This window comes from Thermobia domestica, chromosome 5, assembly GCF_964235325.1.
Source record: "Thermobia domestica chromosome 5, izTheDome1.hap1.1, whole genome shotgun sequence".
Taxonomy (NCBI): domain Eukaryota; kingdom Metazoa; phylum Arthropoda; class Insecta; order Zygentoma; family Lepismatidae; genus Thermobia; species Thermobia domestica.
Genome location: NC_137458.1, coordinates 23,638,883 through 23,695,680, shown reverse-complemented (window position 1 = coordinate 23,695,680; position 56,798 = coordinate 23,638,883). Strand labels below are relative to the sequence as shown.

The window sequence follows — 56,798 nt, the reverse complement described above, 5'->3', positions numbered from 1 at the left end:
GCACTATTACAATCAGGATTCTGAACGGCTACAACCAGGACTAAAATGAACTCGTCCAAAATTTCAAATTTGTCAAACTTCTCCTCTCTGATAGAAGTTCGTTGACCAAGCGATGCTTCCTGTAACTAGGACGCGAAAAAGGGGTGTGTCATGAAAATATCACACTCCATTGTACCAGCAAATTCGTCACAGATACGCTAAAATTTTGCTTGCTACGAAACTATTGTGCAGGCGGACTTGGTGTCTCCATAGTGTCAGTGTATGTCCCTAACTATAACTACACTAGAAAATGAGACTAGCTCTGCAGATATGCGAAGAGTGGAGCTCATAGTTATTCTACCCAAATAAAGATAGCTACATTGGCCCACTGTTTCTTTCCCACGCTGTGGAAGAACAAGGCTCCTTTAGAAAGGCGAGCTTTCTTAAAGTTTTTTTTTTTTTTTCTGAGGACTTCTCTGCCTCTACTGCAAGCAAAATAGCATATGTGAACTTCCGAATGTTCTATCTTCTCCAATGTAATATTTAAATAATATTAAAATATCGCTGCACCAATATGACGTCCAGTCCTGTTGTTAATCTCTGCTCCCGCTGCTACGTATGCAAAACCAACAAAACATAAATGTAAATTCCCTAATTAAACGATTAAATATTCATAAAATGAAGCAAAAATTTGATATGCAAATATTATATAAACACAGTTCATGTGCTGTTCACAGTGCCTGTACGAAAATTACCATATTTGTCGACTATATTACTTACATTTAACTCCATAAAATAGTTTTCCAAAAGTGCAGATGAGAAAAAAAGGAGTAATATTTGTTTTCAAGAAATGCTTAATATGAGATTATATGTTGACGAGTGTATTGATAACAGGCTCGTAGCCATATTTAAGAATTTTCTTTAGAAGGGCTGTATTTATGAGATATCTCTAATAAAAATTAAAGATTCTACTTAAATTAAATCTTATAAATATCTTCCGTCACAAAAAATTTAATAAATATTTCCCGTCATAGAAAGTTTAAAATGTTAGGGTCAATCCTAAAATTTCACTATATCTCATTGATTACTAACAGGGCCAATTCTAAAGTGTCGTCTTATCTCTCATATTACAAAGGGCTAGTCCTATAATGTCCTGATAAGCTCGTCACCTTGTAATCAAGGGGTCCCAGGTTTGATTCCCGGTGGGGACACAGGTGTGGTTTGGATTTCACGTTAAGCAGTAGGACACCACATTATCATCAGCATCATCACTCTAAGGGCCTGTCCTACAATATCTTGGTATCTCTCTGATTACTAAGTCAGTTAAAACAATACGATAATACAACCTAGTCACAGTAATGGGGCGTTTACACTTGGTCGATTTAGTCGCACGGCTAAATCGACTCGCTGCATTTGCGACTAAATCGAAGCAACTAGACCGAATGAGATCTATGGATGTGTTCAATTGTTTCAACCGAAATTGAATGCTGCTTGTCGACTCGCTCTCCTCTGGTCGATTCGAAATCAACTGGCAACTTTAAAGATGTCCAAGCAAAAAGTAATTGGTACAATTTGCGGTGTTATAGCAGAAGAAAATAGAATCGACCACAGAAAATAGAACGTCTTTCAATTCAGTTGCTAGTCGATTAGTTGCTTTCGATTAAGTTGAAGTCTCGTTTACACGGTCGATTAAATTGAAAGTGACGTCAATTCAACTGAATCGAACGCAAATCGACTAAGTGTAAACGTCTCAAAATGGGGCGTTTACACTTAGTCGATTTGCGTTCGATTCAGTTGAATTGACGTCACTTTCAATTTAATCGACCGTGTAAACGAGACTTCAACTTAATCATTTGTTGATCGAAGGTGACTAATCGACTGGCAACTGAATTAAAAGACGTTCTATTTTCTGTGGTTGAAATAATTGAACACATCCATCAATCTGATTCGGCCTAGTTGCTTCGATTTAGTGGCAAATGCAGCGAGTCGATTTAGTCGTGCGACTAAATCGACTAAGTGTAAACGCCCCATAACACTAGGTTCTAACACTTGTAACAACCTATTACACTTTTAAAAACAAGATCGGGATATTATACGCGAAACGAACGCACGGAAGAAAAGTAAATATTGCAAAGTGATTATTGATGTAAAATCTGTTTATTGAGTGTGTTCTGATGCTGGATATCACAAATATTTTTAGATGGAAAGGGGAACATGTTACTCATTAATCATTATTTTTCATACGAAAAAACTGTTGACAATGCAACTGATGCAACACAATGGTAATATGTGAATAAAGAACATTATAAGTAAAGAATGATAAGGATAGACCATGACTTTTACTTTAATAATATTAAATCAAATAAGACTGAATTTTTTTTAATTTATATACTAAATCAGGCATTTCCATTTAGAATTTAGGTCTATCATTACTGTGTGAAATACATAGGCGGAAATAGAAATTGTCTACTGGGGGGGAGGCAGTAGGGGCAGATCTTTTGGTTGGTCTAGGAGGTATGGTAGGTGGCCATGTTATAGGTGGCGGGAAATAGAGGAATTTCAGTATTTGTAGCGGAACATGGCGGAATTTTGATGGGACAGTATCGACTTTTCGGCTTGGGGATTTGGCAACACTGGTGTACAGCCCAAACGGCTTGTACGATTTCACCTTAGATTGAAAACATCATATTTGGAGACGATTTTCCCTTTTATACTTTATTGAAACTCTGACAATAACAAAGTTATATGTATATATATAACTATTATGTCGATCATCGTAAACTAAATAGGAGATTTTGCACTCCCTTTGACGCAAACCGTTACATAATATGTGTAGACCCTTTAACGAAGAGAAATTCGAAAAACGGGAATTTCCAATCTCCAAAAGACAACTTGTGACGGTAGTTTTGGCAGCACTGGCTGTAGCAGAAAGTACACAAGGCAAAACTATCAGGTTCTGAAATTTGTGGTTTTTATATTTAAATAATTCAAAACCATTGCAGTAGAAAGGTGCATATTTGAGCTCAAATCATAGATAAATAAGAATTGTGTACAGATTAACAATACGGGGTCACATTGATAAAACATTGCAACATAACGTCTTCGTGGGTAATGCCTTTTGGGCTTTGTGCCGCAGAGTAAGTGTAGAGGCTTAGGTTAGGTTAAGTCCCATGTTCTTGGACCTATTGTCCGGCACTAAACCATGCCTTGTACTATTTTTCTTAACTTCTCCAAACAAACTGCTTAAAAATGTGTATATGCAAACACACCGCAAAACATATTTATTATTGATAGCGACAGTGAATCTGGGCTTAAGGCAGGTGCAACAAACAAGCACCAACCTTCACTAGGTAGTTACTACGAACTAGCTTCGAATCTATGCCAGTTGAAGGCAGAGCAAACGGCAAAGTTAAGAGGGTTCGTGGTGGGATGCATCGTAGAAGTAGGCGCGTTAACGATTATCGGTATGAGTGTAAACAAACTCTAAAGGCATGTTTAGCAGAAGGGGTCCAGAAGCACGTGAAAAATACAAAATTTGCAGGAGAAATAGATGATGCAAGTACTTGGACCTAACATAATGTAACCAAATCTAGCCTAAATTAGCGTAATATTAATAGAAATAAGCGAAATTCTATCATTTTGTAAAGTTATACTGGATCCCTACACTAACATAACCTAATATAAACTAGACTAACCTAACCTAATGTGAAGAGAAGTTACCGAAATAGAGACATTTAAAAAAATTTCTGGACCCGTTCTGCTAAACATACGCCCAAACTCTTTTCTACGTTCCCTCAGACTTGCGTATTTGGCTCTTACATAAATAAGTTTCTTAAACAGTACTTACTCTTCCGTCGAGAATTTCCTAATAGATATTACCTTAAGCCCCTCCCCCTAATAAAACTATTGATGGCATTTAGTAGGGAAGGTTCTAAAACACAGGTCTCCCCATATAGCTTAATATTTAAGTCACATAGTATTGCCGAGCGAGTGAAGGCGGGTTAAAGCCCCACAGTGCATGTTGTTTTCTGTCTTTATTACACCTCAATGGAAAGGGGGAGGGGTTTCTTATGAGTCCCCTCCCCAGGTCCATCGACGACTCCGGAGCCGGTAGTGACTTTGAGTAGGCTGTTGTAAAAGACCTCGTTTATGCGTATACCCACCATGCTGACGCGCCTGCTCCCTACAGACCCATCTCGTTTCCACTTATGCTTCTCCTGCGCTACTGCCCTGATAAGGTTGTATAACATTCGTACTTCATAGTGGCTACCTAGCACTAATGGGTTCGTGTTTTATGCCATATGCCCACACTTTATTTATAATCATCACAATTACAAGTAACAAGCCGTAATCAGTAGTAACTGAGCCAGAGTCACTACCAAGTGATTTCGATGATAAACTAAATAATACCCTGAAATTATTATTAATCTGCACCAAGAACTGTAAACTAATAAGTAATCGGTCTGAACTATTGTTCAGGATATACTTAAGTGGAAATTGTTCTTCACTGCGAACAGTCCTCTCCGGTAATCTAGTGGGTAGCGTGTGTGCCTTTGGCCCCACCTTCGATTCCCGGTGGGAAAGCACAAGGCTAAAGTTCCGCTAATAGTTTCCCCCACCCCCTCCGTAATCAGAGAAAGATAAAGCTGTTTTAAACGTTATTTCCCTAAATACTTATGGCTATGTTAATGTACTCACCCATTCCTTTTTCATATTCCTACTTCATTAAAATTATATTTCGCAAATATTTGTAGGTTTCCTGCCTTCTTTATTCTTCACTAACTTCAGTGTGCATCTATATTGTATAACTGCGCAAAAGTAGTACCTTTCATGTCTTCAGTATTGCACTCTGTCATATTCAGAAATAACGCTAACAATGTTTCAGTGGAATTATAAACTTGTTTCCTTACCTATCACTGTTAGGGAGGACAGAGCATAAAACATGGACCAACTTACAAACCAAAATTGGCAAAAGCCATGGTTTTTATTGAAAAAAACCAAAGCAACCGGGTTTGTTTGGTTTAAATAATTTGCAATATGTATTTATATTACATATGGACAGAAATAAGTTTGTTAGCCTTGGTGTTATTATGCAACAACCGGGTTATGCTGGAAGGGGTCACATAAGCTTAAATCGGAATCTAAACCGCTTCTCGGCTTACATCCGAGAGAAATTGTCCTCCATTTGAACTCAAAACTGGGACTAATTGGCTACAAAAGCGATACGTCTGCCGACTCACTCACGAAGGATTCCTAATAAAAATACGTTGTACTAATCTTTACATAATTGTTAATATAATTGTCAAGAGTCATTTCAGAAGGACAAAAAGTTAAACAGTTGCACAAATGAAACCATTATACAGAATTACATATGGACAATTTCAAAATACTGCAGAGTACAGAAGAACTAATTTAGTCCAAGTTAGTTCACTACAACTTTTATTAGTCCAAGTTAAAGAAATACAACGACTTAATTTGTATATCAGTAAGATACGAATTATTTGAGTCCACTTTGGCTCTGACTCATTTATACATAAATAGCTACAAAAGATTCTTCGGATTTCAATAAATGCCTGTCGTGGGGATTATATGACCCCCTCCCCCAAAAAGTATGACATTTCGATATATTTTATCAACAGAACAGTAAACATTAAACGAAACAATATTTAAAATTTTCCTTTGATTGCAATTGCATAACAATATTAACTAACCATAAAAAAATCACAAAAGAAGCATTCATAAACTTATAAAGAAAAACAAAACAAAAAAAAAAATATATTATTCGTATTATATTCAAGTTGCTTTTGGGGCCGCAGTGGCTTAGTGGTAGATCGTTCACCTCTGGTGCTTGGGGTCCCGTGTTAGGTCCCAGTCCCCGCCAAGAGGACTTTGTGGTGGACAAACACCGTGTGCGTGGGTTTCCTCGGGGTTCTCCCGTCTCCTTCAGCCTAACCGGCATAACCATGGGACGTAAAACTCAAAGATTTCATTTCATTTTCAAGTTGCTTTTGTAGTATAATCTCTTTGAGTAATGAATTGGGACTTCAGGTCTGAATATAATACGAATAATATACGGGAGTGAAACTAAAAACCCACAAATGTGTATTTAACAAGATTTTACGAACATTTACACTTTTACCAACATTTTTCGTTTTTTGGCTTAAACCAGTTTTTTTTTTTTTTTTTTTTTTTTTTTTTTTTTTTTTTTTAACCAGTTGGTTTTTGGTTTAAACCAGTTGGTCTTTGGAATCCCCCTGTTACAAACACAAACCAACTTGAACTGGGTGATCACTATGAAGCACGAATGCTATCTAACCGAGTCAGCGAATGAGTGGGTCCCGTGCAGGGATGGGTCCGTAAGGAGCAGACGCGTCAACGACAGTAGATGTATACAGATGAACTAGGATAGTGAAAATACACTTCATACGGCATTTGAACACATGGCTAGCGTGAGGCATAGCTTTGCGGCACTCTGTGGTTACTTTGTGCACTACCTTCGCATAGGACTGCCCTTCCCCATGTCTTCCTTACGGAGCACTACGTGGTAAGCAGTACACTTTGCATTTCGTACATCTATCCAGTGGCGACACTAGAGGGGAGCAAGGGAACGGGCATGCCGGTGGCATCATCCTCCCTGACTTCCCCAGATATGTTGTATTGTAATATAGTCAAGTAATATAGAATTATTATTATCAGTATACGGAAGAGTAGCTCCCCCCCCCCCCAAAAAAAATGTCTTTTCTCCTCCACTTATTCCGAGACATTAAGCCTGCTGTCGTCGCAGCTTCTACCTTATTATCCCTATGAGAGATACGATTCTTATACGTATATTTTAATTACTTATACAATCCGGTAACAGTTTAGAGATGGGGGGGCAAAAATTGGCCAAAAGCAAGATGATTTACAAGGAAAGTCGAACCTTACCTAAGCTGGCCCCCCATCGCTAAACAAAGGCGTAGGATATTTCTTTCCTAGATTTTACAAATTTATGCCTCACTTTCTAAAATTGGGTAGCACCGAGACCCAAATGGGCGACACGTTGTGGGGCACTATCGAGTGTTGCTAGAATTAATCAGCATCTCGTTCTCTCTTATTGCATCACACACTTCCTACAGGGTGGCCAGAAAGTCCGTTGTCATGTGGATCTGCATTGTGATTCTTGCAATTCGAAGTTCTGTAGGACGCTTTCTGGTTGACTTGCAGGGTGAATGCCTCAATGATGCACTAACTTTTCCATACATTTCCTTTCGGGTTGATGGACGACCAGACTCGAGGGGTAACCAAAATACTTCCCAGGCGAAAAGCTTTCTTCTCCCACGCGATCAAAGTCTGACGGCTTCGTGGCTCCTTGCCAAACCTATCTAACACATGTGGCATATTTTCGTTGTTGTGCTTCCGTTAAGAGACCCACATACTTGCCTCCTCAAAAGTGAAGTCATTGGTATCTGCCATTGTTGCTCACCAAACACAAAAAGGCGAGACAATGAACTGGTTCAACGCACAGACTTCGTTCTCGTCCCTCTGCAGCAGTCAAGTGGTAGTTACGCGGAAATCACGTGCAGTGCCAGTGACATCAGATGAATTGACGGTATGGAACAAATATGACCACTTAGAGCAGTAATTTTGACAAACTCTGAAGAGCTTCTCTACTCCTAACATTTTTGTGCCATTTTTGGCGTGAAAAATCTATAGAAAAAGTGAGAGAGAGAGGAGTAATAGTAAAATATTTTACTCCCCACTATCATCAGCCTAACAGAAATAAATATTTTGAAGAGTTCATTTTCAAAAAGTCTCTTGTCCATTTTTAATTCAAAATTCAAATAATGGTAAATCTAGAAATCCTTTTTTTAAATTTTAACTGTAATTATTTTGATTTAATTTCAAAATCCTTCAAAGAAAAAACATTTTCAGATTTCCTATGGATTTTGAAACCAAATAACAGCAAAAATTAGTAAATAAATCTTAGTTTAATCACTACTTGAATTTTGAATCAAAAACGAAGAAGAGATATTTTTGAAAATGAACTCTTCCTAGTATTTAATGAATATTGTTTGCCATTGTACTGTACTATCGTATTCCATTCAATAAAATGGAAACTTTTAATATTGTTAATCATCACAATATTCGGTAAATAACTACCAGCACATAATACAAATCCATTCAACAGAAAAATGTTTTATGCAGCCGGTTTACGATTAAAAGAACGAATTTTCTGTCAGCTCAAAGTGTAAAATTCTTATACTTTCTACGTAAGTGTGGACTTCTAAAAATATACAAAACATATTTTACATAGGCCTACTTTAGAACACGATTAGAATATTAAATTATTTTTACCAACTTGGCTTCTATTACATACAATGTTCTGGTATCCTGAACCTTAAGTCACAGTTTCTTATAAGGTCCATCTTCCTTCTTTTCTGATTGTTAACATCTGTATACTGCACTGCGCCTCCTTTTTCGTAAGCAAGACAGATTAAAAATACGGCTCAGGATTAAAAATATGTACAGGGGGCTCGATTAATAACAAACATTATATCCGAAACTGTATTAATTTGTAGCGAATTTCTAGGATCAGACATTATGATGTTCATTTTACTGAAACCATGTTCACAATCTGCACTGCTAATTGCTATGGTGTTAAGAGCGGTGAAAGACGTTTTTACAGTTTGAGTAACAAATCTCTTTCCTGTTGCCTTATATTGCATAAAGTCACGAAGAACATCATGTGAATTTAATCCAAACCTACAAGCAAGTTCCTTGATTTCTTTTTCATCTTGTCGAATGTCACCGGAGTCTCTGATAACAGATTCTATTTGATTTATTAGCTTGTGATTCATATCGTTTTCATTAATGGTTCACATTTTGAGATTATCCACTATGCACTGTATGAACTGACACCTGTCGACAGACGAAAAATTAATGTATTTGTTACGTTCCACGCCTTTGAAAACCCTGGTTTCAACACTTTTGAATACCTCAGCTTCACTGTCACCTGGCGTACATATTAAATTCTCTACTCTATTTATATATAGCTTTATCATATCATAAGCCCTTTTTATGGTGTAGTCACGCATTTGCAATAAATTTGACACATCGTGAAGAATATCAAAGAAAAGTCCTAAAAGTTTAATAAAATTATAGGAGCTTAGTTTATCTGTTGGTTCTTGGAACTGACTTGGCTCTTTACTGTTGCGACAGCTGTTCTTAGTTTCTGTAGAGCAATGTGTATATACTTAACTGCAGTGAATAAACTCCATACACATTCTACGCAGCGAAAATAAGACGCCACCCACCTTACATCTATAAAGTGACCTTTCTTTCTAAGTTGATTTGCTACATCATGTTCACACTTTTCAAGTTCGTCTTTTTTTTTTTTTTTTTTTCAGAGAGAGAGAGAGAGAGAGAGACTGTACAGATTGTACAGAGCGCTACACAAAATACTAAAATGATTCACACCACCACCAGTAGTCTCTGGTGCATCATTTACACCAAGTTCCAATCTATGACTAAGGCAATGCCACAACACGGTTTTGGGAAATTGTTGTAATCGTAATCCGACTCCAGATTTTATCCCGCTCATAACACTAGCACCATCACTTGTGAAATCAATCATGTAGTCCCCGAGATAATTATCAAAACCATTCCTTCGGAGAATTCCTTAAAAATATTGTATATTGTATCTGATTTTCGATCCAGAAGTTTCAATAGTTCCGAAAAGAACGTATAAATATCTCACTACAGTTGTTGTCTTTACTTTCAATTTCTGCGCTATTCGGATTACGCGCACGTATATAAATATTTAACAGGCTTTTGTTACTTACTGTGGTTGATTCATGAGCAATAATGCCTATCATGAGCTTAGCACATTTAATTTTCTCAATAAGTCTACTTTTCATTGCAGCACTAATGTGGCTTACAATGTTCGCACATACAACATTACTGTGTAAAATTCGCCCCATATAAAATCCATGGGCAGCTTGAAGATCTCTTAAATGGGAATGATCCAGAAACGGCCTGTCTTGTTTTGCAACATAGTGTGCTGTCTGAAAAACTCGACTCGTTGTTTCAAAACTACATTTGCTTCCATTGTTGAAAAGTTTTTCTAAGCTCTGGTTTTCAGCCTCCAACAGTATTTTTTTTTCCTCGGTGCAGTGGGCAATACTTTTCTTATGTTCGAAAATTTTCTTCCGTAATGAATGTTGTTGCGTTTCAGTTGTAGACCCAAAAGGTTTAACGCTACCCGCAATCCACTGTTGTGAGCTCCTCCGTGGTTAAGCGGTTAGCGTACGCGCCTTTGGCGTGGGAGACCCGGGTTCGATTCCCGGCGGGAGCTCATGTGGTTCGGATTCCACGTTAATCAGTAGGTCCACGTCTCATATAGCCTCGCTGCTGAACGGGACGTTAAACTCCAAATCAACTCAACTCAATCCACTGTTGGGGCGACGATACACCAATACTTGAATACAATTTCAAGTCCTGAACTTTGTAACAACTTACATAGCCAAGAGTATTCGAGACAATTAACCACGAATACTTTTCTTTAAACATGTTAACTTGGTCTTGATTCTAATGCAAAGATGCATTATTGGATTTCAACAATTGACCACTAATGTCACTTGAACTTGCGCCGGCAGATTACTCCTATGGACTTCCGGAGTCGTCCTGTGAAAGACCTACACCGGAGTTACTTTTCTTCGCATTACCACTGGAAGCACTGAAATAAGATTCTATTGACCGCTTGGGTACGCTTCATTTTCCTTAATTAGCACAGACAATTAGAACATTAAAGCAGCAAAGCAACGCACTTAGAAACGGACTGAATCTTGCTCGTATCTACAGCCAACTGAACAAGGCATGAGTAGTTCACATCGGCCAGAGATGTCGGAAACAACTTGTGCGCAGGAGCTGCAATAAGCTGGGAACTACGCGAACTAAATGAACTGTTCTTTTGGACTGGTCTATATTCCGAACTAGTTCCTTGGAAACTAGGCCCGGCAAGGAATTGAATTTCCCTTCTCTAAGCTGAATAAACTTAAAAGGAAAGTTTTTGAATATCCAAACATAAGACACTAAAAGGTAAGCGGTTGGCAAGGCTTAGCCTTTCTATTGTTGAATCAACTTTTAAAATTCTGCTACCAAACTGATCGTTAAGCAATAGTGTCTGCGAAGTGGAAAAAAAAGGGGGGGCGGAGGCGGTATAGTTTCCTAAGATTTTGCTTGAGCATATCGGCGGTCTAAATGTAGAAGAACAGGGATGGTACGTTTACTTAAAAAAAAAAAAAAAAAAAAATCGCATTTACAATAATATAGTGATCCAACGCGGCATTTAAATGGATTAAAACAAGAAAACACATATATGCCGATATGCTTTTTCGCCTCGTTTTCAAGGCGGCTTTGTAGGCATTCTCGTTTCGGCTCTAATGTCTAATATTTAATGATTCTTTCCAATTCCATTTTTATTTTCAAAAGCTTCTTCTGCTTTCGTCTCGTCGCGTGGTCAACACTGATTTTCTTATAATTGTTGACACAAAAGTCCAGACAATGGGAAAATAATAAATTTCAATGTAAAGAAAGAGTCCTGTCAATGTCAGGGGCGGATCTAGGTTAGGCGAGCTGTACGGTAGTTAGAATATTTTTGAGGGAAGATGGAATTGCTCGCACAAATGTTGAAAAACATGAAGAGCACAAATTCTGCTATTGAATAGGGTGATAGGAAACGGTTGTTTACTTTCGAAGCAGCAGCAACGAAATCTTTGATAGTACAAACATAGTTGTTGAGCCAATGCAAACGTCGCGTCGTACTTATTTCAATAATTAAAATCTTTTTTTTTTTTCTACAAAGAATTTGCAACACCTAAATAATAATAATAAACACGACTAAAATAATAAACATACAGGGTATATCAAGAAGGACTATACAACTTTGAAAACTTATATTGATTTATTCATTTATCTTACAGACATGGTTTTGGTGTCATTTTGAAGCAAAATATAACAAATTTTGACTCACGTAGTACGCTAGTTCAGAAACAAGCCACCGCAAGCATCAGCGCAGCGTTGCTAACATGTACGATAATTATCGAATCATACGATAACTTTTTGACACCTGTACGTTGTACGATAGCTGCTGTGCGAAATAGCTACGAAAGCATGCGATAATTTAACGATTTCTGGTAAGAAGCAGAGATAATTCTGAAGATATTTGAAATTCGAAAGAAATTTCATTCATCACTTGAAAAAGAGTATGAATTTTGCAACATATGTGACAAAATTACACAAAACATTGCAGAAACTGCCAACGTCTAGAGAAGGCAATAATGCAGGGAAATTAAAGTTAGTAAGGTAGTAATTTAAATATTTTTATGTTACACTGTTAAGTAGATTTTATCGTAGTCTGAAATCATAAAACAAACTCAGGAGGTTACACGTGTTTATTATCACGAGATAATTGGTTAACCCTTAAAGGATCCTGGCTTTTGGGGCTATTTTTTAGACTTTCAGTCAAGCAGCTACTGTATCGTCACTATTTATCCTAGGATCATGGTTCATACCTCATTCTCTTCAGAATAGAGCTGGCTTTCAAATGGTACCACTTGCATGCTCATACCATATACCAGAAGCGGGAAAAAAAATGTCAAAGTGAAAATTTCGGAGGGAAAATTTTTTTCTCGAACTTTGCCCCCCCTGGACCCCCCCTGTGTGATCGTAGTCATCTAAAAAAAATCTGATAAATAGTACTTGGTATACTGAATGTGTGTGCCAAATTTCAAGTTTCTATCTTGAATAGTAAGGGCGGGAGAATTTTTATCAAAAATTCCCACAATGCCCCAAATTACCGTAAAACACTATGATCTCAGGGAAAAAATTCCTGAGACATCCCTAATTACTCTAGGACTATAATCCGCCAATCATTCTCTTCAGAATAGAACTGTCTTTCAGGCGGTACCATTCACATGTCTCCATCATGTATCTAAGGCGGGAAATTCCTGAAAAAAAGGGATTTTTTGGGGCAAAATTTCCCTTTTTTCAACTTTTGCCCCTCTGGACTCCCCCTGTTTTTATGCAAAAATCGGAAAAAAACTTCTGGTAAATACTACTCGGTGGACTGAATGTTTGTGCAAAATTTCAATCTCCTACGTGAAAAAATAGGCCCGCCAGAAAAAATTTACCTACCATGCCCCACTTTTACCCTATACAGAAGTATATTTGGATAAAAATTCACTGAGATAGCCCTAATTACCCTAGAATAATAATTCGACCGTCGTTCTCTTCAGAATGGAACTGCCTTTCAGACGGTATGACTCACGTGGTCCTATCATGTATGTGAGGCGGGAAAATGACGAAAAACGGGATTTTGGGGGTAAAAAATCCCTTTTTTACCCCTTTGCCCCTCTGGTTCCCCCCTGTTTTAGCACTGACATCGGAACAAAAAATCTGGTAAATACCACTCGGTGGACTGAATGTTTGTGCAAAATTTCAATCTTCTACGTAGAAAAATAAGCCCGCCAAAAAATATTGAACATAGGCTTAGAAAATGAGAAAAGAAATTTTTGACTTATGACGTCATCACCTCCTATGTCTGGACGCAAGACGGTCTGAAACCATACGTAATGTCTTCTACAAGGCCTCTGGACTTGGAAAACAAAAAACAAAACAAAAAGAAAACGGACGAAAAAGCTCAAATAGAAGAGAAATAACGCAATGTACCATGAAAAACGCGTATGGTACAAATTGTACCATAGGATCCCCAAAGGGTTAATCAGATCATTGTAGTGTAACATACATTTTGAACACCGATACTGTATGAGATGAAATATCAGATCAGGGACCACGACCACGCATACAGGAAACCGATCAAGAAGGGGTAATTACTGGCTACTCAATATAGATAGGTTTCCACAAGTAAACATGTGAACTGTTGAAGGAAATTTACATTTTGTTTTTCGATAGACCGATAAAGAATTAAGCTTCAATTTTGTTACCTGTGCAAATTATTGAATATAGTTTTACCTGTAAACGTTCCTGTTGGTTTCCTCGTAATAATGATAATAATAAAGCTTGATGTTGAGAATAGAAACAGAAGATACGATAATTTTACGTGCTACGTACGATAATACCTTTTGATCAGGTTGGCAACGCCACGCTAGCGGCAGTTGGAGCAAAGATGGCTGACTTTACTGGTCCGAGAGCGCTAGCTATATGTTTTGGTTTGAAAAATCCAAGTATGCGACAACTGTGCAACGTAATTTTCGTACAAAGTATGGTAAAGATCCTCTCAGTACGCCTACTATTTATCAGTGGCATAAGCGTATTATGGAAACTGGACCTCGCAATTGAACAAGCCACACCAGACATGAAAAAATCAAAAGAAATCTTTGAGTTTTACGTCCCACGACTCTGCCGGTTAGGCTAAAGGAGACGGTGGTTATGAGAAATGAGTGAAATGGTAGAATGAACAAAGTGGGAGGAAACGAGAGAACCTGGAGAAAACCCACGAGCACGGTGTTTGTCCACAAAGTCCACACGGTGCGAGCTGGGATCGAACCAGGGACCCCAAGCACCGGAGGTGAACGCTCTACCACTGAACCACCGCGCCCCCCACACCTGACATGGTGCAGCGGGTTTGGCAAGAAATCGACTTCAGATAGGATGGGTGCTGTATCAGCAATGAAAGCCACACTGAACCTTTTTAGGTACAAGGTAAAAAAATGTATGTATTTTGCTATAAAATGACACCAAAACCATATCTGTAAGCTAAATAAATAAATCAATATCAGTTTTCAAAGTTGTAAAGTTCTTTTTGATACACCCTGTATTTTCATGTACTGTTTCATAATACCCTTTTTTTCTGTTTCATTTACCTTTATAATTTTAGTGTTAATAAAGAAACAAAGGTAACCTTGAAAAAAAAACTAGTTGTATTTAGTATAATCAAAAAACAGAAACCTGTACTATAGTAGAAGCACAAATTTAACAATCAAAACAATTACTCTTATTTGTTTTAGTGATATTTTTAGTGTGTTTAAATTCACGCTGTTACAGGCGAGTGCATATTGTAAAAATTAAAATAATCAGTGTTTTTGTAACTTAATTTAAGAAAGGAACGTAAGTTTCTAACGATTAAAATCTTTCTTTATAACTGTTTCAAAACTAAAATTCATTAAAATTTATACGAAAACTTTGAAACAAAAAAGTAGGTTAGCATAAGTATCCATAAAATAAGTTTATTTTGCATTTGTTTGTGTGTGTGTTAAAATTCTGTATGTCGGGATGAGGGGCCTTAAAACATTAAATCCGGCCCTGACTGGTGCACACGAATTATTATTATTATTATTATTATTATTATTATTATTATTATTATTATTATTATTATTATTATTATTATTATTATTATTGATATAGAAAGTATGTCCTTCCTAGATTACTTTTTCTTACGATCATTGATTGGGCCACGGTAGTTTAGTGATGAAGCGCCCACCTCTGCTACATGAGGTGTCTGGTTCAATCCAGGACATATGAAATTTGTGGTGGACAACATCGTGTCCGTGGGTCTTTTGGAGTTCTCCAATTTCCTCCCACATTCTGATTCCACTATTTTTTTCATAATCATTCACTGATAGGGGCCGCGGAGGCTCAATGGTAGAACGTTCACCTCTGGTGCTTGGGGTCCCTGGTTCGATCCCAGCTCGCGCCAAGTGGGCTTTGTGGTGGACAAACACTGTATGCATGGGTTTCCTGAGGGTTCTCCCGTTTCCTCCCACTTTCTTCATTCCACCATTTCATTTATTTCTCATCATCACCGTCTCCTTTAGTCCAGCAAGCATAATCGTGGGACGTAAAACTTAAAAGATTTCATTTCATTTTCACTTACCATCAGTCTCCTTTTGTCCAAAGGGTATAAATGTGGTACGTAAAACTAGATATTTCATTCAAACATCATTGATAACAGCACATACATAATAATAAGGAAGTGTTATCCGCTTAAACTATTAAAGAGCTCCTTCGTGGCTAAGCGGTTAGCGTACGCGCCTTTGGCGTGGGAGACCCAGGTTCGATTCCCGGTGGGAGCTCATGTGGTTCGGATTCCACGTTAATCAGTAGGTCCACGTCTCATATAGCCTCGCTGCTGAACGGGATGTTAAACTCAAAATCAACTCAACTCAATTAAACTATTAAAATAAGCTTACTTTAGTTTTGCTGAAGAAAATCTTTGCTTAGATTCACTGGTTCGAATCTCGGACGAACCGTACAAAATTTCATGTTGAATGTGTGCTTAAATTTTTTGCGTACAGATTTCTCTGTTCTATCATTTCGGTAATTTCACCGTCTCTTTCAGTTCAGGATTTAATTTTGTAGGAAAGATTTGTTGTTGTTGTTGTTGGTAAGTTCTAGTTTAGAAAAATTCCATCATAATTTTAAAGACTCACTAAGAGCATGTAAAGTCCTTGAAATATGCTATATACCATGTGTGTGACATTCTATCCACTTGACTAGATCAGTCAATAAACTTTCATGAATGCTTGAGTTATCTCCTTTTGATTACGTAACGTTGTGATATAATATCTTCTATCAGCTTTATATTACGCGACCGAATTACAGAGTACGTATGATTCACAGTTAAGTTCAACAGGTCTAAAATAGCGAGAATATTATAACGAGGCAACGTATTTATTTTGTTTCACAGATGTCTGAGGAAACAACGCAAGGAAAGACAGGATTTAATCCAACAGGTACGTTACAACTGCTAAAATGTGGTGTTCTGTGTTGAAATCAATGCTTATCCAACATCCTTGTCTTTTACAGCAGGGATTCAATAGATATAAACCAGTTCTGACTTGCAGTTAACGACAACTGGCCGTCAGTTTGGACAAGGCACGTCAACCTACGCTTTCTATTGACTACTTATTTTTCAATGAAATCTTTTCCTGTGCTTTTCCTTTGTATGTGCGCCTGCGCAGGCCAGTAGCCAACCCAAAATTGTATGGGGAGGGGGAGGGGCGATCCAACCATATTGTAGTTCATTTGCAAGTCTATCGTGAAAATTTTAGGGGAGCTGGCCCCCTAGACCCCTTGGATACGGGCCTGCGCCTGCGCCGACGGGAGTAATGGCGGCGGCAGCAAAAAGATTTTTTTTCTTAACACCAGCGCTAAATTTACTGTGAAGTATCACACATACAAAATTAATCTGCAATTAATTTAATTATTATTTAGGACAGCTAACACAAGGGTTTTCCAAGCACAGCAGTAGTCTGTGTGGTACAACCCATGTGGTCTGAGTGGAGAATACAGAATTCGAGAGAGAGAGAGAGAGAGAGGGAGAGGGAGGGAAAGTGACTGTTCTGGGAAGCGGAGTGGGTAGCATAGTGGTTAAGGCATCGGCACGGTATGCCGGAGGTCCCGGGTTCGAGTTCCAGTCCAGTCAGTCATGTTTTCGCTTTTTGTGTGTTATAGTACAAGTTATTTTTGTATTATATATTCATATGGTATAACCTAATTATACTTGATATTGAGCCGTATGAATAGATGATAGATCTATCGCAGTATAATTTTGCTCCTATATGACGCTTCCCTAAACGACAAGGAACAATACTGTAGTCTACATCTGGGTGAAATTTTAATATTTGTGAGTCATAAATAAATGTTAATTAGACTGCACAGATGAGTGTCTTATTTAACTACTGTGTTAAGGCCATAGCACTAGATTTCTAAGCAAAATGTAATGACTGGAAAGAAATTAAAATTAGCTTTTCTACCAAGAAATCATTATTTATCATTAATTGCTAATGCAGTTGTCAGTATTTATTTGCGTAGTTTTCCATTAGACCAAAAATTCGATATAATGTTTATTTCACTTTCTTGTTCAACTCCAAAGGCAGATACAAAACATCATGTAGAATCATCTTGCACATAACTGGACCTTTCCTACCTCACTATCTCGGCTTTAGGAAAATTGGACCACAGGGCCACGCTAAAGATTCCAGCTGCAAAAATTCCACTTTATCGTAAGAGTTGAGAAAAATTAGAAGCGTGATTAGCTGAGTGAATAACTTTTTAAGAAATGTATATCTTGAGTCATAACATACAATCTTATTATAAATTTATTTTACAGTTAAACGGAAAATATGTACAAATGATGGTTAGTATCCCCGCCTGTCACGCGGGAGACCGGGGTTCGATTCTCCGCCGGGGAGCCATGTGGTGTACTTTTCTTTTGGGGTGTAATATTTAACTCGGTTAGCCATAACGTCATTAGCAAATGTAAACAAATTATCTTGGCAAGAGCATTGGCTAACCAAAATGCCTGTAACTGCTAAATAAAATACATTTTAGTTAAATTATGGAAACATAAATTTAAATGATGTAAAAAGGGTTGCTAGTATATTTACAATGATTTATTGAAATATGATATGATAAATTAAATGAAGCTATAAAATTAATAACTAATTAATGGTGGTAATAAAAGTGAAAGTTAGTTAATTGAATATTTACGAAAGTGAAAATTAGATGGGAGACATTTTTTATTACATGGTAAAAAAATTTAACATTTTTTATTGAAAATTACAATTTAACATTTATCCATATTTATAGGATAAGTAGAAGGATAGTCACTTACAATACTATTCGGCAGAAGAGACGAGAAGATCCAACCTTTGATGGGCAGGAGAGATTCATCTCTATGTTCCGAACAATGGAAACTTTTTTAAAACAACTACCTTGCCTCTCCACTGTACCAACTGGACCCCAAAGCAAATTTACGGCAGTCTTTTATATTAATCGTGTAACTGTGGTTAAATTTTTCTTAACCTATTTCTGTTGTGACTCACTCACCTACAGAAATCACGTAGCATAAAACAATATTTAGAATTTTACTGTTAGGTAAAAACTTCTAGTCTCTTCTAACTCAATGAACATAGAGAAATAAATCAATCTTTGGTTTTTCAACCTGTATGAAAAATATTTAAAATATATAACTTTTTTTCGACTGTGATTTTTACCACAATATATTAATAGCCATATTACTGTTCACTGAAACATTTAGTGAATACATATTTATTTACTATTGAGTCAAGTATTGAGCCTTATTTCGTATTTGAGAACGTGATCAAAATAGAATGTTAAGGTTTTCATACTTGTATGGTACGCACTTTTATGCATAAATATATATTTGAAAAATTATAGACTTACCTTATGCGGGTTGGGCTTTCGTTAAATGCCAATTATTTCGATGTCGTACATTACACCTGACATCATCTTCCAGGGCCTACGCATGAGGCAATGTACTATATTTTTTCATAGTTGTGTAGTTAAAATAGGTTTAAAATGTTTAATAAAAATATAGTATTACTTGCCTAATTAATATTTGTAGCCATTCAAATGTTGGTTTCTCTTTTCAGATCATCAACACATTCGCTACAATCCATTAAAAGGAGAATGGGTTTTAGTATCGCCCCATCGTATGAAGCGACCTTGGAGTGGACAAGTAGAGCGTGTACCGGATGAACAACTACCAGAATTTGACCCAAACAATCCTCTTTGCCCAGGGGTCACAAGAGCGAATGGCGAGGTGCGTTTGCAGTGAAAACAGTATGTATGGGCTTGTGATAGAAAATAATAATATTTATTTATTTATTTATTTATGATGATAAAGACCACAGCCGAGGCCAAAATTGTCATATGTACAATAATATACGATAAAAGATTACGAGAGAAATACAAACAAAACAAAACAAATTAAAAATATATCAAATCATCTCGACAAAATATCAAAAAAGAAAATAAATAAAAATTTTACACATAAGTTTGATACAGACTAAATTATAAAATAAAGTTACAACATAACCTCGATTCAATAACTATTAAATCAAGCAAAACATATTATTAAGAAATTAAATATATTGAACATAATAAAAAATAAATTACAAAGAGATTATAAAATAATACACAGATATAAACAGTGTAGGTAAAGCAAAGACAATGAAAATTCAATAGACAATATACCAAACCATAGTGAATTTTGTATATTTATTAAATAAAACATTCCAAATATTGTTTTTTTGAATATTGTAAAATTCGAATCAAAAAAATCAATTTTAAGATTTTTTTATTTATTTATATTGTCAACAATAGTAAATAGTGGAGAACCAACCAATTGATTGTTACATAGTATAGAACGGTAAACCCTAGAATTATACAGGGGAACTTTGATATATAAATATTCAATTAAATTCACTCTAGCGTGTATTATATCATGAATAAATTTAATTTGCCTTAAATTTCGCCGAACTTCAAGAGCTATTAAATCCAGTTTAGCAAGAATCTCCCTATTAGTCATATCGTGTAATTTAAATTTATATTTTAACCAAGCCAAGAAAGAAATCTGGACTGACTCCAAAACTTGAGTGATACTAGTAAGATTACGATTCCAAATTAAACTAGCAAATTCCAAATGGGAACGAACAAATGCACAGTATAAGATTTTACATAATAATAATAATAATAATAATAATAATAATAATAATAATAATAATGGTAAAGTTATTAAATAATTCAGTTGATGTGCATAAACACTTGTTGGCTGCATGATTGTTTTCTTCAAAGGTAAAGAGGTATACAGTTTTTTTATTATTATTACTATTATTATTTTATTTTGGTAATTATCTTAAGCATTGCGCTCATGTTAAATACAGCATTACGTCATAGTTGCAGGGTAGTTATAATTAAACTTTTTTTTACTTAACCCACTCTAGACATAACCATATATAGTACAAGATGCACCTTAATTTTTAAGCATTTTAAATAATACCGTAACATTTTTACCGTTTTTATTGTTAGATGGAGGGGCGGGAGGGAGACAGTGTTAGCAAGTTGTGAATCCCCGCAACTGATGTTCGTCGCATCGGCACTGCTGCTGCCCGTTGAATCCAGTGTTGCCAGATAGAGACAGGTCTCCCGTGACATCGAATATTTGGCCATTCAAATCAAACACTATACATTTTTATATTAATTTCGAGTATAAGACACCTGAATTTTGAAGGCAATTTTTCGAAGAAAAAAGTGCGTCTTATAGTCCATAAAATAACGGTAGATGCACAAAATTCGGTAGGAAGAACGTTCACTGAGCTGTCTGAATGTTGCATGATAGCTTCTGCGAGGAATAGAGTTTATTGGGGAAGTATTCATTCACGTACGGACCTGAAGAGCAGCATATCCGAATTGGTACCGAGCCTGTTATAGCATGATTGTATACCGAAATAACTTCATGGACGGGAAGACTCATACCCTTTAAGAGAGGCGCGGTAGCTCTGTGGTAGAGCGTTCACCTCCGGTGCTTGGGGTCCTTGGTTCGATCGCATCTCGCGCCATGTGGACTTTGTGGTGGACAAACACCGTGTGTGGGGGTTTTCTCGGGGTTCTCCCGTTTCCTCCCACTTTCTTCATTCCACCATTTCATTCATTTCACATCATCACCGCCTCCTTTAACGTAACCTGCATAACCGTGGGAAATAAAACTCAAAGATTTCATTTTTTTCATACCCTTTTAATTTTGCTAACGATACCGCGTGTTAAGAGACAGTGAGGAAAAATTAAAACCAGGTCCAAATAGAATGTAGAGGTTGCTTAGTAACATATTCAACATGAAGACCAACAAAAGTATGAGATTACGTAAGAATCAAATACATAAAAAATTCAAAAGGAGAAAACATAATTTCAGTTATATTGAATATGGAAAACTTTTAGCATAATGTCAAATCAATATTATGAAATAGAAACATTAAGGTTAATAACTTGCCTATATATATATATATATATATATATATATATATATATATATATATATATATATATATATAGGGTGCGTCAAAAAATGTATATACACTTTGAACCGTCATAGAAAATTTATGTTCCGTTCTACAAGGTTCAATTGCTGGAAATGGAAAGCTTAAAGTCCAATCTGAAGCTTAAATGCACTTTCTCACGCAAATGTGATTACTGTTCAAAATGGCGGCCTCCAGCATCAATGCCTTTCTGAGCACGAGTCACCACTGATTCCGTACATCGTACCAACGTGTCCACTGGTATTTCTGCGCACACCATTTGAATCTCAATCCAAAGTGTGTCTAAGTTACGTGGCTTACGTTTGTACACCTCATCTTTGAACCTCAGCAACATTCTCAAACTTCCAGTACCACTTAATTACCTGCTTCCGCGCTTTAAAGTTCAAACGTACGTCCACCATCTTGCACTTACTTCCTTGCAAGTAACTGGGTTGAGTAGCTAGAGCGAAAATTCTGCTGCCACGTATTGATGAAAGATAACATTACTTTCTCCCAGAAATTCAACCTTGTAGCACGGAAAATACGGTTTTTATGACGGTTCAAAGTGTGAATATATTTTTCTGACGCACCCTGTATATAGTATAACAATGAAAAACAAAGTACAAATGTCAAGTTCTACTTTCTACTTTTCCATGTGGAAATGTTCGAAACATTTGATCAGATCGTCAACAATTAGAGTTTGTACGTAAATGGCTACAACTAGAGAACTAAATCTGCACCGATGCGACCTTCCAGTTCCTGCAGGTCCTACACTGAGTTTTATATTCCACATCCTTCACAAAGCCGCAAAGAAAAAAATCTAGTGGAGTGATGTCCAGAGACCTTGGCGGAAAGGCAATGAGTCGTCCTTAACCAATCCAGATACCTGGAAATATGTCGTCCAAAGCCCTCCTAACGATAGCGGCCCAGTGAGGAACACCGTCCTGCTGCAACAAGGTATCAGGTTGCAGGTGTACGATCTATGGAAATGCAAACTGTTCCAACATGTCCAGGTGATTGACGCCTCTGCAAAGAAATATCTTCCCACACGCTTTCATGAAGCAGACCACACCACACGTTTACTTTTGGACAATTTCACGGCTTACGTGGAGTTTCTCTGGGCCTCATATTGTGTCATTTTACTACCCCAAACACATGAAAACACGCTTTGTCCGAGAACATCATGTTTGCCAGTCTAGGTTCTCGTCGATGCAATTCTGAATCGCAATTGCAAATGCTTTGCGGTTTGCGGTCAGGTTGAAGTGCATGGACCAGCTGCAACTTGTTAGACTGCAGAGAAATGCCTGTTGCGCCCGTTCAACACTTCCGGTCTTCTTGAGCCTCGTGTACCACTGCCGGATGGTCGGACGTGGCGGGGTGTGCGTCTGTAACGCGTCCGGAAGTTCTGCTGGACCTAAGTGCCAGACCTGGTTTCTATCCATCGTTCCACACACTGTGCCATCTCCTGCCGGGTGGCTATTTTTGTCAATGCCTCACCTGCAAAAATGAAAACCAAAGAAATTAGATAAGAAAGATTTGTTGGAAATGTTGGTACAGAACAAAACTTTGAGCATGTGTGAACGTTATGCCCCAAATTGCACCTTTCTAACTATCCCCATTTTTTACTTATACGGTATCAAAATTGGAAGGATCATTTTGAAATACCCTATACTATTTAATAAATATTATTTATTCCCGTATTTTATTACTTATAATACTGAATATATTTACTGTTAACAGAAGCTATACAACACATGAAATTTGGCTCCAAACTTTCAATAATGAGTGAATATCTCAAAGGAATTTTCACCTAGCCATTTGTGCCCATTGCCAACAAATGAGGGCAATGGAAAGTAAGCGAGTGCTACAAAATTACTATTAATATGAAATATTTTCTGTTTATGTAAAAGTGAAGAGTCATTCTGTTGCAATTTAAAAATCGTGTGAAAGAAGTTCAATAGAAATTTAAGGTGACAATAATTAACTTATCTTCTGCAACTATTCATTGTTCCTTGCTCTTTGACTTCGACATGTACAATAAGCAAACAAGTGAAACTCACGCCACGAAAGCAACATATTATGATAAATGTGACCAGGTCCTTGCTGTGTAGCGTAAAAATATTTCTTTCAATAACTTCGTATTTAATTTAGGACATGAATAACAACCGCCAACAAATGAACGCAATGAGCTCTAATGGGTTAAGCCCAAATTACCGTAATACCCGTTCAATGCTGTCCTGCGAGGAGTCGAACCAGGGGCCACGTGCCAAAAGACATGCTCCATCTACTAGAACAGCGGAAAAGATTCATAAAAGGATATGTAGAATAGGATGTTGTGTAGATGTGAAGCGTAGAATTTAAAAGAAGTAGAGAAGAGAATGAAAGATTTCGAAATGTGATGCAATTGAACAATGTTGACAAATTATGTGGGGTGGATAAGTTACCAAATGAAAGTGTGATGAATATGATGGGATAAAATAAATAAAGATATATATATATATATATATATATATATATATATATATTGTGTAAGATCATCTCGAAAGAAAGGCTGGGATGATTGAATACATTATAGGATATGGAGGACTCGCACCATTCACTATGGAAAGAATGGTAAAAAAAAAAAAAAAAAAAAAAAAAAAAGCGCAAAGAAGGGCGGCGATTGAAATATAACAACTACAGAATATGAAGTAAAGGGAAGAAAAACGAGGACTCTAGCTAAGGATAGAAAGCTGCATCAAAGGAGTCAAAGAATTCCATACCCAAGGAAATAGTATACTGTAGTACATTCCATAACACAGAATAAGGGTGAAAATAAGAAATCACAAAATGGCGTAGAAAGCAAATTTGTTACTAGTAATGTGTGTAAACAGTGCTTTTAACCCTTTCGCTTACTGTTATCAGGTAGAGAGAGAGAGAGAGAAAGAAGAAGCAAAAAGTATTCAAGCTTAACTTGGACATCTACTGAACGTTATATACGATGTCATATTAACTTCTTGAGTCCAATACTCCATGAGCTTTCAATCTAGGAGCCAGTATAATACCTAGTCTTGCCATAAATACTATTCCAAAGTTTTAAGTACATTAACACAAAATGGTTAGAGATATTTTATTATCCTAATAACATGGATACATTAAAAGACAAAAATCACAAATAATTACTCAGAATGGCCACTATTAGTATGCATACAGTCCTTAAGTCTTTGTGGCCACACATCAATTGCATTACGCAACACATCAACTGGAAAATCTGCAACTAGTTTCCGAAGAGACCGCTTTAAACTTTCAAAATTGGGATGTTTCTTCTTGCAAGCCATCTCCTTAAGCTTGGACCACAACTTGAGGTTCAAAAGGTTTAGGTCCGGACTCGCAGAAGGCCATTCTGAAGTGGAAATAAAGTCCGGAACATTTGCCTCCAGCCACTGCTGGGTTGTCCGTGGGGTATTGCTGGGGCTGAGTTCTGCTGGAGATTCCAGTACTGTCCAGGGAAGAGGGTGTTGGTGAGATTCTTGACTAGTCTCTCAAGCACTGTCTCCTGGTACACTTCGGCTGACGTTTTAATCCCCTTTTCACAGACATGGAGCTCCGTTGTGCCCTCGTAGCTCACACTACACCACACCACGAGTGAGGCAGGATGCTGGTCCCTCTGAATCCTTGGATCCTTTTTTCCAGCTTCTCTAGAGGATGTGGCATATATTCTGTCATTTTGGGCATTGGAAGTCTCCTCAACATTGAAAATCTTGTCATGAGTGAAAAGAATTCGACGGTGCCCATTTGCTGCGTAACGCTTAAGCAAGCGCTTTCCGTTGTTTGTAAGCATAGAGTCCCAGGTCATTGCTTAACATGCGAGACATAGACATTTTCAATATCTTTAGCTCACGAGTCATAACTGACTGTTTCCTAACTGGAGTTTGTCGGACATGCGCGGGCACTGCTTTCACAAATTCCGATGTTCGTACTGTGCGAGGTCTTCCTGGCCGCGGGCGATCTTTCACAAGTTCCAGTCTCAACAAAGTGCTGATTAGCGCGGTAAACTTTTTTTTTTTTTTTTTTTGTACTAATTTGCAGTTTTTGGAGGGTTTTGAAATCTCCCGTGGTGATTTGCCTACCTTGTGCAACGCTATCACGGCCACACGATTTTCATACTCGCCTCATTCCATCTTGAACACTTACAACTGACACCTTTACGCTTCTTCAGCTCATCCAGCAATACCTTCACACTTCACAAACTGCTCTTGACGTCGCTCGTTTGTACAGGCAGAAGTACAGCCACCCTCAAAAGTTACGACAGTATTTATGGTAAGACTGGGTACTAATAACACTACTTACCGCTCGTTTCTTTAATATTTCAGGGTGTCTATCGGTCACGAAATCAGAAAACGGTCTATCGGTCACGAAATTTAGCTTTTGGGTCACGATTTTTTTTAACTGTGCAAATGTAAGTACAGATTGGAAAATTTTGTTCTGTAAACCGCCAAAATTCACCACCAAAATGTTTATGATCGGCTTTAGACGCTACTAAATCGCAAGCAAAGTACTTTTCTATCGCATGGATGAAAATTCGGCCTAATTCGCACTCAAATTCGCTGTTGAAAATGTTAGGAAATTTTATGATTGGGTAAAGCGAAGGTCACGAAAAAGTCACGAAATTTCATTGTGGAATTTTTGTAGACACCCTGTATTTTGATCTTTTTTCTGTCTGATAAAGTGTCAGCAAGAGAACTAACAACATAGCTATCTTTTTAAGGAGTTAGGTTTATCAAATATTCTTTATTGTATATACTTCCTGTCTGTCCGTGAGTCCGTCCGTCCAATAGACGAAACTCTTAAGAACTAGTTGATGAGTCAGCATCAATTTTGGCCAAGATAAAGGATCAAAAGTTAAGAACCGAGTACGTTAATGGAGGTGATTTTCAAACCGGAAGTAGTAGTAGTAGTAGTAGTAGTAGTAGTAGTAGTAGTAGTAGTAGTAGTAGTAGTAGTTATAGAATTTGATGGTTATAGAATAAAAACGGTAATAGTGAAAAACGGTTTCAGGCAATTGATTAAGCGTCCCAGCAATAATTTCATCTTCACCCTTAAGTCCGTACTAAAAACCGGAAGTAATATAAATCCTCTACAACTTCCGGTTTCAGTATTGATCTACATAGAGGAGAAACGATAAGAAATTACGAGAAAAGTTTTTTATGCAATCGCTTTTGTGTTTTAAGACTAGGTACAATCTTCTCGATTAGCCGTCTTCAAATTGAAAGCGGCAGCGACCGGAAGTCAACCACCCGGTTTTAATCTTGAAATGAAATGAAAACTTTAAGTTTTACGTCCCACAGTTATCCCGTGTAGGCTAAGGAGACTGTGATGATGAGAAGTAAAGAAAGTGGAAGGAAACGGGAGAACTTCAAGAAAACCCACGGACACGGTGTTGGTCTACCACAAAGTTCACTCGGCTTGAGCGGAGATCGAACCGGGGATCTCACGCACCAGAGGTGAACGCTCTACCACTGAGCCACCGCGATCCCCACCGGTTTTAATGTTGATCGCTATAGAGCAAAAATGATGATTAGCCGGAAGCTGTTTTCTGCAATCAATTAAACATCCCAAGAATATATTCCATCTCCACTTTAATCTTTCTGCCAAAACTGGAAAGGTAGAAATCTGCTACCATTTCCGGTTTCAACATTAATTGTGTAAATATTATACCATACAAACCAAACTCCTTCAGGTGGTGTACACGTGACGCTGCTACTTTAACATATGTTAAATATTTCGTATTTTACGTAATAATGTTAAAAATTAAATAAAAAGTATTTTACTTGTAGCGTTTTATTATCCCCCTATATTTCACTCGTACATTTGCTGCTGTGAGCTTCATCGGAGAAACAAAACTTCCTGACATAAAGTATTGAATCTCCTTGTACGTTACGTCCTTGTTTTATTCTTCTGTATGCTAGTAAGTACGAATAGTTTTTTTTTAGTCCTAAATTTTGTGTAGAATAAGTATTTGTTGAACACCGAACACTGAAAAAATAAGAAATACACGATGTGGTCATTTATTACGGTTTACGCGTGCTATTTTGTTATAGTGTTTCTCTTAACAAAATCTTATATTACATAAATTTATGAAATTAAAAACGAAATACTTCGGTTTTATGTCCCACAATGTCCTTTAGGCTAAGGGAAACGATGATTAAGGCAAGTGAATAATAATGGAAGAATTGGTGGAATGATAATGTGGAAGATAACGGTAGTACCCCGAGAAAACTCACGGACACGATGTTGTCCTCCACAAACTTACTTGGCCGGGGATCGAATCACACACCAGAGATAAGTGTTGTACCTCTGAGCCACCCTCTTTACATAAATTTAGAATAGAAAGAAGTATTCGTACTTACCAGTATACACAAGAATAAAACAACTGTGTAATATAGGAAGAGGCTCATGATGTGATGTCAGAAATTTCTGTTCCGCTTATGAAGCTTACAGCAGCAAATGTATGTGAAATATAGAGTGCAGATAACACAACCACGCAATAAACAGGTAAAATATTTATATTTATTCACAAGTTTTATTTTTATTATTTATTTATTTATTTATTTATTTATTTTTATGTATTTTGTGATAGTCTTTTAAGTAGTTACTGGTAAGAAGCGTATTAATTACTTTGAAATTTCTTGTAGGTAAATCCACAGTATGATTCAACTTTTGTCTTCAGAAATGACTTCCCGGCGCTACTAGAAGATGTACCGAACCCGCCACAGGGAGATGACCCACTCTTCCAGATCGGAGGTGCTCAGGGAACATGCAGGGTCATGTGTTTCCATCCAAAATCCAACATCACGCTTCCATTAATGTCTCTGCAAGAGATACGAGCTGTGATAGACCGGTAAGGTATACTCACTCAATTGAATAGCTCATTTTTAGAATATATTGGGCTTTTTTTTGGTATTCTTAGTGGCTTGCCGGAAACTTAAAAATATATATTTTTAATATTAACATTGCGGAGAACTTACTTTTAATTATTGTTCAAACATTGATATAGAAAATACATATCGCTGAATTTCTTTCGGGGTCTCTTCTTACATTTAATTTTTGTTGCCCTGGGTAAGTTTTCGTCCTACTTCTACAAGTGTAATTATTTACAGATCAATTTCACATTTTCCTTTTAGAAAAGTAATTAAATATAAAAAAATGAAGTCGTGATGAAAAGCTTAATACAAGTTCGAAAATTACTGTAGCAGTCGGAATTTCAAAAAATTATACCGGTGTTAGATTCTAATTAAATTTTCATAAGACACCCCAAGTTTATTTCTTATGTATATTCATCTTTTCCGAGCCCTGTGTGTCATACATGACACCTAGGGTACATTTAAAGTATTTTGAAAACTGTACATTTCTTTGTGCCATTTATAAATATAAATGTTCCTGTCTTCAGCAGTAGATATTATTAATAGCAGCCCAAGTACAACGTATAAAGGAGATTCAAAGGGCATGCTTTAGCTGTAAAAACGCAAATGATTCTTAGCTCTTTCCACTGGTCTAGTAGCTAGGGTGCGCGTCTTTTGTACACAAGGTCTCACGTTCGATTCCCGATGGGAGAACATTGAAATTTGAACTCATTACAGTGGTTCGAATTTCACCCAAACTGTAGGTTCACGTTTCCTATAGCTTTGCTGCTGAAAAGTGACGCTAAAGCTAGAGAAATGATAACAGGTGCAAGTGATTTTAGGTGTACGACTATGTTTTATATATATATAACATAGTCGTAAGGTAAAAACAATAATCTTTCCTCATTAATATATCTTGTTTAGAACCTAAAATTTCCTGTACCTCCTTTCTTATAATTCTAATGAAATGACAGATCAAGGTAACTAAAATATAAGTTACCTAACATTAACGTTGTAGCATGGGGCTGTTTTAAAGGAAATTTTAGACTTTCAGACACTATTAATATGAGCAACACAGTTCGTACGTCATTCCTTTCAGAATGAAACAAATTTTCAAATGGTACCAGGCACATGTGTTCTTGATGCACGTAGAAAGAAAAATTGGGAATAGTTCAAGAAATTTCCCCTCCAAGAAAAATCCTTTTTAAGAAATTTTGCGTCTTGTGAAGCGACTTCAGCTAAAACTGCACAAACAAAATGTAACTTGAAAATACTATGGGGTGTAGTAACGTGTGCGTCAAATTTCATTGGGATATCTTCATTAGGTATGAGAGAAAAAGTATTTCCTTATCCTGTTTGACAATACAAAATTTCATAGGAAATACGACAAAAGCTACATCAAACATAGACTTTCAGTTACGTAGCTGCTGCATCACATACTTTCTGTCACCGAAAAGCAACTTCCGCGTAAAGCAGTTAAAAGGGATAGTTAAGTTTATAGTGTTTAAATATGTGTTCTTTGCGTACCTTGACGTATTTTCGTTAGGACATTGCTTGAAAACAAATGACATTCTAGAGAACGTGATAGAAAGTACTGTAGAAGGAAAACTGGGGAGGTAAAGAAATACTATAATTGATGGACTGTGTTCAAACAGGTAACTGTTACGTCAAAACGAGAAGTTTATCTGAAGACCGAACCGAAGTTCATGGAAGCTTCTCATTCTTTGCAGGTGGATTGAAGAAACCACTGAGCTGGGTAAGAAATTTACGTGGGTTCAAATTTTCGAGAATCGAGGGGCCATCATGGGCTGTTCGAATCCTCATCCTCACTGCCAGATATGGGCATCATCGTTCTTGCCTAATGAGCCTAGGATAAAGGATATTCATCAAAGAGAGTATTTCCAAAAATATGGAAAGCCACTCTTAATGGATTATGTGGAGAAAGAAATTCAAAAAAATGTAAGTATAAGGACACAAAGTTTTCACTGTTGATGACGCAGCGTCGTGCGGTAATTTAGGAGCTGCTTGAGTTAAAATGTAGCAAAATCTTGTCTAGCAAATCAGAGTCACTGACGGCCTAACCCATTATGGGCTGTAACCAGTAACGTAGCGTAAAGTTTTGAAATGGGTAGACTGAAATTAGATTCGTAGCTAGAGGGTGACTAGGAGGGGCCCAATCCCCTGAAACTTGCACTTTTTGTTGTATGTATATATGATTGTAAAGTGAATTTAAGTACCCCCCCCCAAAAAAAAAACTATCCCGCCCTTATTTAAACGATCACGTCTTAGTATTCTGACTACGCTGTAATACTTGATAGAAAAATGCTAATTCATGCAATATATTTTTCATACAATGCAAGAAAAAGTATAAGAGTGGTTCTGCTTCATATTTCCCTTACACATACGGTTTCCTTACATATGCAATACTCGCATATCACACATACACTGTATTACTGTTTCAAAGAAACAAATAAAAACCGATAGCTATAGGACGATCTTAAGTGTAACTTCCCCAAATCATAGACAAACTTAAGCACTTCACCCACAACAACACATATCAGCATACTAATGGAAAACAGTGGAGCAGTAGCTCACAGTCAATTGATGATTTTTACAAAAAAAAAAAAAAAGCTATTTTAATTGAAAGTATGAAAAAAAAGAAAGAAAGAAACTATACCTTATCTGAGGTTTCCTTCAGTATCGATCTTCGAAAAACTTGCAGATAGCAACGCAACGCAAAAAATACAACAAGCAATTATAACTGCTATGCCAATTAGCGAAAACTAAAATGTAAATTTTACTCTGTGATAACTCAAACCAGTACGCAATAACGTCCCTGATGTATTAATACTATTCATAATAACATAACATTTTTATTCTCTCTGTCTCTTTTTTTTCTTGGTCAAAACTCGTTACTGAATGTGAGCTTCTAAATTTTTCATAGTCTCTGTTCTATTCTTTCTTCCAAGACCGCATCCTGTCGCTTTTGTTTCGCCAAACACCCGAAAGGCTAGCCTTTCGTCAACATTCGTCCACGTTCGTTGCATCATGTTGAATTTGTGTAGAGCTCAAGAAGTTTTCGTCTGCTGAGGGTGGCGGGAAAGTGATTGTCACCGCCCCCATTCTTCTAATTCCATGAGAGAAGCGGAAGGCTAGTCGCCGATAGCCTTCAATGCATTTTTGCAGAAGCTTCGCTTCAACTCGCTTGATGTTTAAACAGTGTATTATAAAATAAATCAATTTTAATAAAATTAATTATATCAATATCCAAAAGCAACATTTGAGACTGATGTATAAATAAATGGATAGGCTAAGCCTTATAGCCTTAATGGACACTACGTCCCTGGCTGTAACAATAGGGAGTTGCGTTTCTGGTTTAAACACTATCGTAATTTATTTGAGGAACTAAAATAGATATCTTATTTGTCATTTTAAAATATTTAATATTAATTTGCAGTTGATTCTGAGCCAAATCTAGTAGCAGTGGCTTACTGTCAGAATTTTAATTAACTTTTGTTGGAATCTGTTTGTAGTTTGGGCAAAGGAATTCGAAGAAAGAATGGAAAACTAATTACTGACCAGAAAATAGTGAAAACTTTTTACGCAGTACTAAAAAGTACCTTCTGTGTTTCTAAGTTTTGACATTAGGTAATAATAACACACTTCATCCTTTAGGCTAAATGAAAACGTGAAAAATGAATGCTGGATACTAACGAGACAAAGCACAACACTCACACCGGGAACCAGATTCGAAATTGTAACAAATAGGTCTTACGATCACCAACGTAATGCTTTAGCCACTAGAACATGCCAGTCGCCAGTAAAAGGTATACCATAAGAACTTTCGCTAATTACTTCATTAGGTGGGGAGGAGTTTGCAAACTGCAATAATTGTATTAGGAATTATGTGCTCTACCTTGAGATCTGGGTAGTGTGTTTAAGAATTCTTTCAAGGACACTGAGGTCACGGATAAATGAAATATTGATACAGGGGTCATGCAGAAAGTAAGTTCCGTTAATCAGTTGCTGTTAGACAGACATCTTTTCCTTGCCAATGGGACCAACTACTTGGATGCGCATGCGCACTCTTGCGATTGCAGCACAGCTGCAACATGAGTTGCAAATGGAACTTCCTTTTTGGACATGCTTTGTATGTAGTGGAATTACATCTTTCGGTTTCAGTATTGACCTACATAGAGCAAAAACGATAAGAAGGATCTTTTCCTTTTAATTAACAGGTTCCATCTTCTCTCTTAACTCTCCATTCCAGGTGGCAGAAATCGAACACTTCCGGTTTAACATTGATCACTATAGAGTAACGACGGTAATAGATAGCGAGAAGCTATTTTCTGCAGTCAATTAAGCGTCCCAAGAATGTATTGCATCTCCACTCTAATCTCTCTACCAAAACCGGAAGTGGTAGAAATTACTAGAACTTCCGGTTTCAATATTGAGAAACTATCATGCCATACACACCAAATTCCTTGACGTAGTGTACACGCGACACCGCTACTTGTTAATTATTGAATGCCTAAGAAAGTATTGTTGTCTTACAGTGACTTTAAAAAGAAGTTCTGCTAAAAAAAATTGAAACAATAAAATCTAGTATGTAATATCGTTGAATTTTTACAACATATTTTTAAAAAGTCCACTGTAAACTGAATCGTCATGATCTGATTGCTGTTGTTTTGTTTCAGGAGAGAATAGTGGTCCAAAACGATGACTGGTTGGTGGTAGTTCCTTACTGGGCGGTGTGGCCATTTGAGACGATGGTATTGCCCAAAAAACATATCCAGAGGTTTACTGACCTCAATAAAAGGCAGAAAAATAATCTGGCCGATATAATCAAAAGGCTAACCACAAGATACGACAATTTATTTCATACATCTTTCCCCTACTCCATGGGTTGGCATGGTAAGTATTTTTACTTAAATTATTCTTTATTTAGTGTGTATGATAGGTTATTCGCAAACTTTTGAATCAAGTTTCTAATAGATGGTGACATACAGTACACATGTAACAGCTCGAGTTGTAGCAGAATGTGACGGGAATATTGAACTTTGTCCACTCGACATTCATCATCCACTGTTTTGACTATAAAATATATGCAGAAGTAGAATACACAGTATTTTTACCAGTGCGAAACAAGAAACTAAGCAGCAACAGTGGAATAAAGGACAAAAAATTCTTGGTCTGCTCCGTAAACAGCCACACATCTTCCACTTATGGGGACGGTGGTCATACTATCAGACTATATGGACTGTAGTGGATAGTGCATTTGCACATAGTTGAGTCGGAGATACGGGTACGATTCTCGACAGTTCTTTATTTTTTCACTCTGAATTATCATTCAAGTTATTATCGAGGCTATTCCAGGCTTTAGTATTAAAAACAGAAGCAAAGTAGTTTGTTGAGTAGAGATGCGAAAAACTCATTTTAGGGGAAAACAATGATTTTACTTTTTGTGACTTTCGTCTAGTGCCAACTTTCCTGTAATATATTTTAGAATTTTAAAAATTGTCTTTACAACATTTACTGCTTGTGAGTTCTGTTTTCAGGCTCTTTGGATCGGTTCTCAGACTGGCATTTCTTTGGTTTGCCAGCAAGTGTAACTTATGCAACCCAATGTATCTCTAGTATCAGTTTGGTTACCTAACCACTGTATCAAGTGCCTGAAATTTATACATCTTGTCATATATATTTTTGCTGGTTACCTAAATTCAAACTGCCAATTAAGAAAAAAAAAAATATCATAAAGCGAAAAACAGATACAGAACCGATTTAAGTTTTGGGGTGAAATTTCGCTTACATTTCGTTATCCGTTGTAGCATAAGTGTTCTATAAGAACACAACGTAAGTTCATTTTACAAAATTAAACCTATTACTGATAGTTTTGAAAATGGTGTTAGTTTAACAGTGATGAACAGATCTATTTCTTTCTTAATTATTATATCGTATCAATATGTTTGGAATAGGGAACTTGGGTATTGTTTTTAAGCTTCCCCTGGAAATTTAACGACCTCAATAAATGCTGTGTATACAGATAGATATACTTGTTTAGCTTAAATCTTCTACATAAAATGTGTCTGTAGCTCCTAAAACGTTAAGTGAAATGTTTTTGTTTACGCATAAATTGTAAATGGTAATGTTCCACAAAATCTAACTACTACATTTTCAGAACAGTTATTGAGAACACTATTGAACTTTTTACTGAAAACAATAATAATTACCGTTGAACATTACTCTTAAGTGCTCTACAAATGATTAGTTAAAATTATTAAACCCACTGCGTCTATTGAAGTACCTTTTTTCTTTCTTGTCGAGTGACCGATTTTCTTTGAGTCATGAGTCATGGCCTGGCGGGGCTCATGTGATTCGTATCCCACGGTAAGCTGTAGGTCCACGTCTTATATAGCCTCGCTGCTAAACGACGCTTTTTTTTTTCAAGGATACAGTCATTAAATGTCTTTTCATGTTATAATGGGAAAAGAAAGGTAGAAGGTACTGTTATTTGTTCATTAAAATCGAAATGTTAAAAAAAAACGACTTTTACAGAAAGATCCGGTTTTTTTTTCTTCTTCTTTCTTCAAAAATGATGTTTTCTCCCAATCCATTGTGTCTCGTTATGGCCGTGCGATAACACACGAGGTTCGACAAGGTACTTACATTCTGTACCCAAGAGAGATGTCAGTAGAAATCTCTGGCATTCGAGATCAGAAATTCTTGTGCGTATAACGCTGTTGTGTGTTGTCACACTGAAATGCTAAGAGTCAAATAAATCGCCTCCAAACCTAAAAACTAATTCTACAACTCTAGCTTCCTCTTAGTGCAGATTCCAGAGATTCCTGAAATTTTAGACAAAAAGTACGTCATGCATTCCATTTCCTGAAATCTTTGTTACAAACTTATAGCGAAGCACATGATGTAACTTTGGCAGACAGACTTGAATGGTGAAGAATTTTAAAAATTCTTGACTGGATAAAACCATGAAATATCAGTTTGTTGTTTCAATGTTAATGTAATATTAATACTTTGAGTGCTGGCCTCTTGGACACATGTCTTTCCAAAAATGATGGTCTTTTTTGCTGTGATTTAAAATATCAAATATTGATATGCAAAAATTTGAACTTTTCTCTTTATATTGATATAGGATATTTTACATTCCAATAATGTGGTTCTTCTGAAATGTGCATTATGTACTGCATGAAATTCTCAAAAAATAAAAAGTTGATAGAACCTGTAATAAGATACATAACGAACCTTTTACATATCATAATTTGCTTACTATATTTGTCCAATTACATTTCAAAAATTCCACTGTATCAGTTTATCATGTAAAGCCTTTTCTGAATGAAAAAGTTGAATCAGAGTTCTTTACAAAATACTTTGGAATGGCTGCACTCGCAGCAAGTGTCCAAATAAATAGTGTCCATTTCACTTTCAGAAGATTGTAGCAGAACAGTGAATAGTGATAAAATGATACACTACGAATTCCAAAGGATAATTCAAAATTGCCAGCTCCGTACAAGTATGGAAGAAATCCATCAAAATAAATTTTGAATGGTATATGTGATGCGCAATCTACAAAAGATCGGCCATTCCGTATATATACAGGATTAGCACTCAAGAGTGTTAACAATAATTGCTACTATTGTTATTATGCAGTAAGAATAATACATAATGTTAATATAATATTGAATACTCGCGTGTTCCTTTTGTTTTGTAGGTGCTCCCACTGGTGACAGATTGAACGAAGATAATAGCCACTGGGTGTTCCATGGAATATATTATCCACCTCTTCTCAGATCTGCTACTATTAAGAAGTTCATGGTCGGGTAAGTTGTTTATACAGATAGGTAATATGAAGTTCATGGTCGGGTAAGTTGTTTATACAGATAGGTAATAATAAGTTCATGGTCGGGTAAGTTGTTTATACAGATAGGTAATAATAAGTTCATGGTCAGGTAAGTTGTTTATACAGATAGGTAATATGAAGTTCATGGTCGGGTAAGTTGTTTATACAGATAGGTAATATGAAGTTCATGGTCGGGTAAGTTGTTTATACAGATAGTTAATAATAAGTTCATGGTCGGGTAAGTTGTTTATACAGATAGGTAATATGAAGTTCATGGTCGGGTAAGTTGTTTATACAGATAGGTAATAAGAAGTTCATGGTCGGGTAAGTTGTTTATACAGATAGGTAATAAGAAGTTCATGGTCGGGTAAGTTGTTTATACAGATAGTTAATAATAAGTTCATGGTCGGGTAAGTTGTTTATACAGATAGTTAATAAGTTCATGGTCGGGTAAGTTGTTTATACAGATAGGTAATAATAAGTTCATGGTCGGGTAAGTTGTTTATACAGATAGGTAATAAGAAGTTCATGGTCGGGTAAGTTGTTTATACAGATAGGTAATAAGAAATAGATACTTGAATCAGAATAAGTCTAAAGAAAATGCGAGTATTTTTTCTTTGTTTTTCAAAATAATTGTAAAACAGATGTTGAAATCAAAACTTGGAGAACATACCTTACTATTGGAGAACATAGCTTATTAAGATTTTTGTGTATTACTTTAGGCTGACAAAAGTGCGGGTCACCTATGACTGACTTCTCAGCTGGAACCATCATCTGCAAATAAAGCTGTTGCTGCATTCCATACGTATAAAGAGCGCCATGATTTTGAATTCTTAATTTTACCTTAAGGTACTTCCTTAGCCTTGGCGAGCTTCCTCAAAACAAACAAAACAACGACAGGCTTTCCAATGCTCCTATATTTCCTATTTTCCTATATATTTGCGTCTCTTCCTATAAACTATATTTCCTACATTTTAACGAAACCTCCTATATGTTTGTGGCATTGCTACTTCCACTTGTGAAAATAACATAAGGAAGTAAAGTGTGGGTTGTTGGAGGGTCTTTTGTGTCCACAGTAGGGTGATTGAATGGAGACTCTTCCGTGTGTCGTCCTTTCCTGCTTATTGTCTGAAGATAGTTACACCAAACAATGTGCAGTTAGCGCAAAAAGTATTCATACACCTACAAAATGGAACAAAAAATAAACTATTTTCGTCATATTCATTAAAAAGTTCTATGGAGTAGTGATTTTAAAGACTTATAAATAATTTATTTAGGCGTATCAATACTTTATGCACTAACTGTAGGCAGATAATTGTAGAATATGTTACACATAGTCAAATCTTATCTTAAAAGCGCCAGCTGCAGGATGTTTACATTATAGATTTTATTTTACATTTCAGATAACTATTCCAGGAAGGGTGCAACGGTTCATCATTCCCGTAGCGTTTTCAGTATTCCGTGTCATTTCTGCGTTTTCTGTTCTGTCTATTCCGGTTCTGTCCTATATTTAGACAGATGCATAGTTATATTTAGAGTTGAATGTATGATCTTACATTGGTGTAATTCCCATGTGATTTTTTTTTTCTACCTATTGAATAATTGAAATGTTCATTTTTCACACCTTCACGAAACCTTCTATATTTTTTCGTCGTGATTTCCTATAATTTTTTTCATTAGCATTGGAAAGCCTGCAACAAGAAAAAAACTTCCTAGCATGAGTTGTTGTTCACTCCAGGGTAAAACGAGTGAACAACGTATCCAAAGTAAGGCCATTTCCCTCTATTGGTACTTCGGCACATACTGGTGGTCGATAGGATTTGTTAACGGTAGAAAGCGTGTTAACTTCTACAACATTGATTTCAGCACAAAATTTCAGCACCATGTTTAGAAGTTGAGGGTGTGTAATGTAGAGCAGGAGATTAATGTTTTACTGTTAATTATTTGACTGATTTGGAGTTTAATACCCCTTCCATCACCACTGAGGCTTGATGAGACGTGAACCTACATCGAAACCAGATGAGCTTCCACCGGAAATCAAACCTGGGTTCCTCACCGAAGATGCGTATGCTAACCATACAGCTACAAGGGAACTCCTCAACGTTAATTGAACTGAATATGATAATCTAGGGAAGAAGGCCGAGTAAAGGAAAATATGAAGACCTTTTTCGATTGAGAAGAGTAGGTCAAGATTGCACTAACTGAATAATCGGTTCTTTTCTTCTTGATCCGAGATAAGAGCACCGACCTTGAGAGTGAGTGAGTGAGTGGCTGTTCTGGGAGGCGGAGTGATGACTTAGTGGTTAACGCATCGGCACGGTACGCCGGAGGTCCCGGGTTCGAGTCCCGGTCCAGTCAATACGTTTTTCACTCTTTACGTTGTCAAAAACATTTTTCTTTTTTTTATGATGTCTGAATGTATGGTTTAGTTTGGTTTTAATAGCCGATATCACGGTAAAACAATTATACTTCAAAAGATTAATGTATATGTTTACCACTGTTATCTTTTGTATTCACATAGGTGAATTGTTGTCTCGTCTTGAAAATAGATGCTCCGAAGTACTGATTCATTTATTGTTAACATTTCATTCATTTAAGATGGTTCAACTTAAAATCTCACCAAGGCAAACACATATTACTGTTAAGCTGTTATGATATTTCGACAATACAGAGGTTGTTCAGCCTACGTTTGGCCGATTTCGTTCTTTTCCCCTCCCGGGCAGAATGGACTCACCCGACCTGGCTCGGGCGTTCTGCAGTGTTGTGCAGTGGCTTCCTGGGAACGGAGTTGTTTTTCCGCACGGACGACAATAAAGCACAAAACAGGACCATCGTTGTGAGTGTTGTGTTAAATTTGTTTCCAAGTGTGTGGGTTTCCGCTCTCTGACCAAAATGCCGCCCAAACTAAGCCGGTTTTGGGAAGGCTATGTTACGGCTCTTTATGACGCCCACTTTAGTGTTTCTGTCATTAGAAAACAATGCAAGAAGAATGGTTGCAACATCAGTTTAAGTGGAATGAAAAAATGTTATTAAATGGTACAAGGGCAACGAAGCTTCACCATTTGGATCACCAACGAAGTTGCCTAGGAAGCGGGAGTGCACGAAGGCCACCTCCACCATGCAGAGGAAACTTCGCAAAATGGCAATGCAAGAAAATCCGCCAACACAAAGGTGTATGGCTAATCGTCTTGACGTGTCTTTGGGGACTAGGAACCGGACGTTACACCATCAACTCAAGCTGGAAAAAGTCATGACAGCTTGCGGCCATCTTCTCACGGATGCCCATCAAAAGGAACGAAAGTGTAACGGCCGGAAGCTGTACGAACGGCATCTGGCAAAACAAAAGTGGATGTACGTCGTTACGCTCGATGAAGCATGGATTTACCTTTCCGACTGCGGCAAACCGAGAGAAAGGCGCCAAGAACTTCCGAAGGTGAATCCGTGTCTGTAAAGAAACCTTCCCAAAAGGGTTCATGGTCGTTACTGGCTACTGTTACCGAGGTAAACTGAAGATTCGTAGGGGTGGCGAAGAACTGCAAAATAAATTCGCAGTATTTTCAGGAGCAGATCATGCGGCCGATCTACGAGCATGAGATTCCAACAATGTACGGAAATGACGCCAATGTGGTGCGCATTCACATGGACAAGGCCACATCACATACCTCACGATCGTCCCTCGCATTCTACAGGGAGATGGTGGAGGCAAGTGGTATACAGGTGATACCTTTCAATGAGGAACCTGTTAAATCTCCAGATGCAAGTCCTATGAACTATTGTGGATTTGGATTGCTGAAGCGGGCTTTGGGAAAACGGCGTGTGACAACTGTGGAAGGACTTTGGAAAGCTGTGCAAAGGAAATGGGACAAGATTCCCCTCCCAGTTCTTCAGAGAAGCATATTACAGTGGAAATTACGCTGTCGGGCTATTGTTAGGAACCAAGGAAAACACATCGAGCACTTACGGACCTGCCGCCATTGATTCTTCTAAACTTTTAGGTAAGTCGAAATTGGCCAAATGTAGACTGAACAACCTCTGTACGCCATTGCCTTCATCAGACACATTATCTTTTGTTGGAATTGTAACGCAGGTTGGTAATAATTTTAGGTGTTGCATCCCCCCATCCCCCGGGGCCGCGGTGGCTCAGTGGTAGTATAACCGTCCTGAGTTCGTGGTCCATGTTCGGGCTGTCATTTATTTGTAACCAACAGGTGTTCGAGTCGCTGTTCGGGCGTCATTTATCTGTAACCATCAGGAGTGCGTGGTCCATGTTCGGGCAGCTATTTATTTGTAAGCGCCTGTAGTTCTGTTCGCTGTCCTCGGCTCGTGGTATTACCAATAAGTATACTCCTGATACTTTAACTTACCTGGACAGGACGACGAAGACCTCTCCAAGAAAGGTTACAAACTGTTTCCCAAACAGCTCGTCGGTCTCAATAATGAGATGAGCATTAGGCGCCGAGAGGTTCGGGCGTCTCGTCTCGAAAACCTTACGGACGATCAGACGGTCATCCAGACCATAACGCACACAAACACCATTCATACAAACAACGAAAACACACTGGATTAATTGACACTATACTTATTTATTAGAACACTATTTTGAAAAAAAATAACGAAGAGAAATGAATACAACACTGGACACTAATAAATTTTGCCGTTGAAATTACGTTTTGCCCTATTCGGGAGATATAGCCCTTTCTATGTATATATGATTATAATTCAGGTATCACTATAAATACTTTGCTCACACCATGAACACACTTGGGGGATTCGCACTGGGAAAAAGTTGTCTGGATCGTCCCACGATGAATCCAGTTGTTACGCTGAACAGCCCTGCAGCGTAAAGGTGAATCTTCAGTAAACACACAAAAGAAGATCTCTATAATGGAATACAGATATTGGAGGGCGCGTATATAACATTTTAAACGCACAAGGTCTGAGGACCTGGGATTTCACTGATTGGGGCTAGCCGTAAGAAATCGTCCTTCACCGGCTAAATAGCTTGTGCCCCTTAACACAACTTATGTTTGAAGTTCAACGCGAGATGCGTGGTTGCATCTTCCAGACCTGGAGTCAAACTCTCTGAGCGTCCAAGCTCAAGCTACGGATTGCAATGGTCAACAGAAAAGTGTTGGCAGTTCATTTCAAAAATTACTCAGTTAACTCACCTGTATGCACATACAAACAGAATATAGAAAACAATTTCTGTTAATTTTAGTCAACTGCCCATAATGCACTAGACACGGCGATAACACTGGCGTGAGAAAGTACAGATAACGGGCTACGAAACAACACAGTTGGTGCCACTTTGGTTACTGAAACATCTGGTCAGTCCGTATTTCTCCAATCTATTATAATGTTTCCATAAGCGATTAAAGAAAACACTTAATTCAGTTCCCATTAACTATAGAATATATACTGTGCATATAATGAGTCAGGGAGAAACACTGAAATGGTTAGTCACTAACTGAAATGTTCTCAGCAAAAGCAACGTTTTAAATATATATATGAAAAAATGATGAAAGACTTCTTTGTCCAATTGTGTGGGAAAGAAGCAATTCCCACCAAAGAAAGAACTTATATGCGTTGCAGAATAAAGCACAAATCGAAAATAATAATCACTGTCTTCACGAAATATACAGGGCGTCCACAAAAAAATACTTCTATAACCTGGTGGCGGTTATAGATTTGGGGTCCGGAAGGGAACGACCTGTTAAGTGCACACGTAGACAGGTTGAGAACCCTTGGCCGTCTGACGAAGTATGAATAAAATTAGGTTTTTCACCTGAAAATTTAAAATAAGTTAGTTGGCAACACTGTCATATGGTGTGAGACTTACGTGTATAAACGATGAATGGTTTTTCACCTGAGAAAAGGGCTATTTAAAATAGTTAAATAACTTGTCCACTCACTACAACATGATGAGGTTCCTGCATGAGCAATGTCCAATCCAAATGTTCCATAAAGTAATAAGATCCTCTTGAACAATTGGTGCAGTTGGATTTCCTTATCTTCCGTTTCTTCACATGTTGAAACCATGCTGTCTTCCTGTGTAAGTATCCTCCATGATTCTCCAACGATGAGTTGATGAGGGGAGAAGGGGAGATTTTTTTTTTTTTTTAACACTGGTGTGAGAAGCGAAGTACGGTTGAAACACCTGTATGATAACTCCTTTTTTTTTTTTTTTTAAAGTTCGCAGAAAGCGTTTGTAGGGCTATTAAAATTCCATTTTTTTTTAACAGTAATATATATATATATATATTTTTTTTAACACGCAAATACTTTTTGTAAAATGTCTAAGTGTTCCGTTTCGATCACTTTATTTGATATAATATGAAGTAAATACGTTATAGGGCTATTTAAGTGCTTTTTTTTTTTTAACACTAATAAATTCTTTTCGTAAAATGTTTAAGTGTTCCGTTTCGAGCACTTTATTTTGTATAATATGAGATAAATATACACACTCAATAACTATTCATGAAAACATCGACTTAAAGAATTATCAAATATCTCAATAAAATTTAGTAAATAGACTGATATCTGTATTTAAAATATCAAAATGTGAATGAATAAGCAAATAGCAAACATGTTAAAGGTACTAAAATATTAAAATTATTGTTAAAGTTTCGATATCACTCTAATATATTTGAAAAATATGAAAATCGTTGAAAAAGTAAAATAAATGGAAATGTAAACACATGATGAACTGACAATATACAAACAAAATAAGCTTTTCACCTGTATGTCCTTTTTTTTTACTGTGCCTCGTGTTGTTTGGCAGAAGAAAACGAAAAATCGTTTTTCAAAAATAAAAAGAAATAAACTTAAGTGTCAAAAATGACGTTCATAGTAATTCCAAGAAATAAGCATGATTCTGCATATCAAAGAAAAGATCGTGATTTCGTTGACATGTATGAAGAAAATTTGGCACGCCATAAGATCAAATGCCATCTGCTCGTCGTGAAAATCGAGACTTTAATTCAGTAATGCTCAATACAACAAATGGTTTCGTTCTGAAACAAAGTTATTATTAGCTTAGGCCTAGAATAATGGTCGTTGTTCACTTCCATAAACGTAAACATTGTAGGGTTACTAGAACATATGGGTATTATCTGCAAAAGAACTTATTAATGCAGCGTTGAAAACTATACGGTGTTGATCCAAGTTTTTCAAAGGTCTGAATCAAGGAAGTTGACTCACTAGTCCAAACATTCCTGAAAATAAATGGTCATTACACCATGAATTGACCAAAACCATAGGTGGGAAAAATGTGTAATACTACACGTACTTACACACGCAATATGCCATCGACACCTGCGAGGCAAAAAAAAAAACTAGAAACGAGGAAGGCCTGCAACCCTAGGCACTTACAAAATTGTTTCTGCACAAAACTGAAATATAAACATTAATATTCAGTAAACTACGCGTATGTTCCCTGGAACATAACATACGTCTTCCACCTAGAAAAAATGTGTAAACACACAAAATACAAATGCTCTCGTAGCATCGTAAAGATATGTCTCTATAAGACAAAATACATGAGACCTACTAAGAGAAAAACATGAGATACAAACAAGAATATAGTCAACGACATTACAACTTTCTGGTTGGTCTGAAACATCCAATTAAATTCCCTACAAAACAGCTGTAACAAGCTTCCTTAGGCATCTTCGCTACAAAATTTTCAAAATGGTCTTATTAACATATTAAAATTCAGTCATCGAGCATACGAAATAATTGACAAAATAATTAAAAAAAAAAAAGAACATTATGGCTTCATGCTGTTGGAAAGAAAGAAAATAAGTTTATTTTCCGGGATCTATATCGAATTGGAATAGTTTCTAGGACATACTAGAACTAAAATATACTTTTCTCAAAATTAATAGAAAACATTACAACACATTAGCATACAAATCCACTTAATAGAATTACGGTTCATAAACATTAAAATATTCACTGAAATGTTACTAGACATCAAAATATACTCAAAAAATCTAACCTAAGAATACACATGGTTAGTTACGGGTTACTATAAAAGAAGAAGGGAAATGAAAAACTATATTTTGCGATTGATGGCGAAAATACAGTTAGCTATGGAATATCCAATGGATTAGCCACATCCATTTTTGCAAGAGATCTGCAATTCCAGGAAAAATTGCCTCCCTGGAAAAAAAAAAAATTATATTTATCCCCATAAAATATCCTACCCGAAGAAGTTCCCCTACGGTCGTTCAGTGGTCTAGAGAAGACGAAAAAAAATGTTAATTAGAAATCACAAGAAAATATAGAAGTTAAACATATTTCCACATACATATTAATATGTGGGGAAAAACGACCGTTCACCATCAGAATATCTGTTCATATAGTTCCTTCTACAATAAAAAGATTACTGCTTTCGTTCGGAGAATTATACTATTCACACGACATTCCTACACACACTATTAGCTAACAAGGAAATGTCTGTTATCACTTGTTTAAGGCTTAGCCTACTTTCCGTTCTAAACTTTTCTCTTCGAACAAAATATATCATGTCACATCCTGGAAATTCAAATAAGTCAAAATCGGGTAAATGACGTAAATGAGGTTCAATAAAATTACAGTAAACACTTCAAAATGAAAACGAAAATCTAAGATTTACACTGAAAAATAAATTTAACATTGATTATAAGTGTAAAGTTTCATATTCTACGCATGAGATTACGTACTAAGTTTCATTTACAAATACAGAAATATATACATAACTAACAACTAAAAATTTTCTCATTCTAAGCATCTCGATATATATATATATTTTTTTTTTTTTGAAAAGAAAATCAAACATTAATTGTGAGTCATACGTATGATAATATGTTTAAGAATTTGGAAAGTGGGAAGGGATTCTAAAAAGTTTTTTTTTTTTTTAATTTTAAAACACAATAAAAATATATATTATAACGCCAAAACATCTTCCCACTAGCTAGGAATACGGAACTGCGCCACTAGTTCAAATTGCTTTTGGATAAATGCAATCTCCCTACGTATATAATGCGTTAATTATTTATTAAAAAATCTAAATTCAAACATCTGAAATGAAAACAAGAAAAAATTAATGACATTAAACTAATAGTAAGTCAGTGATAAGGTTTCCAACACAAATGCAAAGCTGAAGTGCTACACGGAGCAAAGACAGAAAAAGAAAAGAATGAATCAGCTGTATACCGTCCGTTATTCGTCGACATTAACAGGTGATCGAAAATGCAGCGATTATCTTATCAAAATAAAGAAAGAAAAACGTGTTATCTGCTCTTTGCTGAACAGTTAAAAGCTGGAAGCAAAAAGGAGTATTGAAAGAAATGCGTAATTCTTCTTTTCGTATCCAGGTGTTCTATCAAAAACTAAAAGCAAAAAGAAAGAAAATGAATACATGTTTATCGCTTAGAAATGCGTCGCTCGCCGAGGAGAAAAATTTGTATCAACACACAAAGTCTCGGTTACTTTTTTTTTCTTTTTCTATGATTACTGTTTCTACTTTGATAATTACGGTTTGTTCGTTTATTTCTACGATGGTTACTTCTACGTACAAATCTATGCTTAATGTCACACAAATTGCGGTTCCTGTCTCGTTTGTGAGAACTCAGGTTACGTGGCCGTGATTTACGACTTCTTTTGTATCTGTTACTACCTTTTCGAGTGCGGTCTTGGTTCTGATTCCCTTTAAATTTCGTATTGTTTACGATCTGAACTTGGTATCTTTGCTTATTACAATAACTGTAACTTCGTTTACGCTTTTTCTCTCTATAGTTTGTGGTAGTTTGTTTTGTGCGCTTACGACCTCTGTCGTCTACAATCATATGTCCGTGGATTTCACTACTTCTGATACTACAAGTGGTGTTGCTAGATACTGAATGAATAAAATCATTATCGGATTTGTTACGAGGATGGTTTAGACTACCTGTCTCTGGTTGGAGTTCAGATTCCTGCGTTTCCTTTTCATTAGGAGTGTTAGTTTGTAGCTCAGGTTTAGATTCCAATGTTTTGTTTACACTAGGAATATCAGTCACTAACTGAGGTTCAAATTCCGGTGTTTCGTATTCAGTAGGAACATCTGACTGTAACTGGGGTTCACATTCCGGTGTTTTGTTTTCAGCATTTTCAGTTTGCTGACTATTTTCACGAAACACGTCCCGTAAAGCGTCTATCTTTTGACCTAATCCACTCTTTGACTCAACGAGATTCTCTTTCAAGCGAGCACAATTCTCTTTAAACTCAACACAGCTGTCTTTAAAATCAACTTTACTTTCCTTTATGTATCTCTCCATTTCTTCATTATTTTTATCTAGCTTTCGTTCTAACCTATCAAAATTCTCTTTAAATTGAGCAAAATTCTTTTTATTGTCTCTCATCGATTCTTCGAGAAGTGAACACATTCTAGTTATAATATCTACTTTCTGATGTTCCATTATGGACAAAAGTAAAATTTAAAACGTATGATTAGAATAAAATATATTATCACCAAAACATATGATTAAAATCACCTGAAAGAGATTTTTTTTTTCAGATTACTGGTACTGAGCTGAAAAAGAAGTGATATATTAAAATATTAATCTTATATGTATATTCGAGCACCAACGGTCTCGATTCGGGTCGGTAGTTCGGGCGTCATTTATTTATAACCGTCCTGAGTTCGTGGTCCATGTTCGGGCTGTCATTTATTTGTAACCAACAGGTGTTCGAGTCGCTGTTCGGGCGTCATTTATCTGTAACCATCAGGAGTGCGTGGTCCATGTTCGGGCAGCTATTTATTTGTAAGCGCCTGTAGTTCTGTTCGCTGTCCTCGGCTCGTGGTATTACCAATAAGTATACTCCTGATACTTTAACTTACCTGGACAGGACGACGAAGACCTCTCCAAGAAAGGTTACAAACTGTTTCCCAAACAGCTCGTCGGTCTCAATAATGAGATGAGCATTAGGCGCCGAGAGGTTCGGGCGTCTCGTCTCGAAAACCTTACGGACGATCAGACGGTCATCCAGACCATAACGCACACAAACACCATTCATACAAACAACGAAAACACACTGGATTAATTGACACTATACTTATTTATTAGAACACTATTTTGAAAAAAAATAACGAAGAGAAATGAATACAACACTGGACACTAATAAATTTTGCCGTTGAAATTACGTTTTGCCCTATTCGGGAGATATAGCCCTTTCTATGTATATATGATTATAATTCAGGTATCACTATAAATACTTTGCTCACACCATGAACACACTTGGGGGATTCGCACTGGGAAAAAGTTGTCTGGATCGTCCCACGATGAATCCAGTTGTTACGCTGAACAGCCCTGCAGCGTAAAGGTGAATCTTCAGTAAACACACAAAAGAAGATCTCTATAATGGAATACAGATATTGGAGGGCGCGTATATAACATTTTAAACGCACAAGGTCTGAGGACCTGGGATTTCACTGATTGGGGCTAGCCGTAAGAAATCGTCCTTCACCGGCTAAATAGCTTGTGCCCCTTAACACAACTTATGTTTGAAGTTCAACGCGAGATGCGTGGTTGCATCTTCCAGACCTGGAGTCAAACTCTCTGAGCGTCCAAGCTCAAGCTACGGATTGCAATGGTCAACAGAAAAGTGTTGGCAGTTCATTTCAAAAATTACTCAGTTAACTCACCTGTATGCACATACAAACAGAATATAGAAAACAATTTCTGTTAATTTTAGTCAACTGCCCATAATGCACTAGACACGGCGATAACACTGGCGTGAGAAAGTACAGATAACGGGCTACGAAACAACACAGTTGGTGCCACTTTGGTTACTGAAACATCTGGTCAGTCCGTATTTCTCCAATCTATTATAATGTTTCCATAAGCGATTAAAGAAAACACTTAATTCAGTTCCCATTAACTATAGAATATATACTGTGCATATAATGAGTCAGGGAGAAACACTGAAATGGTTAGTCACTAACTGAAATGTTCTCAGCAAAAGCAACGTTTTAAATATATATATGAAAAAATGATGAAAGACTTCTTTGTCCAATTGTGTGGGAAAGAAGCAATTCCCACCAAAGAAAGAACTTATATGCGTTGCAGAATAAAGCACAAATCGAAAATAATAATCACTGTCTTCACGAAATATACAGGGCGTCCACAAAAAAATACTTCTATAACCTGGTGGCGGTTATAGTAGAGCGTTCACCTCTGGTGCATGGGGTCCTTAGTTCGATCCCAGCTCGTGACAAAGTGAAATTTGTTGTGGACAAACACCGTGTGCGTGGGTTTTCTCGGGGTTCTTCCGTTTCCTCTCACTTTCTTCATTCCACCATTTTATTCACTTCTTATCATCACCGTCTCCTTTAGCATACCCGGCATAATCGTGCGACGTAAAACTTAAAGATCCTCCCCTCCCCCAATTAAAATGCTGTAATTAGCTTCTCTTGCAAAGAAAACATTTAAATAAATATTCCTAACACCCTTTTGATCGCACCTTTTTGCCTTTTTTTTTCAGCGCAACTATCTTTTTCCATCTTTTCTCAATGTCGTCACTTTTTTTTTAATATTTTTTGAAACTTTTTCTTGGTCCTTTACTGCATTTTATTCCTATAACAATTAAATAAGGAATACCGAGCGTGTGCGGCATCACATTACTTCGGCTTCAGTGGAGCCCCGTTAGACGAAAGCTATTGAATCGAAAATAAAGTGAGATGGCAGCATCAAACTGATCAATCACATCTATCACCAGTCGATATTGTTGAGTGCTTTTGGTACATACAAATATTTATTTACCGAGCGGGTTGATTGGTTGGTCGAGTTTAGCGTTCCGTTTAGCACCGAGGTTATACAAGACGCAAACCTGCAGCTTAACGTGGGATCTAAATCACATGAGCTCCCACCGGGAAGCGAACCCGGGTCACTCGCGCCACAAGTGCGTACGCTTATGGCCAAAATTCTTATTTAGTGACCGATGATGCAGCTTCACTGAAAAAAAAAAGTTAAATATTATCTGTTTTAACAGTTTTCAGGTCTTGTGACTAATATCATTGTGTTCTGGTCTTCAGGCAGTTTTTTTGATACACCAGAGTATTTTGCGTCCATATATGCAATGTAATTAATTTTGATGATGTTTTTATAAATACTTACATTTGACATTTGCAGTTTTCCAAAAAGTTTGCACCTTTTTAAACAAGAATTTTGCACCTGAAATTCCTAGCTCATGATTTATAAGTGTTTGCATCGGTCAGATTTTATTTTCATTTAAGTTATACGTAGTTCTAAAGCTAGAATAAGCAGTATTATAGAAGACAAAAGGCCTGGTGATAGGAACGAAGCGGCCGGTGTCAAATATAGAAGTAGGTGGGGAGAAAATAGAACAGGTGACTAGTTTTCGATACCTGGTAGTATTATTAGTGATGATATGAAGTGCGAACGTGAAATAAAAGCAAGGATAGGAATGGCGAAAGAAGGCTTTAGGAGGAAGAAAAGTCTATTTTGTGGGTCCTTGAATAAAAAAGTGAGAAAAAAACTCATAAAATGCTTCGTGTGGAATATTGTACTGTATGGAGCAGAAACACAGATATTACGTGAAAGTATTGAAAAACGACTAGAAGCTTTCGAAATGTGTGTGTGTGAAGAAGAATGAGAATTAGCTGGGTCGAGTAGAAAATTAATGAGGGCGTTAGAAATGGTGGGGAGAAATGAACAATTTTACAAGGAGAAGGCACACTTTGGTAAGTAAACTTCAGGGCCATTTTTTGCGAGGTGGTAGTGCGCATTTAAAGAGTTAATATTACAAACTGGGAGAGCGCAATGGGCAAAAATGTCGGAGAAATACTGTCTTAAAGTTTTCTACTCAACGCATATATCGTACAACGCGCAAACTTATCAAGTCACGGCGTGGCAGAGTGAGAAGAATAAGCGACTTAAGTGCAAAGGGTCCCAAGTTCGATTCTCGTTCGAGTCAAACCTTTTTTTTTTCTTGTTTTTTGCTTCAACCAATAAAATAGGCATTTGTAACTATAAGTAAAATATTAATTCACCGTATGTTTATAATGAATAAAACAATAGAAATTTTCAATCACTTGTAAATTCTTTTGATGTTCCATGTTAACTAGGCACAAATTTTAATCTCCGTAAATATTATTGTTCCGTCAAATGGGGTGAATAGAAACAAAACTCCCAAATTAGTTTTGGATTTATCTGGACCATAAATTAATCAAGAAAACTGAAATTTCTTAACATAGTCTTATACGGCTAAATTGTTCAGGACAGAGACAAAATGTTTTCCTGAGTTTGAAACACTGAGATAGAAGACAGTAGCATTAATGTGTTACTGAAATCTTACACGGTATTTTAGCGCTCCTCAAACTTTCTTGGTAAGTATGACATTTTCATATTTGTTGTATTTGAACATATGCCTATTTTGTAGTTTGTTGTTTCATGTACTGACGTACATAGTTAAAGTTTTCCTTTTGTAAATTATTTTTAATCAAAATTTAACTTTACTGGGTTATTGTTATGATTTTTAATTAGTGGGGTGAATAGAAACACTTCTTGAGGAGTGAAAAATTCTTGAGGAGCGGAAAAAGAGACCTGGTAGAAATGAATCAACCACCCCTAAGGACAAATTTCCAAGTCTTCTTAAAAACAAGTAATGTGTGACAAACTGAAGGAGGAAAATATCAGGGCAGGATTTGAAAAGTGTGGAGCTTTTCCCCTTTGTCGAGGCCAAATGCTGAGGATGCTGCCAAAAAGAGACAATGAACGAGAAGAAACAGAACAGCAAAAGACATCTCAGACTGTAAACCGTTCCCTTATGTTTTTTCAAGAGCATGAGAGAAGATGAAAAAATTAAACAAGAGAACAAGAGAGTACGAATAGATGTTTCTGGTAAGAGTTTTGGTTTGTTTTCTGAAAATGATGCATTCTCATCAAATCACAACGAAACTCAACCTACCCTTGTATTGTCGGAAGAGGAGAAAGACAGCATTCCAGACGATCATTAACTAGATGATGGTTTTCTAAAGCTGGTGATTCTGCTGTGGTAAAGGTTTATGAGAAGCTAAAACTCGATGAGACTATTCACTACCCAAGTGCGAAAATGTGAACATGATGGATATGTGGGAGTGTTCTAGAAACGAGCACATAAACAATGAAATTTTCAGAAACTTCTGAAGAATCGTTCTTACTACATGAGGATATTGATACGAAACTGTTCGGTTTTATTAGGAGTTCGTCACCACACTTTAAGTATATGATAAGTTTCGGGCTCCTTCGTGTCTAAGCGGTTAGCGTACGCGCCTTTGGCGTGGGAGACCCGGGTTCGATTCCCGGCGGGGGCTCATGTGGTTCTGATTCCACGTTAATCAGTAGGTCCACGTCTCATATAGCCTCGCTGCTGAACGGGACGGTAACCTCAAAATCAACTTAACTCATGATAAGTTTCCATGGTGATTTCAGTGGTTTAAATCTTACTCAAATATCATCAAAACTGTATGGTCGTTTGTACCTATATTGTGCATTGTATTGTTTTATAAGTTTGTAACTTAGGTAATACTGGTCTTATTGAACTTGTATCTTGCAGATATCAAATAAATAGTTCGTTTCAACAAATACGCTGTTTCTTTTTACCTTTCCAATAGTATAAAAGAAACAACAATGAAAATAAAGTCATTGTTTCTATCCACCCCTGTTACCTGTATTGTTGTATGTATTTTTTTATGAATGCCCTCTTCCTCCCAAATTTACAGAGAAATCGGCGCCATTGACTGTCGTAACCATAATACAACTTGTGATATCAGTATATTAACGGAATAGATTAAATTTTCTTGCTAGTTAACATAAAACATTGAAAGATTTTACGAGTGATTTTAAAATTTCTATTGTTTTATTCATTATAAACATATGGTGAATTAATATTTTAATTATTGTTACAAATGCCTACTTTATTGGTTGGAGCAAAAAACAAGAAAAAAAGTTTTGACTCGAACGAGAATCGAACCCGGGACCCTTTGCACTTGAGTCGCTGATTCTTCTCACTGCCACGCCGTGACTTGATAAGTTTGCGCGTCGTACGATATATATACGTCGAGTAGAAAACTTTAAGACGGTTTTTCTCAGTCATTTTTGCCCATTGCGCTCTCCCAGTTTGTAATATTAATTCTTTAAATGTGCACTACCAGCTCGCAAAAAATGGCCCTGAAGTTCACTTACCAAAGTGTGCCTTCTCCTTGTTAGATATTATTGAAAAGGAAAGGGAAACTGGATGAGACATTAGCTAAGAAGGAACTGTATCATAAGGGACGTGCTAGTGCGAATGGTAGCAGGAAAGAGAGGGAAGGGGCGAAGGAGACCACAATTAATGGACGATATCAAAATAGAAACTCTACGTGAAGATAAAGAGGTCAGCTGAAGACCGTGGAGCATAAAAGCTTCTCATTTGCGGCAGGCGACCTGGCAACAATGCCAGAATTCGTATGATGATGATATACAATAATGAGCCTATTATTATTAAGACAAATACACAATAACCATAATTATGTTTATGTATAATATTTCACAAGAGAAAAACTTATTTTAGTTACAATTTGAGGTAAACATAAAAGGCAAACTGAAGGTATTTTTAGCACATTAAGCTTTGAATATTAACGCATTTCTAAGCATTAAATTAATAAAATAGTTATTTACCTGTGATGCGTTCGTTATTTATAATCTTTTGCTCTATTTCGTTATTCCTAATCTTTCTGATAACGATTTCTGACAAGTTTATCTCAGGCCATTGGCAACACAGTTGTTGAAAATATAGCCATCTTTGGCTAATTTTCAGTGCTTAGAAGTTCTGAATCTAAAATGTTTGATTATTTATAGGGTGTCCGAAAATAATTTTAGATCAACATGGATGCACAAATCCCTCCTTTCAGAGCTATAGCCAACCTAAAATTGGTCGGAAGATTAAAATAAAAAACAGTCATAACTAACCTATGCCCCATGGAACCCGAAGGCTCAATGCCACATTTACGTATAACGACGCATCATGGATAACATAACTACTTTATTGTTTAATGAAAGTATTTTGATTTTTTCCCTTTAATTGTCACTGTTAATTTAATAAAATTATTTCGTCCTTGCAGGTACGAGATGTTGGCCCAGAGTCAGAGAGATTTGACGGCAGAACAGGCTGCTGAAAGACTACGCGGATTATCTGAAACCCATTATAGGTTATCAGAATAAATCAGAAAATATTTTTATTCAATATAATGTGTTACATATACACGATGTTACAAAACAATACTGACAACGTTTGGGAGGTGATTCCTGACACCAAGATAAAACAAAAAGTATAGACCAATCTAGGTGCACAAATGCTTCCATTCAGAGTTATAGGATGCCGAAAACATGAAAAAAAAAACTTTAAAGGTCCATAGCTTCAATACTATGGGACCTACCGTAGTCAAGTCAAGACCAAATATGTGCTCTTGCGGTGGATTCTGAAACATGGATTTTTGGATAGGGCACATATTAGTTCCAAAGTGAAGTCTTGACCCGACAACGGTAGGTCCCATAATATTAGAGCTATGGACCTTTTAAAGTCCATCGGCAGCCTATAACTTCGAAAGGAAGCTTTTGTGCACCCAGGTTGGTCTATACTTTTTGTCTTATCTTGATGTCAGGAATCACCTCCCAAATGTTGTTGGTGTTGTTTTGAAACACCTTGTATACGTGTACATATACTGCAGAATTTATACGTATATATGAGATCAGCAACTGATTGTAATAGTCAGTCTGTGACTAATGAAATGATGTATAGTATAATTTAATCAAATAAGTGCCTTCCAGTTATATTGTTAAAAGCACGTACTTTCTGTACAAATATGAATAAATTGTAAAGTAATTACGGAAAGTGTATTTTTTTTTATAAAAAGGTCATATTTTAAAATTAATTCTTAAATACTACATAGCCTTCTTAATAGTGGGATAACTATGTATGTCACATATTAGCAGCATGACATCCCGAATGCGTAGTTCAAATTTAGCATACTTTGTAGAAATATTTCTTGACCTGTGCTGTCGTCATGAAAATCTTTTGGAGTGATATAGTAGGAAAAGGACTCTTCTATACGAAGTGATTTTGTATAATGCCCGCAAGCAACAGCTCCACCGTATTCGAATCCTGTCATACTTCGGATTCTGCGTAATTATGAGTAATACATTTCGTCCCTCACATTCTGGTATTGCATAAAGACGTGAAACAAAATTGATCAATCCATATACGAACGTAGTAAGTTAGGTACATAGTAGAAAGACAGATAAGCAAGGAAGTAGTAGGAAGACACACAAACTAGGCAAGTAGAAGGAAGGTAACTGATTTACGTTAGTAGTAGAAAGGGAGAGAAGCTAAGTAAGTAGTAAATAGGAGGATAGACTAGGTAAGTAACAGCAAGACAGATAAGCTAGGTAAATAGTACGAAGACTGATAACTAGATAAATAGTGGGAAGGCAGGTGAACTACGATAATAATAGAAAAGTAGATATGCTAGGTGAGTAATAGGAAGACATAAATAAGGTAGGTAAGTAGTAGAAAGGCAGATAAGCTAGGTAAGTAATAGAACAACAGATAAGCTACCAGGTTGTTCGATAAGTTTTGTCGTTCGATACGAAACACACTAGTGTATGGAGTGACATACCTGTGATTAGTCAATGTATTCTCTCTGAACTGCAATACACTTGTTCTAGTGTTCTTCCAATTTATGGATGCTCTGAAGTGAGACTCCAGAAGACTGTCGAAATACGCGTCCACGTCTGCTTCAATGCAAATCGTTTTCCACGCAGGATTTGTTTTTAGATGTGAGAACAGAAGTCTGAGGGAGCTAAATCGGCGAATAGGGTGGATGTTGCACCGATTCGTACTTTTTTTTTTTTTTAAAGCTGTGAGACAAGGTGCGTTGTCGTATGGTAAAGGATTTTTTCTTCTGTAAATCAGGTTGTTTTTCACGACATTTGACATCCAGCTGGTCCAAAAGGTTACAATAATAATCTGCGTTGATTGTTTTACCTGTTTGCAGGTAATCCACGAACAAAATCCCTTTTGCATCCCAAAACACTTTTTTCGCTTATTTCTGGACCCTAACTCGCTTTGGAACAGAAGTACCAGGTTCACACCACTTCTTAGCCTCTGATTTTGATTCAGAATCATGGTGGTAGACCCACGTCTCATTCATTGTGATGAAACGACGTACAAAATCCTTTATATTGTAATATCCTATGTGATGTCGTAAATAAGCAGTTCCACGCTTCAATGTTTACAAACACCACCACATGGTTCAGCAAGAGGATCTCCCGCCAGAGGGACCTATATTCACATTCAGACGACGGCTTCTAGCCCCTCCCACGGAGCAGAAGACGAAATCGAAGCAGAAGCGCCACCGCCACCCTAGGGACGCTATAAATTGGGCAGAAGAATCCAGCTCAGCACCAGTTCTCTGGTGACCCTCCTCTAGTCTACTACGGGACTCTTGGAGTAACCTAACCCCAGGCTTCTAGTCTGCTACGGGACTACGCCTATCCTATCTCCTGGCTTAGCCTGCTACGGGGCTCTGTCTGGGAATCCCAACCTCAGCCGCTTAGCCTGCTACGGGGCTCTGTTGGAGATCCTGTCTGCGACCACTCGGTCAAAGACTACCTTTTACTTACCCTTTTAAATAGAGACCAAATTGTATAGTATTTTGTACAAATACTCATATAGTGGATTTTTATAATAAAACTGGTAGTGGGAGTCGATTGCGGACACTCTTTTTATTAACTGCTCTACCTCTTCCTTATATATGAGACAAAAAATACACAAAGTTTTACAATATCCTTTCGAAAACGTTCCAAATCTTGCTACGAAAGGCTCATTCGCATGTGTTTTTGCTCCATTGTTAGCGAATGCGGCACCCATTTTGCACACAGTTTTTTGAAACCCAAAATGTCAGCCAAAATATGGCTTACACTACCTAATGACATGTCTAGGCTTTCTACTAAATCTGTCGGTGACTCGACGATCTTCCAAAACCACATCCAATATTTCTTCTACGATGTACTTTTTGGACGTCCTTCACGTGGATTGTCTTCAAGATTTGTCCGACAACGTTTGAATTCAGCAACCCATATTTCTACTGTTCTTAGTGACGGTGAAGAGTCCTTATATACTTTTACCAATCGTTCATAGATTTGTTTTGGAGCTACACCTTCCAAAATTTGGAACTTTATCACTGCACAATGTTCAATTTTGTCCAGT

General features: G+C 36.9%; 1 protein-coding gene across 6 annotated transcripts; it reads left to right on the top strand.

Moving 5' to 3' along the window:
• The first annotated feature begins 2,694 nt into the window (after positions 1–2,694).
• On the top strand, positions 2,695–54,422 carry Galt (Galactose-1-phosphate uridylyltransferase). 6 transcript variants are annotated; one of them, XM_081758326.1, is made up of 8 exons: positions 2,695–2,932; positions 16,664–16,709; positions 19,374–19,543; positions 28,469–28,674; positions 30,406–30,634; positions 33,373–33,589; positions 36,402–36,510; positions 53,653–54,422. In XM_081758326.1, the coding sequence occupies exons 2-8, from the start codon at positions 16,664–16,666 to the stop codon at positions 53,750–53,752; spliced, it is 1,077 nt and encodes a 358-aa protein (XP_081614452.1). In that variant the 5' UTR covers positions 2,695–2,932; the 3' UTR covers positions 53,753–54,422. The 6 variants fall into 6 exon arrangements, with proteins under 6 accessions (XP_081614452.1, XP_081614453.1, XP_081614455.1 ...); XM_081758327.1 differs by having other exon boundaries at positions 2,695–2,988; XM_081758328.1 differs by lacking the exon at positions 2,695–2,932 and adding an exon at positions 2,978–3,116.
• Positions 54,423–56,798: the final 2,376 nt, after the last annotated feature.

Excerpts from the sequence above, each read along its gene's own strand:
- Galt (XM_081758326.1), top strand. The coding sequence starts at position 16,664 with ATGTCTGAGGAAACAACGCAAGGAAAGACAGGATTTAATCCAACAG. Across the intron at positions 33,590-36,401 it reads CTACTCCATGGGTTGGCATG|GTGCTCCCACTGGTGACAGA; the intron begins GTAAGTATTTTT and ends TTTGTTTTGTAG. Across the intron at positions 36,511-53,652 it reads ATTAAGAAGTTCATGGTCGG|GTACGAGATGTTGGCCCAGA; the intron begins GTAAGTTGTTTA and ends TCGTCCTTGCAG.